At 37.2% G+C, this 72089-nt stretch overlaps 2 protein-coding genes across 3 annotated transcripts; one reads left to right on the top strand and one right to left on the bottom strand.

Annotated features, from left to right (window-relative positions):
* The first annotated feature begins 1731 nt into the window (after nucleotides 1-1731).
* On the top strand, nucleotides 1732-55974 carry atp2c1 (ATPase secretory pathway Ca2+ transporting 1). Of its 2 annotated transcripts, none has more exons than XM_023269826.3 (27): nucleotides 1732-1871; nucleotides 19754-19858; nucleotides 21009-21125; nucleotides 24622-24711; nucleotides 28125-28160; nucleotides 28290-28351; nucleotides 30921-31029; nucleotides 32690-32845; nucleotides 33941-34009; nucleotides 35191-35266; nucleotides 35339-35405; nucleotides 36751-36875; nucleotides 37146-37243; nucleotides 39847-39942; nucleotides 41080-41169; nucleotides 42830-42934; nucleotides 43660-43816; nucleotides 43905-44075; nucleotides 44716-44813; nucleotides 45706-45756; nucleotides 46446-46612; nucleotides 47263-47331; nucleotides 47553-47669; nucleotides 48995-49142; nucleotides 49995-50090; nucleotides 50512-50653; nucleotides 52065-55974. In XM_023269826.3, the coding sequence occupies exons 1-27, from the start codon at nucleotides 1848-1850 to the stop codon at nucleotides 52184-52186; spliced, it is 2763 nt and encodes a 920-aa protein (XP_023125594.1). In that variant the 5' UTR covers nucleotides 1732-1847; the 3' UTR covers nucleotides 52187-55974. The 2 variants fall into 2 exon arrangements, with proteins under 2 accessions (XP_023125594.1, XP_023125593.2); XM_023269825.3 differs by lacking the exon at nucleotides 1732-1871 and adding an exon at nucleotides 16930-16951.
* A 3024-nt stretch (nucleotides 55975-58998) lies between these two features.
* aste1a (asteroid homolog 1a) lies at nucleotides 58999-70014 on the bottom strand. Its single transcript, XM_023269837.3, has 8 exons — nucleotides 69855-70014; nucleotides 68664-68728; nucleotides 68351-68579; nucleotides 63634-64436; nucleotides 62380-62694; nucleotides 62035-62239; nucleotides 60820-60958; nucleotides 58999-60075 (listed from the first exon to the last, which is right to left on the bottom strand). Exons 3-8 carry the CDS (start codon nucleotides 68475-68477, stop codon nucleotides 59709-59711), a joined length of 1956 nt encoding a protein of 651 aa, XP_023125605.2. The 5' UTR covers nucleotides 68478-68579; nucleotides 68664-68728; nucleotides 69855-70014; the 3' UTR covers nucleotides 58999-59708.
* Nucleotides 70015-72089: the final 2075 nt, after the last annotated feature.

Genomic DNA, 72089 nt, shown 5'->3' on the forward strand with positions numbered 1-72089 from the left:
CACACGGGTCAAGAAGGTTTCCATCTCATTTCTACTCTGAAGCTCACCTTCTCCTGCTCAAACTGCTGACAAATGTTTCTGCTGCTCTACAGTCTGGTCTCCAGAACTTCCTAAAAACTCTCAAAGTCTCTTCTGCTGCAGGTTGCTTTGTAGAACTGTTCCAGAAAACCTCACTAAACCACATGGAGGAGCCTCAAGATAGTCGTCCAAATGAAACCGTACAAAAACCAAACTAGCACAACCCAAACACTAAAGTCTCCTGCAGCCTACCACAGAACCTCTGAGAACAGAGAATCAGGACAGGAACTTAACAAAGTTAACAAAGAAAGTTGAAAACCACCTTCTGATCCCTGAAATCTCTGAGTTTTCACACAAAGAACACCTGAACATGTCAAACTGGTTTCATAGTAGAACCATCATTGTAAAAACGTCATAGTATGGTGTGTTGCTCAAAAAACATTAGGACCCGGCTGTCAGGGGACAAACATGTAAGAAACATGAGAACAGAGAGAACCCAACCAGTAGGTCACAGTTTATCATCCCCCAGTCATCTCCTGAAGTCCATATGGTGAGAGACATCAGTATCTGGTTGTTCATTTACCAGAGGATGCTTATAATCATGCTGATGTGGTCTGTACTCTACAGTATTTTAGTGACTCAATAAATGCCTAAGTTGTTTTTTTTTAAATGCTTTTTAGTTTTTAATACACATTTAACAGCCTATATGTAATCAATAAATGGCCTTTGCCTATCTTAAGAAAAATTCACTCAGAACTCTGATATGTTAACAGTACTAAATAAATCAATAAATACATGCATACACACATAAATAAGTTAATACATTAACTGTGTTAAGATAAGATTTAGATTTTTAAAAAAGTTGTTTATGTTTTTGCAGAATCCAGTATTGCTCACTGGTTGGTCATTACATTTTATTAGTTTGATTTCACTGTTTAAAATGATGCCACCTCTTTTCAGACAGAACCTGTGATCATAAAACAATACAAAATTTTTAGTTCCGTGTTAATAAAGCACTTAAAGCTTTAAGTATGGCTAAATGCTTTTTTCAAAATTAAATATATCACTCCTTAGGTGGTAGTGGCCCCAAGTTCAGTAAAGTTGGAAAGATATTCACAGATTCAGACTTCCAGCATCAATAACTCATTAGATATAGGTTGTCAAAACATAAACGGTGCCTCTTTCCCATTGTTGCAAGGCAGACAATGTGCTACAAGCCCAGTTTTATCAAAAGTAGCTGTCTTTCAAGCTACAGGAATAACATTGGTGTCTATGGAGTGAACAGGGTCCGTCTGCAATTTGCAAAACCGCTGCAACAGTAAAGAGAAACAAATATTCAATAACTTCACTCTTATACATTGTAATGTCACTAAAATCACTGCAGCCTTCAACTGGCTCCTGTTGACAAAGTGTTTTAACAGAAATGTAAATGCTGTAATTTGATTCTTTTAATGAACCATGTAACTTGAATGGATGTGATGCTGGTGTGACCACAGTGCATACGTCTGATGTTGCTCACAGTGGTCCAAGGGACGCTCAGGGAGTTTGTGTGTTTGCTCAGACTCATGAAAAATTACAGGGAACATTGCACATACTTATTTGACAAAACAATTTTTTTTTTAAAATCTTATTTTAAACCTGATTTCGGAAGCGGTACTTGCTTCTCCTTCAGGCAGCCTGACATGGCACATTTATATTATTTTGAAACATTCCGGTTGCTTCCGCTGTAGCTGCCGTCAGGTAACTTGACCTGCCAGGCTCCTTTTATTTTGAAATGGTGGACTCTGCTCGCTCAGAGAAAATCGCTCCGCGGTTTGATTTCACGGAAGATGCTGAAGAAACGGGAGCTGTTGGTAAGTTTAACTACATTTCAGTTTTCCTTTAACGTGGCTGCTGTTTCTGACACCGAGTCCGGCTCTCTGCTCCGAAGACAAACACCGTTTTCAGCTCTGAAACCTCCGGAGCTCGGTGACCGGCCGCGGCGGTTTGGCAGTAGGTTTGTTGGGTTAGTTTTCCCCCGGAACGGAGAGCTCTTCTCGGCTGTTAGCCGCTGCTGTCAGCGGGGGAGGCGGCCGTTTGTCACCTCCGGAGACTCTGTCATGGCGGTGGACGTGTCGTGTTGTCGAAATAACCATGAAACAGAGAGTGTGTCACTTGACGGCTCGTCCTTGTGTCTCACCGAAACTGTTAGCTAACCGGCGGCGGAGGTAGCTAGCCTGCTAGCTAAACGAGGCTAACGCGAATTAACGCGCTGTATCATCTGTGTTTGTATGTTTGTATGTCCGTGTGCGTGATGCTGCTGGCGGTGAGCTTAGCTACGGCCTCACATCATGTATACATAATACGGGTTATACATATTGATTAAAGATCCTTACAGTATCAATAAGTTTGTGTAAACAGTTGAAATCAGTTCGGGGCTGCAGGTGAATCTCAATTACCTCATTGTTTTACTATTGTTTGAGCCATATGTGTGTTTTTATGGTTTTCTAATTTAAAAACTAAATCCTATTTATATAATTGAACTATGCACAAAACACATACAAAATCACACAACCTTAAATAATTAAAAATAATAATTTTATATAATAATAATGTTATAGTAATATCACACTCCTCAAATTCAGGATTTTATTTCACTCAGCTAAGTTGTCATGGTAAACACCAATTGATGTTCAGTAAAGCAAGCTATAAATACAGTTTACTACCTATTTAAGAGTAAAATGACCAATGAGGTGCTATTAAAGATAGATTATATTATAAATGACTTTATACTTTATGAAATCTTATTTGAAATACCTGAAAAATGCAATTGGGTTGTGTTTGTTTAGTAGTCGAGAGTCTGATAAATGATCACAGCTTTAAACCAGTGATGCAGCAGACTGAATTTTATATACAAATGAACGCAGGTAACGTCCGTTCAGTGGCTGCAGACGAAAGTGAATTAGCTCATTGTTCCACAATTGTTTGTGAAATGCGTGTGTTTTCCTGCGTTTCTTGTTTAAAAATCATATGTATGGAGGTGAGTTTATTCAGTTGACTGCGAGAGCTTGAATTAAAATCAGTTAGTTGTCAACTACTGAATTAATTATCAGCTATTTTGATATTTGATTAGTCATTTTCATAAATATTTTATTGTTTGTATTTGAATAATTCGTTTAAATAAACAAAAGCAGGCTAACTTTTGTGATTGCAACTCCTTAAATGTGAATACTTTCTGGTTTATTTCTTCCTCTATGACAGTAAACTGAATATCTAAGACATTTGAGAAAACACCAGTCCGTTTTTTTTACTAACTGATGAATCCAGAAAATAATTGACATTGAAAGTAATTGTTAGTTGCTGCACTACAGAGAAATGTTTTTAAAACAAAGTTTAAAAAGGGCTCGATGTGAATAATAATAAATTTATTTATTTATAAAGCGCTTTTCCAAAAACTCAAAGACGCTGAAATAATGTGACTCAGACTCTAGAATTTATTTTACTTCCCTTATTTGACATGTTATATGTCATTTACTATCCAGCAAACCACACCATAAATACAATTTCCGTAAAATAACCAAGCAGTTACTATTAAAGTAGATAATATATTATACTGAGCTGTATTTTTGAAATGATGTATTCAGAATAACACTTTAAACACCCTAAAACTTTCTGTAAAATGTCAAATAATAGTAGGAAAGTGACACTGAACATTAAACCATATTTAATGAGTGTAAACCAGTTGATGCATCGGCTTGTTGAACAAAAATATATCTTGTTTTATTTTCCGCTGATTCAGCATGGGAATTCCACTGTGTTTCAAACTGTCCAGTCAGATTCCAACAGAATGACTGACGGGTTCTTACTGTTGAAGGTAAACTGAACTGGCCAACCGAGCACAGTCAGAAGGCCCTTGGAGTAGAGCGTTTGTTTGAAGTGACTGTTAACATTACTTTTCAGTGAATTAAACCCTAACAAAGAGGCACAAAACGCGATAAAAGATACTCAGAATGGCTCAAAACTAATTTAAATGAAAGAAAACGAACCACAGGTCCTATACAAAGAGGTTAAAAATGACCAGAAAGTGACACAAACCAACAGAAAAGTGGCAGGCAACTATCACAAAGGACATAAAATGACCAAGAAGAGAAAATCATTAAAAGGAGACAAATAGTGACTACATAGAGGCAGAAAATTACCAAAGGGAGACAGAAAATGACCACAAATAGATCCAATTAACAAAAACAAGACACAAATGGACAGAAATGACAGAAAGAGACAGAACATGAACATAGATACACAGTGAGTAACTCAAAAGACACAAAATGAACAGAAGTTAGCACAAAATGGCTAAAAAGAGACAGAAAATGGCCAAAAACAGATGCAAAATAAGCATAAATGGACAAAATGATCAAAAGCAGACAGGAAATTAACAAAAAGAGACAGAAAATGACCAAAAAGAAACCCACAATGAACACAAATAGAAAGAAAATTACTAAAAAGCAACAAAAAAAGGATCAGAAATCAGCACAAAATGATCTGCGTCCAAAAAACTAGAAATTTTTAGTCTAGAAGTGACTTCTTGTATAAAACTTGGTTCAGAAATGGTGTTTCAAGGTTGTTTTTGTGTGTTCTGCTGTACCATTTCTTCTGATGTGTGTTGTAGCAGCAGCTCTGTTAGAGTTTAGTTTTGGCACCAACATTCGATGCCATTTTGGATCTGGTTCTTGGTTGGGAGAACATCCAGATCAGTTAAATGCTAGAAAATCTCTTTTTATTTCTTGTCATTAATCTCACTTAGCAAACAGTGATGCTGTAAACACGGAGACAGAGTTAGCAGCTCGTCGTTTCCAGGCGACGTCAGTGATGGAGGATGAACTCAGCTGCAGATAATTTGTGTTAAACAATGTGAACTGTAAACCTTCAGTGTGCTGGTTAAGGAATTCTCTGCAATGTGTTGTTGACGGCAGATTGTCTGAAGACGCATCACCCTGTAGCGTCTCTGACCATCGGTGAGCTCGGTTTCTGGAGAGAATTGATAAGCAGATCAGCTCCTCCGTCACGTGATGCTCTGCTGGCTTCAATGCTTTGTTTCACTTCATAGTGAACACGCTGAACTTTTTATTTGATTTATTTTAGACTCTGAGTAAACAGCTCAAAACCTGTTCTTACCAACAGGGCTAAGCAATTATGGACTATGGAGACACTAGGGATGGATACCGAGCCCCGGGGCGAAATGTTTAAATACTGTAGGATTGATAAGTTCCGGCATTAACCGTTCTGCTAACGGTACTTTAAAAAGTAAGAAGAATGTGGTGTTGGACATTCTGTCTCACCACCATAAGATGAATGTGTCTGATGCATTCATGCTTTCCAAATTCAAGACCATGTCAGAATACCTTGTTCTTCCCTCACTAACCAGCTATGCTATGTTTGCCAGCAGCCCACACATGGAGCTAACTAAATTGTAAGAAGATTGGTTAATGATTAAAAGCAAGCATTCTCATTCAACTGTGGCTGCGTTCGTAAATTCAGCTTGCAGAGCATCATCTGTACTATCATTCAGAATTTACATTTGACTTTTAGAGCACAGAGCAGTAAGAATTTATTCATTTTAAACTGCAGACAAGCTAAGTCTTAGTTTATTTTGACCCTTTCTCTAATTGGATGTCCACGTCAGTGGTGGAAGAGGTACAACTGAAACCATTAATGTCACACAGTGAAAATACAGTCAAGGAAAATCTCCTGGATTAATGTGAAAGTGAAAGAGGTTTCATCAACACAATGTACTGACAGTTGTTTAATAACTGTTTGAGGTGAAGCTTTGAGGAGAGTTTAAGGAAACACATTGCATAGTATTTCATTTTGTGCATAAAACATGTGACATAGTCCTTAAAATCCCTTAAAGTCCCTAAAATATTACTTATTTTATCTATATTTATCTGACTAATTTCAATATTACATTTAAGTTCCTAAAATAGTAACTGATAAATACATTTACCTGAGTAATTTAAATATTAAAGTGACATCTCTAAAATATCATACAGAGAATCTAATCCAATGATTTCCTTTGAGACGTGCTTTTCAGTAAGATCTCGAACCTCCATTTTGAACGGATCAAAGCGTTGACCTTGTTCCTTTCACAGAGGTATTTTCAAGTTCATTTAGTTTTATGTGGAGCTCAGAGAGGAATCAGTCTGGTTTGTCTGAAAATCAATTCTGGCTGCTGGTGAATGTGGGAATCAACACTGTGGGTTTACAGTGTTTATGTCATGTAATTTAGCTGTCAATCTCCAAAATGTACCTTAATGCAAGTTTACAAAGTATGAAACCAGTTAGTGGAGAGAACGATGGCTGAGTCAGCTCAGAGTAAACACCTCTAACAGTTCTGTTACTGGATTAAAAAGTCAGCTGATGGTGAGCGGAAATGTGTAAACTGATCTCTGATTGATGTGATCGATTCAGACTCAGACAGAGAGAGGCAGAGAGGCATGTTATAGTTCTACTGAGACAACTTTTACCCTGCAAGCAGTTTCTTCTGTAAAATTTAAATGTCATGAGCTGAGTTTTTGTCTTTCTGTACTAAAAAAACATGACATGAGTCACTTTTCCAGACTTTGTGTCATCACATCTGATTTTTCCGACAAAGAAACAACCTGCTTCTTGTTTTTGTTTGTGACTTCATGAGGAAACACAACTTGGACTGACCGACCACACGGCTGTGTTATTTGTTTTATTAACACATTATTTATTAACACTCTACATTATTCTGTACCTTAAAGGTACAAAGACATCCACTGTTTGAGTTTGGTAGCATTTTATTCCAGCAACGAACTAAAGACTGTAATTCATTTAGGAAAATGTAAATCAACATTAGGTCATTAGTTGTATTTCTGATCATAAAAATGTCAGCAGTCAGATGTTGGAATGCCGTTATTGTATTATTTAAGTAAATTAATTTTAAAGAATATTTAAAAAATATAGTTCACTGCATTATTTGAGGCAGAAAATTAAAATCTTTATGCATTGAGCTTGATTCTTGCTCTATTTTGAAGTTCCAGAGCTTGTTCAGCTTGTTCATGGGCAACTGCTCCTGCTCAATTGTTTATACAGGGAAGTGGATATATCCTGGATAATTGAAGTGGATTGCTTGGGCAGGGTAGTGAATAATTCCTGGAAGACTACAGCTAGTTATTTTTACAAAGCTGTGAATAATTCCTGAATGATTGTGACTTGTTGTATCTATAGTTTAGTGGATAGTTTCTGGGACATTGCAGCTTGTTACTTTTGCAGGGCAGTGAAAAAATCATGGAGATTGCAGCTGTTTATTTGCATAGGGCAGTGGATAATTCCTGGATGACTATAGTTTGTTGTTTGCACAGATAGAGAATAATTTCCTGGATGACTAGCTTTTTTGTAGAGGGCAGTGTAAAATTCTTGGATGATTGTAAGTTGGTAAAGGGCAGTAAATATTTTCTTGAAAAGTGTAGCTTGTTGTTTGTGCAGGGTAGTGAATAATTCCTCTAAGACTGCAGCTAGCTAATTGTTTTGGATGGTGGTTAATTCCTGGACAGGGTAGCTTGTTTTCTTGAAAAAAATGTGTAACTAATTCCAGGAAGCTTGCGGATAGTTGTTTGTACAGTGCAGTGGATAGTTCCTGGATAACTAGTTTGTTGTTAGTAGAAGACCGCTGCTATTTCCTCAAGATTGCAGCTGGTTGTTTGGGCAAAGAGTACTTCCTGGACATTTGTAGATTGCTGATAGTAGAGGGCAGTGGATAATTCCTGCATAATTGTAACTTTTTGTCTGTACAGGGCAGTAGTGGTTAATTTCTGGAAAGCTGTTTTTGTGTACAGTGCCATGGATAATTCCTGGATGACTGTAGCTTGTTGTTAGCAGAAGGTAGTGCATAAATCCTGGATGCCTGTTTCAAACAGTAAATTTATTTAATCCGTTTGGATTTTTCAAGCAACAGTGTGAAAGATGTTCAGGTTTCAGCATCTCAGATATGGCGGTTTGTCATGTTTAAATTCAGATGCAAAATTGTGATACTCTGATAATAATAATTGATGAGGACCATAATTGTCAGTTCTAACCCAAGCATGGATAATTACTGGATGAATGCAGCTCCTTTACTTTGCTGACTCATAAGTACAAACATCACAGTGGAGCTGAAGCCTGTGATAGACCACACCATAGATGTTGTCATAAAGTGTTAGAGGGGATAATGGAAGGATGAAAGTTTGTGTCTAGCAGCACGCCCAACCCCAGTCTTCCACTCTGTGGGAAGTGTTTCTTTAACTTGCCAATAAAACGCTGAGATCAAACTGAGTGACATCGAAGGCTCCTCCAGTTCTGGTTTCTCATTTGCACTCCCCATTTTGATGACACTGTATGACCTGTAACACCAAAGACTTAATGAGAGCAGCAAATTAAATTTCTTTTATATTTGAACAAAGGAGTCCAAGACATTTCAGGGAAGTGTAGAGACAGAAGAGTAATCTGTTGAAACTGTGAATCAGATTTTTTGTTCTGTTAAAAATTCATGCATGAGATGTTTGTTCTGATCGCTTTTAATGAGAATTTGCTATTATTTAAACATCCAGTATGTGATGAGTTAATAGAAAAAGTAAAGAAATTAACCAAAGCCCCACTTAGTATCCCCATGAAGGCCAAGGCCAATTACAGAAGTCTGTTAGTGCAGTTTAATAAGCAGTGTGCTCAATAATGATTGTGAAAATCCTCCAGCTGATTATTCTGATTGTGATATTCATCTGTATGACTCAGCTGTACAGTGAGTAGCACTGTAAAAGCCTGCAGAGCTCAGAATAAGCAGCTGATTGTGTTGCCTGGAGGTGTTGCCGGTGTGTGCCGGCTCTGTTGCCATGCTAACACGGTGTTTATTCCCGGTGAGTGGGACACAAAGGCTCTGATAAGCAGCTTATCCTGAATAATAAGACGATAGCTGGGTTGTGAGGCGGCGTTGGGGATATGAATCATATTAAAAGAAAAAAAATCTCATTTAATCCAGAGACTGAGGCCGCGTGCGGTGTGTTTGCTGTTGTGTACCTGCCAGCAGTGTAGGAGGGCAGATGTTTGTGTTTAAAGGTGGCGGAGATGCACCAACTCCCTTCCCTCCTCATGATAACCTATTTGTGGAGCGCAGCATCCTGTCTGGTTCACACTCTGCTGCTTCCTTCAACTCACCTCATGTCTCTGTTGAGGTCGCGCTGATGAATGGCCTCCACACAAGCTTGTTAGTCTGTTTGGCAGCGATCTACGTCTGCTAACATCCACTCAGAGCCTCAGTGCAACCATGCTGCAACCGGAAAACCTTCTGCTACCAGCAGAAAAAGTTCAGTCAAACCTTCGTCAGGTTTCACTTTCACCAGTGTCCACAGCAACCCACATTAGTGCTGAAACAATTAGTACTGCCGTGAATTTGTGGAATTGTGAATTTCTGACTTTGTGGACTGGTGTGAGCGAAACCATCTGCAGCTCAACGCCAGTAAGACGAAGGAGATGATCGTGGACTTCCGCAGGAGGAGGACACCCCGGACTGCACCGGTGAACATCCAGGGTTTGGACATTGACATGGTGGACACATACAAATACCTGGGTGTTCACCTCAACAACAAACTGGACTGGACACACAATACAGAGGTCCTGTACAAGAAGGGCCAAAGTCGTCTCCACCTGCTGAGGAGACTGAGGTCCTTTGGAGTGTGCAGGACTCTGCTCAGGACATTCTATGACTCTGTGGTAGCGTCTGCTATTTTCTATGCAGTGGTCTGCTGGGGAGCAGGGAGCACTGAAAGGGACAGAAAGAGACTAAACAGACTGGTCAGGAGGGCTGGTTCTGTCCTGGACTGTTCCCTGGACTCCATAGAGGAGGTGGGTGAGAGGAGGATGTTGTCAAAGCTCACATCCATCATGGACAATCCCTCTCACCCACTGCATGACACTGTGGGGTCTTTAAGCAGCTCCTTCAGCAGCAGACTGAGACATCCACCCTGCAAGAAGGAGCTCTATCGCAGGTCCTTCATCCCATCTGCTATAAGACTTTACAACATCAGCATCACTGGCTGATGTTAACATAAACTGGACTATATCATTACCACCCCAAACCATAAAATTTGCACAGACATTCTTGCACTGCACATCTTTGCACTTTTAAACTTTATTTTTATTTTTATTTTTTCTGTTAAAAATTTTGCCACCCTTGTATATATTGTAAATAAAACTGCTGTAACAATGTAAATTTCCCCTGGAGTGGGGAGAAATAAAGAACTTTATCTTATCTTATCTAATTAAATACCATCTTGACTGAAACTGTACCTGCTCTTCAATCAGTTCGAAGTGGGATAAAAAATCTGCACATTATCTGTTAACTGAATTCTAAATTAAAATATGCAGCTAGTATTAGCAGCATATTAAATCATTTGAACCTGGTTATTTTCTAAAATGATAAGAACAGACCGAAGTAGACCAGCTGCACGTAATCATATAATTACTGAAAATACAACTATATCATCTGGTGATCCAGCACAACTATGGAAGGATATAATGTAGACAGTATCTCTCTGTTATAAAACATCGGAAAGGAGTAAATGCTCCTCATGGTATCTTAGAGCACTATTTGACACCATCAAATGTCTTTTTTTGTGTCCAAATAACAGTCCCAAACTCTCCAAAGTTAGACTTACTGCAATGCAGTCGACAGTGGTCATCAGCGTGTTCTTGTGATCATCTAACATCTTTTTCTGGTCATGTAGCATCTTCGTTTTACCTCTTTTTGTTTTAGTTTAGCATCTGTTTTTAGTCACTTTGCATGTTTTGTAGTCCTTTTGCATCTTGTGGTTGTTTAGACCCACCACGTCTGTGGAATCGCTGTCTTTTTTCAATTTTTTAATGAATTGAGCTGTTGTTTTTAATAATATTGTGAACACCTCTGCTCACAAACACTTCCTTGGACTCTTTGTTTTTATCATATGAACAAGAATTTCAATTGAAAGTTTTATTTGAATATTTTTGTTACAGTGGAGGTAAAGTATTGTCCAGCAGCACCAGCTTTCGGCTCTGGAGGTCTTGGCTTGGTGTTGACCTACTTTGCCTTGATCGAGTTTTTCCCTGCCGATTGTTGAATTAAAGGAGGAATGTGGTGGTGGTCGACCTCGTGGCCGAGTGTAGGAAGGTTTAGCTGATATTCACGTCTCGGCCACTGATGAACGAAGTATTTGTGCCTGTGGCCGCCGCGAACCTTGAAAGCAGTCATGCGGGAAGTAAACTGAACACTAACATTCTACCAACAGTGTCGGTAACAGCCACTCTGGCAGAAAGCCAGTCATCATCTTGAGTTTAATGTCCAAAGTGTATCTGGAGGAGAAGCTGGAGAAACTGGAGCTGATGCACAGTGAGCTGTGATGGTTTCTTAAAGAGCAGCAGATTCTGTGCACAAACCACAGCATTGTTTGAGTTTACAGGCTGTTACATCAGCTTCAGCTGTTACACCAGAACAGCACCTTTTTACAAGTCTATCTATTTATATATCACAACTTTGCCCAAAAATTTCCTCTGAAATACAAACAGTTTTGGGGTTTTTTTGATAATTTTTTTTTTCTTTGCTCCCATCACATTTTTTCTCACTCTGGGTTTATTTTTCACTGCAGTACAAATTCCTGCACCTCTATGAAAATGGCACAGCCATGGCTAGAAGTAGGTGAAAACTCAGACATGTCTTTTGTGCAGTATGACCGTTAGAATAACACAATTCTGACACAAACTGACATTTTAGTAAAATAAAATATTTTCCCATTTCATAGTTTGAAGTCTTTACATGTCACACACCTGATGATTTTGCTTCTGCTCAAGGATTTATGTCCTTACATGTAAATCTTGATTTTATTTTTTATCCACAGATTTTTTACAAGCTTCTGTTCCTGAGCTTATGTCCATGTTTAAAGTTCAGATGGTATCTGAGCTCCCTGCATCACACTGGCTCTGAACCTGTTAATAGACTTTGACCTGGATCTAATTGGAACTGCTGGGAAATCAGAGGAAAAGGTTGCATATTGTAATGAGGGCAGGTTGAAGGCAGCCTGATTTGAGTTTTTATGTCTGTTTATAGTTTTGTTTTACCTTTGCATGTTGGAAAATCAGCAGGCAAATGAGAATGAACAAGCAGGAAAAAAGAGCAGCAACAACCTGCTTTTACTTTCTGTATTTGCTCTCCTCACTCAGCGCAAGTAATCAGGTAAAATATTATTATTTGTGGGTTAAGTTTAAAGCATTTTGTAAAAATATGGCTTTAGTGATAGCAACATCAGTTGGCCATTATTAGGTCATCATTTTACTTTGACCAATACTTTAGTTAATTAAGTAATATGTTTTTGAACTTTCTTGCTCTAGTAATTGATGAGAGGGATGTCGATGAATTATAAATTGCTGAGAGGGGTAAAGTTTTTCCAAACTCTCAGTATAAAACCTAACTTGTGTGCATAAAAGATAAAGGCAGATGTGAACGTTTAATTTTGGGCTGCTGTAGTCTTTAATGTTACTAAACAGCATTTAGCTCAGATTTCAACCAGGCATTCTGGGCTGCTTCTAAAGATGAAGTATATTTAGTCAATCAACTGTTTGGTCTCTAAAATGTCAAAAAATGGTGAAAAAAAGTTTATTAGTGTTTCCAAAAATCTCTTGTTCTGTCCACAAAGATATTCAGCTTACTGTCAGAGAGGAGGAAAGAAACCTGAAAATATTTACATTTAAGAAGTTGCAACAAATTTTGAGTATCAAATTAGCTATGATTAATTTAATAGTTAACAATTTATCACTATATTGCAGCAGCTCTAGATGGTAAACTGAGAAAAGTTTTTTTAAGGATGTCACCTTTGGCTTTGAACTCTGCTGGTCATACTCTCATGCAGCTGTGGACTGCATTAATCCTCCCGTCCTAAAGAGGGCCGTCTGTGGAGAAAGCAGCAGGATGCTCGTCTAAGCTCCACTCAGTCGCTGTTAATCAGAAACAATCCTCTCAGCTTATCACCCCTGCTCACAGAAGCTGCTTCTCCTCTCTGTCTGCAAAAAGACTGTTTATAAAGCAGAAGGAGGACATGTGCTGAAAGGAACAGGGGCAGGTCAGGGTGTCGATGCTGCTTTTCAGTGTATTTAGTTGCCGTGAAGTTTGTACAAAGTGGAAGTTCACCAGCTTATACTAGCAAAGTCGTGACTAACTTCTGAGGAGAGCTGAGTCGAGGAAGACGAGGTCAGATGAACCCAGTGTTTGTACATTAGTCTGTCATTCAGAAACCAATACATACATCTGAAATTTCAGCAGAAATGTCATCATCGTTAGAAGAAATTCCCTCTTCTTTCTAAGAGGATGTTGTTACGGTCAAGTGGTTATACTCTAGTTTATTCTGACTGCTTACATACATCTAGATGTAAATACTGACATGCTGCACTGGTTTTAGCATGTAACATCTCACATTTTCACTGTAGCATCTGAGCAGCCATGTTTATTGTTTAACAATACTCATACGACTACAAGGGGAGCAGCATTTATCTGTTCTGTGGACTAATCAGTGGATAACACTGTTAAAAAATTTGTTGAAAAATGGTAGATATCTGGCAGCAAGGGTGCCAGAAAAATACAATTAAAATGATAGAATCCAGGATCTTCAAAATGGTGCAAATAATTTCAAAAATCTAATCTTAATTCAATGTACATTACCATTAAAAGAACAAATTACTTTTTTTTGTTACAGTCAACATGTAAATGATTAGTTCTGTGATTCTGCTGGATAATTTTTGAAATTTGACAAATCTTTAAACTAGTTTTAAATATTTTACCATTTTTCATTCCTCAACATACTTGATTTTTCTTTCAAATAGCTGTAGACTAACAATATTTTAACCAATTGAAATAGTAAAGCACTGTAATTTAAGGTCACACATTGTAAAAGAACAATAACTGTTTGTAAAAATACAGGTTTCTTTATTTACAGTTTTGGTCTTAAAATGTAAATGTTTTTTGAGGGGGATTTGACAAGGTGTTATTTGTAATTACACAGGCAAAATCTTTTTAGAAAAACAGTTTACAGATAAATTATTTACCATTGTTTGATTCAAATAGAAAATATCTGTAAAATAATCACAATTTTGCTGTTGTAAATACAGTAATTGATTATGACTCAATGTTGAAAAACAATGAAAAGAGAAAAACTTCCAAGGGTAGTGAATACTTTCTTTAGACCGTGTAGGGTCTCTGCAGCAGGATGAAGCTGCACTGATGCTGCTCAGATTATCACTTTAATGAGGCGCTCATTCATCATTACTGTCAGTATTAGAAACCTTCCTTTGTTGACTTGACTTGCTGCTGGTTCAGTGTGTTTATTCATCACATTTAGCTGCTGGATGGGAAATTATCTTCACCCACAGTTTAGCAGCTAGAAGCTGCTGCGGGTACGACCACCCAGCACTCAGTCGCAGATTTCTCTTCTTCAGACTCTGTGAAAATATTGAAAGTAGATGAGAAATACCAGGAATTTATTCACCTTGGAACATAAAAACAAGCTTGTTCTCACGCTGCTGAGCAGTGTTGAAACTATACACGACCTGACAGGGCATTTCTGTTTTTCCAGCTATCTTCATACATTACAATGTGAAAAAAGACAGCAAAAACTTTAATAGTCACACATTGTAAAAGAACATATTACTATTTTTAAAAAATGCTGATTATAGATATGGACATTATTTACAATTTTATTCACCTAAAATATAACTGAGAAAATTAGCAGGCAAATTATTAAGGAGAATAAGTCTTAAATCTGATGCATACACTGTGTTAAAGTGTTCCTTTTAGTGTAATGTGGTTGTGTAATGATGTGCAACTTGATCCCGAGTATCGTCTGTCAGGTGGTGCCTCCTCGTGTCTGTCAGTTCTGAGATCAAGTGAGCTTCTAGCAGCTGCTCTGCTCTTGATTAGTTTATGCGCAGATGTTGCAGTTATCAGACTTAATTATTGGAAAGAGCAGCTTTGATGATAAAAGGTAGTTATCATTCCTCTAATGGGCTGTTGCTGATGAATGCAGTGTTATCTACAGGAGAGGAAGTTGCTATTCCAGGATGGCATTTTGTTGCGACAGCGCCACCTGCCAATTAAACCATTGATAAAGTGGATGACTTACAGTTTTAAAAGTTTATTCCACGGCAAAGTAAATACTTTCTTTTCTGCCAGTGTCTGTCTGAGAAGCTAGCTTTGAGGTAGAAATTTACTGGTTTTAAAGGTTTATTTCACCTAAAATACTACTTTCTGTCCAAGTACGTTTAGCTTTATAGGTTTATTCCACCTAAAATGCTACTTTCTGTTGATCCACTTATGATTGTAAAAGGTTATTCCATAAAAATAGCAACTAATCAAAAAGTACAAATTTTAAAGGTCTGTTCCACCCAAAACTGTATATAGTTAATTTTTGGTCACTCTCTGTGAGCTAGAAAAGCTCCCATTAGGAGTAAACAAGCGGTTGTCATGTTGTCTGGCTCAACAAATGAAAAACAAGGGTCCTAGAATCGCCGTCCAGAAAACGCAGCCTCCTCTGCTGCTGACTCAATCCATGCAGCCTGAACATTGTGTGAGACTTTGTCCTGAACTGGCTCTCTCAGGTGGAGCCATAAATCGAGCTGAAGAACGAGTTTAGCTGCAACAACAAGTTTTGGAGAAAGAAAGAACACCTCAGGCGTTTGTGAGGAATTTGTTGGTTTGTTAAAGTCGAACTTTGATTTATTTTTTTTTACGTGTGATCCTAACAAGCTGTTCTGCTGTTGATAATTTAAGCGAAATACTGAAGGTAATAGACGTGTCTGTCAGAAAAAGCAGCATTAGCATAAACGGCTGATACATGTAGTAAAAGAAATAAATAACTTTGCTGTGACACTTTGCCCCAAATCAAGTCTCTCAGGTGGAGCCTTTTCCTTGCAAGCTCCATAAATTGAATATTTATCTTGCTGTTGGATCTGAGATATTTAGAAGCTGTAGCTGTTCTGTAATGGTTTTTAATATGCAGGCATTGTTCCATTTTGACTGCTTTTGCGGAGTTATTACAGTGATTAGGGAAATTAGGCTCCTGCAAATAATGCAGACATCCGATGGATATGCAGTAATTCCTGAAATCGGAATTAGGACACTAATTATAACACAACACTGATGCATAGCAAGATAGTACAGTTTTCCAAGAGAGTTAAGTAAGTACACTTTGATGAGACAGTGTGATACAGTAAAATTACTGTAACCCTTTGCCAAGTGTTTTTAAATAGCTCTTCTTAGTGACATGAAAAATAGGCTAACAAAGTAATGGAAGTGTTTTTGTTGAGTGAGGAGACTTTGTTCTCTTTTTAAACCCTGCTGAGTTTTTTTTTTGACGGCGCTGCAGTCAATCCTCTTTTTGTTTTTGCTGTCAGCCTCCTCGGTGTCCTCCTTCCTCCCCGGACCTGCAGTCTTTGGTCCTCGTCTCAGGAAGTAATCAGCATCATACGTGACAATAAGTTCATCCCAGTTCAGCTCATTTGAAGCTGCTGGGTGCCACAGTTGATCCGAGCGAAGGTGACTATTCTTGGCTTCCTCCACACGAAAACTTGTTTTAAAGCGTGCCATAAATGTCCACACACACCAATAACCATTCATTTCCACGCCTCTTATTAATTTTCTACATACACAGCCGTGAAATGCATCCTGGTAGTGCCATGTTGAAAGACGTGTCATCATGTTGTTTGCTCATCAGTTGCATAAAGTTGAGGTTGAAGTGTCTTTCCGCAAATCAGATGTACAGTGCAACTCACTGTCTCTGGGAGCTCGTGAGAAACTTTTGACTTTTTAGCAGCTGCACGGATTATTCCTCATCTTTTCAGAAACATGCTTCACGTAGACAGCCCAGAAATGAAGGCTTCGCTGAGTCAGGTGCATTCATTTTTCTCTTCTATCACTTCCAGTTGGCTTTTGAATGCCCTTCCTGTAGAGACAGGGCTTGCTGAATCAATGTCTTCTTTTAAATTGCTTATTAAAACCCATTTTTATGGGCTGGCTCTTATGTAATGTCATCTATTTCTCTTATTTTTACTCTTATTCTTTTATTATTGTTATTATTATCATCATCCTCTCTTTTTACTGTCTATTTTTTTTCTGTTTTGCTTATTTGCTGTTGGTACAATTTTTATTTCCATTATTTGCCTTATGTTTCCGGTTTTACCGTCTACTCTTCTTTTATTCCACTTGTACTTTCCTTTGCTTGGGTGTGGCACGTTATTATTTTACCTGGTCTTGTGCAAATTTATTTTGAGTATCTTTTACCATGTTAGGACTGACCAATATTCTGTTGTTTAATGTTCTCCCTTAGTATCTTTTGTTCCTTTTTGCCCTGTCTTTCACTCTGCTTTTAGAAGGTGCTACATGGCTAAACTTATTATTATTATTATTATTATTATTATTATTATTATTATATTGGTGTAAGCCTGAACAGTGTCGCTCAGCTCCTAATCATAACTCACACCAGCTTCCGTTGTTCCAAAAACATTTGACCAAGTAATCTTGTTTTTGGTTTGCACAACAGTTGGCATCAATCTTTTTGATTTCAGAACTTTTAAATAAAATTATGTTCAACCAACTACAATGAGTAAGTTAATTTTGCTTTTATTTTAACAATATAAAGTATGTTGAATTAACTGTCTGAAATTTCCAGGCATTTTAAGATATAGGAGGAAATTCTAAAAGGTGAAGAAAAATTAAGTTAAAATTAAGTTAATTTCATTAAGTTAACTTTAGTTTTAAATCAACAAACCCAGAAATTTGAGTTTAAATTACAGAAAATATTAATTAATTGATGCAACATTATTCTATCAATAAGGTTACATTATTCTATATTATAAATTAAATTATAATTAAAATGCAAGCTGGTTTATCACTCAGTTTCTTTTTTCTAACATAATTCTCGTCTTGAATTGATTGTCCACCTGGGTTAGTGAAGGAACAGTTTACAGGCCTGTTTTTTTTTCCAGCAGCACTGTTGCATTAAAGAAACACATGAAATACTTGGAATATTTTCCGAACTTTTCAGCAGCGATTAGTGTAAAATAATGAGATTCCTTTAATCCTCAGAGGTTTTCAGGTGGCCTTAGGCACTGCTGATATAAAGCCCTGTTGGTGGAGATTGCAGGTTGATGTTTTACTGTGATAATCCTGCTGCAGAGGTGGATTATGATGTCTGACTTTAGTTATAAACAGTTCTGAGGTACAATCACAGCAGCTCAAGTTAAGAGTCACTTGGGTTTGAATCACGGTCTGCCAGAGGAGTTAAACTCAGGTGGGAAGTAGAGATGAAATTATGAATTTCACCCTAAAATTCTAAGCATTAGTCATCCCCCAGAGTTCAAGCTGTGCAGTTTATACAGTTTATTCCAAAGTAAATATTAAAAAACGGGAGTAAACGATGTTCTCAGACATATTTCTTTTGTACATCAGTCATGAATAATTACAACTGTGCAAGAATTCTTTTTCTGTTGAGCAGTAGAAAAAGTGAGTTTGAGTTAATTTGCCTGATTTCACATTGCAAAATCCATGTTAAAGCTGTAAAATATACTATATAAATATATTGTGCAGCTCTAAATGGTAGTAATGTAAGATTAATACAAAGTAAGAATATCTAAGCGCTGATGGATGCAGCTGCTTCCAAACGTTTTCTGATTTCCAACCAGTAAAACTTGGAAGAATCTTTATTTTTGGTATCAATATTACAGCTTTGAAAAAAATTACATAAACCACAAAATAATTTTATCCATACGTTTTATCTATATTTCACACTTCTACTATAATTACTCCGCCAAGGAGACGGAGCCTCGGCAGAGTTTTGTGACCATCGGCGTCTGTCTGTCTGTCTGTCCGTCCGTCCGTCCGTCCGTAACATTACTCAAAAACGGATTTACAGGTTTGGAGGAAATTTTCAGGGAAGGTCAGAAATGACACAAGAACAAAGTGATTAGATTTTTGCAGTGATGTGGCTTATAGTCTGGATCCACAAATTTTTAAAAAGATTTCAGCTGTCAGAAATGATACAAAGACTGAGCAGCCTTGGCAGAGTACTGTGTTCTCTGAGTGCTTTTCTCGTTGTCACTGTTGTACATCTGGTTGCATCCTTTCTAAAGGGACTGTTTTGTAGCATTCTTGCTGATCAATCAACCGACACAGATGCATAGAACATGTCTGATGGTAAATACTTGTTTTTTGTTTGTTTGTTTGCTTTTTAAGTTATGTTTTTGGCCTTTTTGCCTTTTATTATATAGGCCAGTGAAGAGAGAGACAGGAAACGTGGGTAGAAGAGTGAAGGAATGGCATGCAGTAAATGGCCATGGGCTGGATTCAAAGACATGACCGCTGCGTCGGGGACTGTAGCCCGTTTATGGGTCACCCGCTTAGCCAGCTGAGCTATCTTTTGTCACAAATGCATCAACGCAGCAGACTTGAGTACTTTTTCTTGTCACTCAACTTAATGTATTAAATGCTTTTTTTGTCCTCTTTACTTGAAGGTGTAAAGTGAGGAGTTTTAAGTTACTGACAGAGTGAAACTTGCTCGATGCTGCTGAGTGTCCCACAGTGTCATTATCTCTGCTGTAAATCTGAGTTCAGCTGAAAAAGTTGAAAACAGAGGCAAACTTGTCCCGCCTGCTCCTCTGACCTCCTGACTTTTTTCTCTTTTTCTGTGTGTTACAGCTTTCCGAGAGACAACCTTCCAGTGATGATGAGACCATGGTCCCAGTACTAACCTCCAGAAAAGCCAGTGAACTCCCGGTCAATGAAGTAGTGTGTATCCTGCAGGTATGTTGTCCTCCTGGACATCACAACGCTCACTTAATATATTCAAATCCAGTAGAGACAAGACACCACAGCAGGACAAATGTTAAAGAGCTCTAGATCCCTGAGTCTTATTAACATCAGCCTCACTGTATACCAGTCATATTATTAAAACACAAACAGTTGCTTGAGGTTTTACGTGGGTCATTTTGTATAAAATCAACCAAATCTGAAGAAAGTTTCAACCTGACTTCCTGAGAATCAGCTGATTTTTTTCAGCAATAAATTTAGTATATTTATTATAGCCATGCAAATTTTTACCTTCATATTTCCAAGTTACAGACCCTAAAGTACATAGCAGTGATTCCAAATTTCGCACTTTTCTCAACCTTACAACTTTCTAAGTACAGGAAATCGACGCATACATTTTTCAGGACTGAACAACACATTTGAACTCAGTTATAAACTATAGCCAAATCAGTTTTACATCCACTCCAAGTGTCATAATCTAAACACTCAATCTGTTTTTGTTCATTTTTTTTTATAAACAACTTTGTGCATCAGTATCATTGGATATATCACAGTTTCAACAGCACAACTGCAGCAGTTTAATGTCAGTGACATAAAGTCATTAAAACAAGCATTGGTACCCTGAATGGGTGACGTGTTTTCTGATAATTCACTAGAGAAAATTTTGAAAAAGTGCATTGTGAATAAACTTTCAGCACTCATATCAGCATTTGTGATAGATGGTTGGTCAGAACAAGTTACAGCAAATGAAGGTCTTAGTTTTACACACATTTGATACCAGGATCTAAACATGATTCCTTTGACTCCTTCTGCTGCAAAACAATTTTGTAATATAGCCACATTTTAACATTATTTAAAAGTTGTTTATAGAAAAAAAATCATTCACCTCTGTAGGAATGAGGGAGAAGAAATTCAGGCAAAAAAATTCTTCATAGTGTGACAGTAAAACTTTGCATGGTGTCATTAAATATCCTAAGGTTAAAGTACAGAATCAGCTTATTCTGAGGAGGTCGAGTAGGACTTTATATATCCTTTTTTTTAACAACAAACATTCTCTTTAAATTATATGTATTCATGAACATGTATCCACCAGTTTATCAGTGAATGAAACTGAGCATGCTCTGTGTCATCCTGGCGCTGGCAGGCTGACCAGCAGTTGGGTTTGACCCAGGAGGAGGTGAGCCGGAGGAGGGTGTACCACGGCTGGAACGAGTTCGACATCAGCGAAGAGGAGCCGCTATGGAAGAAATACATCTCACAGGTAACTAAGCATTTAAGCCATACAGGAGATTAACTAAAGGTGGCGATTTATCCACATCACCTTCTGCAGCCAGTAAACACCATCTTTCACCCTGTTGATGTGTTTGATGTTCTCTGTGGTTTTGCTGCTGTCGGCTTCAGTCTACAGATCATCAGATACAGATAATCTGACAGCTCGTGTCTTAGCGCCGCTGACTTTTCAGATGATGAGTCTCAGGAAGCCCTTCACACATCCAACCGCAGCCTGAACGCAGCTCCAGGATAAAACCAACAAACTATTTTTATCTAGTGCCTGATAACATGTCTGTAGGCTCACCATGTTCTACTGTGTCATTGTTCTGTCACGAGAACGCAGCGAGATGACTGAACACGCAGTGGGAACTCAAAGCAAGTCTCATTACAGGAACAGTACAGCCTGTTTGTTGCACATAATGCCTTATTATATTACACAAATTAAGTTAATTTCATGTCATGCCACTGAAAATGTGATTACATAATTGTCGTACCTTCCTTCAGCCGACATTAACAATTATGGCTGCCTCCTACATGCACATGGACAAAGACCCTTAGACATAAGACCAGTAACATGAAGCTGCAAATTTTTCAAACAATTTCTACTCTTACATTTGTTAGTTACCTGTTTTTTGTAGCATAAAATACGGTTGTCTGTAAGGATATTTGTGAAGCTTTAGATTGACATATCAAATACTTTCTGAGATATTATTTCTTAAAAACTGCCCATCGACCCACTTTCAGCAGGTTTTTTCTCACATTGAAATTTAAATCTATGTTGAACAACATCTCAGGAACTATTAAAGATAAATACCTGCAATTACCTGTTATTTTTCATGTAATTGAATCAGAATGTGTAATGTGGGACAAGTAGATCAAATAGTCTCTGATTATGGTTAAATTGAAATATAGTTTAAAAATGAAGCCGTCTTGCAACATCCCATCTTTGAGTACATGCTAACAAAAGGATAGATAGCATAAATGTCAACTAGTGGTATTTTCTGAATCATATGTAGCTGCAGGTCACAGTAATATAAGACAAAACATATGGAATATTTTTAAAAATATTTTATCAAACTTCCCATCTGATCAAGCAGGTATGACGAGTTGTGTCACAAAAATGATAGATTGTCTAATTTGTAAACCTGTCTTACATTGTTCTTTGTTTTAATTGTAGATAGTACAGCAGGGATTAGTCAGCAGCACTCACTTTGATTTAAATAGGACAGTAATACTGAAGAGAAACACTTAGATTCATGTATGAGAAGAACAAGTAGCAGCCAGGCAGAGGATTCATTCTAGCTGGAAATCTGAACATCTGAGTGGTTAAATAATGGAAGCAGCCTGAGGGAGGTTTGTTGTTGGTCTGTTTTGTCCACACGGAGTCTGACAAGGACATAAACTGCTGCTGAGATGAGCAGCTGGAGGACGAAGAAGAGGAGAGGCCTCTGAGAGCAGTAGAGGTTAAATATAGAAAGCCAGCACAGATAGAAGGAAACAAAGAGGATGGAAAGATGAATTTTTTTCGCTGTCAAATGTTTGTGTGTGTCGGTTACAACTGTCAGGTGTACAAATGATTCGTGCTTGACCTTAGAAAAACAGAGATAGAGGAAGAAAATAGTCTCAATAACTAATCTCTATTGTTGATCTACAAATAATCCTGTCATTTTTTCTCACTATGGGCTCATTTTTCATATAATTAATACAAAGTCCTGCACCTCTATGGAAACAGCACAACCATGACTAGAAGGAGAGAGAACTCAGAAACTGAACTCAGACACATCAGAAAAAAGAAGTACTCAAAGCTGAATTTATTGACCAGTGCTGGAAAAAACAGACTTCCATATATTTGAGATGTTTTGCTATTTCCATTTTTACCTATTTTCCATAATTGTCTTGTCTCTGTTCTGGGTAAACACAGTCTGCAGTTCAGCCAAAAACACAGAATTTGTGTCGGGTGACTCACAGCTGAATCATTAAAGACTTCTGGTTGCGACAAAAAGCTCAGAATTTTATTTATTTTTATTTTTTTAACAGAATCTGGTTAGAGCAAATGCTTTACTTTTGTTGGCTTTACCAAGGAGATATGTACAATAAAATGATTTTGATGAAATATCCTGATTTTATACTCGGATTAAGTTTCCAAGGCAACAGTGCGTCCCAGATGAGAAGTTCAAGGTCCATCAGAAAGTTGGAATTCTTAGGATTCTCTCTTTTTTTGCACTCTGTGGCTGATAGATTGTTTTGGAAAAAAAATCATATATGATATTATCTGCAATTTAACAAAACAGAGAACATCTTTAAACTAACAGTAAATTGAAATATAAAATAAAAACTGTAAAAAACATCAATTTTTTATGGTGTGCATGTTCCAAAACCGACACCAGTTGCTGTCTTGTTAGCGACATTATAGATGGGAGGATCAAGCAGCAGTGAGTTTGAGAATCCAGGAGCTGCTGTGGTGTAAAGAGTTAAAATCTCTGCTGCTGCTGTTCATGTTGTCAGTGAGGAAAGCGGGTCATTTGGATGCTGCAGCTGAAAATAGAACTGGAACTGTTGGCCCGCTCCAGCTCTTTGCTATGGATGACTGGCACTTGTTCCAGCTTGTCCAATGCACAAACACACAGTTAAAACCATTTTCAGTATTCAAACTCACTTTCTGGAATTCGATTTAAATCTGATTGAGTTAAAATGTCAGACACATGCTTGTATTTGCACAGACAAACACATCTAAATGTGCAAGTCGCTATTTGCATACAGAAAATCCTCACTGCACACAAAAGTAATTGAATTCCTAACTTTCAAAAATTGTCTAATTTTCTTGATTCTGGTTTATTGCAACCGGGTACACTTCCCATTAACATGGCTGTTGTGACTCAATGGATTCCCACTTTTCCCAGAAGTTCACCTCTTTCTAAAAATGTCCCAACTTTATTAAAATGCCATCACTTTACTAAAATGTCTTGACTTTCTAAAAATGTCCGAACTTTCCCTGAAATATCCTCACTTTATTAGAATGTTGTCACTTTTTAAAAGTGTCCCCACTTTCTGAAAATGTCTTCATGTTACTAAAATGTCCTCACTTTACTAAAATGTTCTCACAATGAAAATGTCCTCACTTCTTTCAAATGTCTTCACTTTATCACAATGTCTTGACTTTATTGAAATGTCACCACTTCTCTAAAAATGTTCTCACTATCAAAATGTCACCACTTTCTAAAAACGTCCTCACTTTATTAAAATATCCTGATTTTACTAAAATGTCCCGACTATATTAAAATGTCCTCACTTTTTTGAAAATGTCCTCACTTTCTTAAAATGTAGCTTACTTTCTGAAAATGTCCCCTACGTTCTAAAAATGTCCTCACTTTTTAAACATTTTCTCACTTTATTAAAACGTCCTTAGTTTACTAAAATGTCCTGACTTTCTTAAAATGTCCACACTTTGTTAATATGTCGTCACTTTTCTTTCTGTGTCTCTGCAGTTCAAAGATCCTCTCATCCTGCTATTGCTGGCGTCAGCGGTCATCAGCGTCCTCATGCACCAGTTTGATGACGCCATCAGCATCACAGTGGTACGTTACATTTATAAATCCCTCTTCAGCACACCTCTGTCCCTCATGTCTCCTGGTTTTGTCTTATCGCCCGTGAGACCTGCAGATGTTGTAAAGTTAATAATAGAAATAGCGCTTTACGGCGGAGGATCTGTAGCTACATGCTGCTGTTGTCTGCCTGCGAGTTCGGCAAATGAGATTATATAAAAGTTGTTTTTCTGTTCTGTCTGGATCCCTGTGGGGAAGTGGTGTTGCAGCGGGGAATAATTGCGTTGATAATGTGCAGGATAAGATGACAACAAAGGAAAACATTAAACAGAGTGTGTGTGGTATCAAAGAATGCAAAGATAAAAGTCCTGCGGTGTTAAACGCAGCTGCAGTGTGAAAGTCAGATGAAAGACGAACAACAAGCTGCTGATTAATGTGTTTCTCAGAGCCTCAGTGAGAGAGCGGCTGAAAATGGAAAAGACCACGAGGTCCCTGAAAGCAGGGCCAATTTTCATTTCTGATTATTGTCTGATTTAATTGATCAGCTGTTTGGTTTCTACAATGTCATATCGTGGTTGTTTTGTGGAAAATTTGTCTCTTTTTGGGCATATTGTGTCTATATCTGGTTGTTTTGTGGCTCTTTGTGGTGCTTTGTGTCCTTTTGTGGTGATGTTGTGTCTCCTTGTGTCCATGTTGTGTCTGGTCATTGTGTATCTTTTTGTGCTGGTTTTGTTTCTTTGTGTGGTAATTTTGTGTCTCTTTTTGGGAATTTTGTATGAGTTTGTGGTTGTTTTGTGGCATTATGATAATTGTGTGTCTCTTTGTGGTACTTTTTTGTGTTTTGTGGGGCTTTTGTGTCTCTTTATGGTTGTTATGTGTCTCTTTATGGTAGTTTTCCGTCAGTTTTGTTTATCTTTGCAAATTTGTGTCTCTTTGTGGTCATATTGTGTCTCTTTATGGTAATTTTGTGTGTTTTTGTTGTGGTTTTGTGTCTTTATGTGATATTTTTGTGTCGCTTTTTGGGTGTTATGTGTTTTGGGGAATTTTGTGTTACTTTGTGGTAGTTTGCTGCTGCTTTGTGGTCATTTTGAGTCTTTATTCCCGTTTGTGTTTTTTTATGGTTGTGTATTACTTCATTTATGATTGTTTTCATCTTTTAATGGTCATTTTGTGTCTCTTGTTTTTTTGTTTTTTTGTCTATTATGGGTGTTTTGTGTCTTTTTGCGATAATTTTGTGTCTCTGAGCTTTGTGTATTTTTTGCAAATTTGTGTCTTTGTGGTCATGTCTCTCTGTAGTCATTTTGTGTCTTTTTGTGCTGGTTTTATGTCTTTTTGTGCTGGTTTTATATCTTTTTGTGGTCATTTTGTGTCTCTTGTTAGGAGTTTTGTCTGTTTTGGGAACTTTGTGTCACTTTATCTGTATTGCTGATTGTTTTGCATGATGTGCGATTGTTTTTTATCTTTAAATGGTCATTTTGTGTCTTTTATTTGTCTCTCTTGGGTGTTTTTTTTAGTTTTGTATCTGTGTGTATCTTGCATATCTTTATCTTGAATATCTTTGTATCTTGTGGTGATTTTGTGTCTACTTTGGTGCTGCTGTGTCTGCCTGGTTGTTTTGTGTCCTTTTAAGATTGTTTTTAGCTTTTAATGGATATTCTGTGCCCCTTTGTAGGCATTTTGTGTCTCTTTGTTGGCATGTTATGCCTTTTTGCGGTCGTGTGTCCCTTGTAGATTGTTTTGAGCAAGTTTTTCAGATTTTTGCCATTTCCATTAACTTTTTCCTTTGCAATACATAAAATGCATTTTATGCAAACACAGCTGCTGTTTATGTTGGTCCAAACCCAACCAAAAAGCAGGAGTGTCATGAGTGGCTGTAGGTTTCCAAAGCTGGCAGAGGAAACTAAATAAACAGTGTATTACCCGGATGTCGAAATAAACAGTTGTGGGTGTGAGACAAACTTTAAACCTGAAAACAACACCCTGTGTAGACAATGAGGGAGGCAGCAGACGAGCTGTCACAGAACAAACAGCACTTTTCCATTTGCGTTATCAGTTTGTGTAACAGCGTTTACCAGCTGCTGAATTCAACAGCAGCCGGATGTCATGTCAGGAAACATTCATTGTCAGGATGTTTGTGTTTTAAAAGTGACAGCAGCTGCTGAATGTGTCTCAACCTTCACGTAACGATGTTCATGCAAATTCCTGAAACACTTTAAAGCTTCACTGTGTTGTTTGTAAATCAGTTAAAGACTCAGTATAGAATGTAGATCCTGGCTGCTGCTGCTTCGGTCTCTGTGGGTTTTCCTACATTCTTGCTATCCTCATATAATTAAACAAAGAAAGGAGCTCAATGTCAATGAGCATTAGGGACACAGATAAGTAAAATAATCAAATATTCAGAATAAAATCAAAATATGGCACAAAAAAAATAAATTTATGGAAGAATGTTATAGTACTTTGAGAAAATGCAGATACTTCATCAGTAAAATTATATTACAAAGATTGTACTCTTTAAAAAATAAACGTGTGCAAAGAGTTGAATTGAAAAAATATTTCATTATTACAGTCAAAATATTGCAGCAATAGAATTAAAATATCTCAAGAAAAAATTATTTTGTTAGTGAAGTTATAATGTTGTACAGTTCTGAAAATTAAGTAAAACATTCAAAATATTATTTTGTAACTATTATTAGTCTTAATATTATGACGAAAATGCACACTTTAATAGATTGAAAATTAATTTTAAAACGTACAAAAATGGCTTAATATTTTGAGGAAAAAAGTATTGTATGCACTATTTTATTAAAATAATATAATAAAACAATAAAGTTGGACTGTTTCTGAAAAAGAAAATATTTCGTTGACAAAGTTAAAATATTATGAAACAATGTTTACTACATAAATAAAGTCATGATACAGTCAAAATAAAGTTAAAAAATACTATGAATATAATAATACTTCAATAAATATTCAAAAAAAAAGTCTGACTATTGTGAGTAAAAGTCTAATTTTATTTAAGTTAAAATATAAGAAAGGAGGTATGCTACTTTATTAATTTCATAATACTAAAAAACGGTAATAAAATTTAATTATTGAAAGAAAAAATCTAAATAATGTTTAAGTGACATATTGAAAATATTAGGAAGGGAAAAAATAGCTATAATTCTGTGAAAATAAAATAAAACATGTCCTGAACCTGCAGTATATCATAATATGTTGAATATTAATATTTCTTTAAAGTCAGAATAAAGTTTCACAGACTATTTTGAGGACGCTATATTTTGTTGATAAAGATAAATAATATAATTTAAAGAAGAAAGTGGTGATTTCACACTCTGCACATTCAGTCAGCTTCAGATGTTTCATTTTATTTTGTTTTCAGGTGTTAAACTTGTGTGATATTGAGTGTTAACCATCTGTTTTTCTGTATTTCTGTTTTCTAACAGGCCATCATCATCGTCGTGACAGTTGCCTTTGTCCAGGTTTGTCTTGACTTCAGTCTCTGATAACAAATCACGTTTATGCTCATGCTTAGTGTCGAGTGTGAATCTCCTGTGGTTTGTGTATCTGCTTGTGTGCTAATGAGTGTGATTTGTCTTCTGTGTGTGCAGGAGTATCGTTCAGAGAAGTCTTTAGAGGAGCTCGGGAAGCTGGTACCTCCAGAATGTCACTGGTGAGAGTTTAATCGTCCTTCTCGTGTTTGTCGTCTTCTTCTTCTCTTACAACCCTGCTGATGTGATTCTGTCCAGGTCAACAGGCAGCAACGCTGTCACAGTAAATCCTTCATAAACTGAGCACACTTTCATGTAGGGCTGCAGCGTCTCCTGATTATTTTTCTTAATTAATCGATTGATGAGTTTAGAAAACAGTGGGAAAAAAATCTAATGGTCCCAAACCAGAAAACTCTGCAACCACGTCTTCAAAAATGGAACAAAGACAACTAACGAAATGTTGAAACTGAAAAGAAATTTTTTGTATTTACAAAAATATACGCTCATTTTGAATGTGATGCTTGGTAGAGGAATTACTTTCACATGCAGGCTTTTAAATTAAGTGGAAGCACGTTTTCGCACATTAAATAAAAAAATACAAACGTATTTCATTAATCGAAATACAATGCTTGTATAGCATATGTGTGCTATTTTCAGAACTAAGTCGTAACTGTTACACCTGTATAGTGAAAAGTCAAAATATTACAAGAATAAAAGTTAAAATATGTTAAAAAAAAATCGCTAATAAATGAATAAAGTTTGAATATTTTGAGAGGGATTTTTTCTACATTGTTAAAATAGTTTAAGAAGCTTTTGCTATTTTTAATTTTTATAAAGTAGGGCGATTCTGAGAGGAAGAAAATATTTCGTCTACTTAGATAAAATATGAGTCAAAAGGGGTTTTCTCTTTTAATAATGTAACATTGTGAAAATGAAGTCAGAGATGTACAAGTGTCATTTTTATTTTAATCACAGAGTTAAAGTCAAAATACTCTAAAACTACATTTTTTTATAGTTAGTAAAAAAAATGGCTGTTATTTTTAGAGGTCTTAGCACTGAATTATTAATATTATTAAAATAAAATGTCATAGTTTCAAATTGAGTGTTTATATTTTATTAATGAAGTCAGTATTAAAGTTGAAATATTGTTGGACTGTTTTAAAGAGAAAATTTTGTTACATTTAAAATATTAGATGAAAAAGTGTGTTACTTGAACAGTGCAAAGATTTTTCAGGAGACTCAGACACTCACTGTAACAGCAGGACTGTAAACTGAGAAGGTTTCATGTTGTGGTTCAACTGTCAGGAGTGCTTCATCGCTCGGTTTGTTTTTCTCCTCTTAATCCCTCCAGCCCTATCAACACACAGTGCAGAATAAATACAGAGTTCCAGCTCTGAAACAACGGGACTCTGTTTCATTTTGTGTCTCCTTTTTCACATTTTGTGTCTCGTTTGTATTGTTTCATGTCTTCTTGTGACAGTTTTGTGTTGTCATTTTGTGTCTTGTGTCTCATTTGTGTTGTTTAATGTATCTCTGGCACAGTTTGTTCTCACTTGTGTCATTTTGACACAAGTGAAGACACGTAGAAGGAATTGGATAAAACATCACAACAAGCTCAGTTTTGATTTTTCCTGATGAAACAGAATGCAGTAAATGATCAAGTTTAACAGGAAGTTGAAAATGCAGCAATCCTTTCTGTATTTCCAGGCTCTAGCTAATAAATGATGTAATTTTGCTGAATTTATTTATTTTTTTAATATAACATGCTTTTCTTAAACCTGCTGGCTCGAGTCTACAAGGTTAATGTTGGAATGTTTTATTTGCTATACTTTATTTGTGTTTCACTACAATTTCTGTGGAATTGAACTTATTTATATTTACTTGTAATAATTAATTAAACTGACTCAGTGTCACACTAAACGGATGATGATATTACAAGAAGAATGAGGTGTATTAAGTTTATCCCACTGTCCCTGTGATTCTTAAATTTTTTATTTTTTATTTTTTTTTAAAAAGTTATTTTTTTGGCGGCTTTATTGGATAGGCACAGTGAGAGAGACAGGAAACAGGGGAGAAGAGTCAGGAGAAGACATGCAGCAAAGGGCCGCGAGCGGGAATCGAACCCGGGCCGCTGCGTCAGGGACCAGCCCTGTACATGGGTCGCCTGCTCAACGCGTTGAGCTATACAGGCGCCCGTGATTCTTAAATTTTGTATGAGTTTTAAAAAAATCAATAAAAAGACCTAAATAATTATAAAATACAATCTATATTATGTATGACAAGTAAAGATCTGATAAACTATTTTAAGAAAGTTGTAATATTGTGAAAGTACCTTAAAAATATATAACAAAAAAACAGGCTGAGACAAAAGTGTTAACATGTAATATAGCTTATTTATATTTAAAGTCATATTTCTCTGGGTATAAAATCAAATTATTTCTGAAAAAAAACGTTTTGAAGACACTGTAAATATTTTGTTGAAATATTACAAGAAAGTGGTTGGTCCATTTTAAAAGTAGCAGTCATAACACTTAATTATACCAATAAAGTAAAACATTTAGATACCGTTAAAATATACCATCTTATGTAAAAACAAATAATTTATTACATGTTTTCAGGGAATAAAGTTGGACTAAAGCAAAACAAGATAGAAATCAACATAAAAAAATAAACTCAGTATCATAATCTGTGGTCAGTTTAAAATTAAAGACAAATCAAGTGCTTTAAGAGTGAATCTCTGCCTCTCCTCAGTGTCAGGGAGGGAAACCTGGAGCACATGCTGGCCAGAGAGCTGGTTCCTGGAGACACCGTCTGCCTGTCGGTGGGGGAGAGAGTCCCAGCAGACCTCCGCCTCTTTGAGGTACGAACCGACACAGCGTCACATATTTCTGCTCTGTGAGAATAAGAGATTCTACATATGGTATTATTCCAACAACGCGCTGTTTGTGTTCACATACTGTTCCCTGGAAGCTGCCACAGTGTCAAGCTTCATTTTAAAGATCCTGTTTCTGAGAAAGAAGAGGGTACAATAAGTGGAAATTTAAGTTTGACGAGAAGAATGTGTTGAATTTCTTGAGATCATATATGTATAAAATACACTATCCTAAAAGTCTACAAATATACGCTCGATAAAATCAAAATAAAACAAAATGAGCACTGGATGTAGGGTAAGTTAAATAAAACCTCTCACACTGCAAATTAAAGTTGACGTCTAGCTGCTGTTACATGTAATTTCTCTGGTGAGGAATAAATGAAGTTATCTTATTTTGTTAAAATATTACTAGAAAATAAGTGTTCCATTTTTAGAATAGCAGTGTAATACTTACTTATGCTTGTAAAATAAATAAAATAAATTAAATAAATTAAATATATTATATTTGAAATATATATATTTAGGTATATTCAGTGTTTTGTAAATGATTATAAGAAAAATATTTTACTATTTTAATAAACTTATAACTGGCAAAATACAAAATTAACAATATTAATATTAAAATATTTTATTAATTAAATAAATTCAAAGTCAAACTGTTTGAGAAAAAATATTTATAAAGAAAGGGGGTGCACTGTTTCCAGAGTAAAAACCTAGTTATTTGTAATATTATTCAAGTAAAAAATGTACAAGCAATGTCATGGTTCATGGTGTGTGTTTGTTTTTTTTTTAATAACCAAAGTGAAAGTTACAAAAATTTGTTATTTTGACATCATATGTATAAATATCCTATTTGAAAAATATGTACGAAATCAAAAAAATCTAAATGAAATGAATAAATAATTTAGAATATGATCAAATTTAAACTCTCACAGTGCAAATTGAAATTTAAGACAATTCAAGAAAAAAAGAGCTTTCAGGGTAGCAATCATATCATTTAGTTATACGATATATATAAGTCTTAGAATATGCTTCTGAAATATTTAATTTAAAAACTGTAATATATAAATTAAAACTTCTAAGAAAGCTTCTTGTAAAAATATTATGAAGAAAGAAGATTTACTCTTCTAATAATGTAACACTGTGAACATAAAGAATGAAATCTATCTAAGTTTAGCAGTGCTGGTTTTACTTCTTCTCCAAAAGTCAACCAGATTTTAAAGCACAGAGGTTTTAATGTGCACATCAGGCTTTCAGCTGTAATAAAAGCAGAAGGCAGTTGGAAGATACGTTTATCTTATTAATGTGTAGCTTAAGAACTGCTAATGTTTCTGAGACCTGCATTCGTTAAACACCATTGTGTTATTTTTCTCTTGAGACACCTGACACTGAAAACTGAACGTAATGTTTTGCGTTTGGATATAAACCCTCATTAAGAGCTTAGTATAACCAGTAGTTTCAGTGTGATGTAAATTTTCCCTGATGACTGTGTGTGAACCACGGGGACAAGCCTTAGAATGAGCCATTTGCAGAAATGAAGGTCTGAAAAGTTAAACTAGAAGCTTCAAGTAGAACATGGATGCTGGTTGGACTGACTGTGTGCTCAGGAAGGAGAAGTTAATTACTGTTGTCTGTTCTCCACCTCCAGGCGACCGATCTGTCTGTGGATGAGTCCAGCCTGACGGGGGAGACTACCCCCTGCTCCAAATCCACCTACCACCAGCCGGCATCCACCAATGGAGACATCGCCTCCCGTAGCAACATCGCCTTTATGGGGACGCTGGTACGCTGCGGTAAAGCCAAGGTACCGACTCCTCCCTCCGTTAACCCTCTGAGCATCACGTTTTCTTCACTGTGGGTTAAATTTTCTGCAATTTAAAGTCCTGCACCTCTATGAAAACAGCACAACCATAAATAGTACGAGAGAGAAATGTCTTCTGTGCAGTATGACGCAGACAGAATGGCACAAAGTAGAAAATAAGGTGGAATTTCTTTCATATATATGTAAAAAAACAAAACAAAACAAAACTAGATGCATCATCATGCCCAACATTTGTGTCCACAGCCTTTACCAACACTGAGGGAAAACTCCAAATTTGTTAAGTTTAAGTGCTTTATTTTTGATCAATTTTAAATGAGACATGTAAAATTGAGTGATATTGATGAAATATAATGATTTTATGCTCAGATTTGGTTCATTTGTTCTGACTGAATGTCACAGATGAGTAGTTTATGGACCATCAGGAAGATGAAAATCAAATGATTTTGTTTTGTTTTTACAGTTTCTGGCTGATAAATAGTCGTAGCCAAAAATGTCATTTTAGTAATTTTTGAAAAATGATAACATGCTTTTTAAACTTGCCGGTGAGTTTTGGTTGAAAAGATAAAAAAAAAACCATCTGACTGTCTTGAAAGATGTACAAATTTGTTTTTCCAAATCTTTCTGTCTTCACTGACAGACAGCAGGTTAGTTTGTCATTTAGGGACATGGTGAGGAAGAAAACTTCACTTGTCTGTGTAGAGTCATGGTCATTCAGGCTGTAGTATACTGAAGTGGTTAAACAAAGACAGCTTGACTGGCTGGAGTTTCTTAAAGATGCTTCAACTTCCCTAATGAGAAAGGCGTCTTTCAGTAACTCCAGCAAATCCAGCTGTAATTGCTTTACTGCTTAAATTTTACGAATAATGTTCTGCTTTGTTAAGGCTGATTTGGTTTTATTCAGTTCAGAACAGCACCCAGATGACTTGACAGGCTTCAGCAAGTATTCACAAAAGGAGAAAAGCAAATCAGAAAACAGAAAGTCAATCTATCATGGAGGCTGGAGGCACAGGAACACAAAAAATGTATATAATACAAACCCGTGTGGTTTCTGTTTAAAGCTTTTGAACTGTTCCTCAGGGCATCGTCATTGGAACCGGTGAGAACTCAGAGTTCGGGGAGGTGTTCAAGATGATGCAGGCCGAGGAGGTACGATTTTCTACTTTTTATCTGGTTATAAATTGACAACAATGTTATGAGAGATTTGAAGCAGTAACATGACATCTGCAGGGACCAGAAACACTAGCAGTTAACTGTACCAGCGCATCATGAATGGACTGTGAATTAGCTTTTAAAACTTCACTAAGAGGAAGAAAAAGAAATGTTTCTAACAGAAACACTGTTCTCTGAAAATACATATATTCCATCTCAAACTATCAGAAGCAGCCTTCTGCTCGACCATCTCTGATTTGCTTGAAACTTTTTTTTAATCTTAGAAGATAATTATTTAAATTGTCAAATTTGAGCTTGATATATCAAATACTTTCCAGGATAAATTTTCTCTTAAAACTTGCTCATTGACCCACTTTGAGCAGGTTTGAAACGATGAGATAATATCAGAAAAGCAATGTAAGCATGCCAAACAGCAACTTTAAAACATTAGAAAGATGACAAAACATTAGACAATAAAATATTAACGAAGAGCCACGATAATGCATGAAAATATAAGATAAAATATAAATAAAGGCAATGCAACAAGAAAAAAGAAGATAAAACATCGGAAACAATAATATTAAACACGATAAAATATGAAATAAACAATAAATTATTAGACAAGACATTAAAACATGACAAGACATGAAATTATTTTGAAATGTGCAGCAGTAACGCATCAAGTTATAATACATTAGAAAAGATGAGAAGATATTAAAAAAGCAACAAAAGAAATGATGACAGCAAAACAGAGAACACAATTAGATAAAACATCTGAAACAACAATAAAATATTAAAAACAACAATAACATGTTTTTTTTTAACAGGGCAGCAGAAAGCATGAAAGCATGAAACCATTCATCATAAATACCTAACATTTAAAATGGATAAAATATTTGATCATCTTTCAGTATTTATCTGAATTACCTTTAATTTCATTCAAAATACTCCATTAAAGAGCTGCTTCGTCTCCAAACACCAACATAAGATATTTTCCACAAGGGACTTAAACTCTGACAGTTGAAGCTTTTGAGAACATTGTGTCTTTTCAATCGACAAACAAAACTCTTTAAATGAAATAAAGAAAACAGAATGCTGTGTCCACGTTTGACCACCACAGAGCTTGGTGTCTAATCCTGAAAGTCTCCTCTAATGAAAGCTGGTTCGTCTCCCGTCAGGCTCCAAAGACTCCGTTGCAGAAGAGCATGGACCTGCTGGGGAAGCAGCTGTCGCTTTACTCTTTCGGCATCATCGGTGAGTTTTGGCTCCTCGGTGTTTGTTGCTGTTCGATCCGCTCTGAGCTCAGCCTGTGCTGCTGTGTTTCAGGGGTCATCATGCTGGTGGGCTGGCTGCAGGGGAAGAGGATCATGGACATGTTCACCATCGGAGTCAGGTAGCTGCTTTAACCGGTAACCTGAAGTAAATGATTGAACTTTGCAGCCGCTCCTGTTATCACGTTAAAGCTAACTGACCTTTGGCTTTTCAAACACTGCTGTTATCATGATTTCATCTTGCCGTGGCAGATTCAAAACCTGCTTTTACTTACGGAGGCTGATAAGGGAAACATTTAAATAAAACAGGTGTTAGTAATGTTTTTAGTTACAGGAAGAATTCAGCATTTTAAATATCGCACCTACAAGTCAAAGTCATTTTATGTGACATGACTCAGATTTGCTTTTACAGTCTACATATCGTCTGTCCTGAGTAGTGATAAACCAACATGGTTTTATCAGGGCAGATATTGGCTTTCAAGAAAGGCTCAACAACCGATAGTTTAAAACATTAAAAAAAATTAAAATTACAAAAGACAATACGACAAAGAGACATTAGAAAACAGCAGTACATTTGGGGAAAAAAAACAAAATTAGAAAAGACAAAACATAAAACAGTAAAGCTTAAAAAAAAATATTAAAGACGACAAAACATTTTAAACAACAATCAAACAAAAAAAAGAAAAACAATCAAAATACAATTAAATATTAGAAAAGGCAGTAAAACATGAAAAATACAAGAAAACATTATAAAAAAACAATAAAACATTAAAAGGACAGTAGTAAAGCCTTTGGAAAAAAACAACAAAATATCAAAACTATACAATTTTTTAAAAGAATATTTAACATTAATATGGCAATGAGAGATTAGAAAAGAGATTCAAACATGAATAATTGGTAACAATAAAACAGGAAAAAAGACAATAAAACCTTTAAACAACAATAAAACATGAAAAACTGCAAATAAAACACTACACAAGACAATAAAACATTAATTGACAATTAAATTTTAAAACCAACAGTAATGCATTTTACTAAATAAAACATTAAAACGACAGTAAAACATTAGAAAAGACAAATCAGAAAAAGACAAAGTTCAAGAAATAAACATTTTAAAATGACAATATAACATTAGAAAAGACAACAAAACATGAAAAAAGATGATAAAAACAAAAACAACAAAACGATTTTTAAAAAAGCTAAATATAAGAAAAAACAATAAAACGTAAGAAGACTTCTAAACTTAAAAAAAAACAATTAAACATTTTGCAAAATAAAGCATTAAAGTTACAAGAAAACATTAGAAAAGCAAAACATGGGCAACATTAAAACATTTGAAAATACAATAAAACATTTTTAAAAAAAGTTAGTATAACAATAAAATCGAACTCAGTTTATTCTGATGCAGCTATTAATAATAAAATGTGTTGGCATTACTATAAACTCTCTCTGCTCCGTCTGCTTCAGTCTGGCGGTCGCTGCCATCCCAGAGGGTTTACCCATCGTGGTGACGGTGACGCTGGCACTCGGCGTGATGCGAATGGTGAAGAAGAGAGCCATCGTCAAGAAGCTTCCCATCGTAGAAACTCTGGGTGTGTTTGTCGATTTCACCGTTTCTGTTCTGAAGCCAAAAGATTTTATTGTCAGCAAAGGAACTGATGAGGAAGTTTGTTTAGCTCCTTTACCAGCAAAGTTTCCACTAGAGTTGATGCTGCTAAAATATGGTGATGCTGGAACACTTTTTTTTTTTTTTCAGATTTTAGTTGGACATTATAATTATCCAGTATTTTGGAAGCTGTTTGACAGTTCATTGATGTTGTGCGGCCGAATATGTGTTGACATTGTTCTTGTTTTGCTGTCAGGCTGCTGTAATGTGATCTGCTCAGACAAGACGGGAACTCTGACCAAGAACGAGATGACCGTCACTCAGCTGTTCACGTCGGACGGACTCCATGCTGAGGTCAGCCTCCTCCGTTTACAGCATCACTACAGGGAACACCTGAAATTAGATCAACTCAGAGCTTCATTGTTTCTGTTTGTGGATCAGTTTAACACCTGAAATCATTTTTATCCAGATTTTTATCAGTGTCCCAGCCAAGGAAGATGCTGCACTCTGTCGTCCTTCCTCAGTGTTTTTTTTTTTTTTGCATTGCAAAGTTCTGATCAATAACATCTTCCTCAGGGGATAGTGTTTGTAAATCTCCCAACTGTACATCTGTGTTTTTCTTTTTTTTTTTTTTTTTTTTTTAAGTTATTTTTTTTGGCCTTTTTGTCGGCTTTTTTTATTAGATAGGCACAGTGAGAGAGAGACAGGAAACAGGGGAGAAGAGTCGGGGGAAGACATGCAGCAAAGAGCCGCGAGCGGGAATCGAACCCGGGCCGCTGCGTTGGGGACCAGCCCTGTACATGGGTCACCCGCTCAACGCGTTGAGCTATACGGGCGCCCTACATCTGTGTTTTTCTGATAAATAACAATCTGCAGCAGTTGATTGAACCAGAAAACAGCTGGCTGAGGCAGCAGGCAGAGAATGACGTCTTCAAATAAACCATCAAGCTAAAATAAATATATACAAATTACAAAATATATTTTTAGAAATACATCCATTAATATAAAACATAAAAGAAAAAATGTAATGAATTTTTAAATAATATTTTTGTTTATTTATATAATTTTTTTATTCCTATATTTTATTTTTGAGCAGTGATAGATAATGTCGCTTTCTTTCAGTTTTTTGGGTGACCGAGTTTTGCAAAAGAAACAAAAGTACAATTTTATTAACGGCCGACTATCATTTTCCTAACAGAACATTGAGCACCGAGTTCATTTCATGTTATTGATAAGTCAGCTACTGATTGATAATGCTGCCAATTATCGGTTACGACATTGAACACACACCCTGCCTCTGAAATGAAGCGATCTGCAAGACAAAATCTCAACTCTTCATTTTCAACTTTTAACTCAAAGCCTCTAATAGTCATTGATCGCTACTAGTGAAGCTTTGGAGTCCAAAAAATGGATTTCAGGATAGTCCTGATTTTCAGAATCAACATCAAGTATGTGAACACATGCAAGAAATTTGGCCTTGGTGTTTTACAAAATGAAACACAGAAACATCTAAACCAAGGCAACAGGTTACAGAAGGGAAATGACTGTTTAACTGCTGTACAAAGATCATGTTTATTAACAATAAATGCAAGTAACGGACACCTTAAATGCATTGAGTAGCTGGACGATGATTTTCTCAGCTGTCCTGACCGTTACAGTCTGATCCTAGCCAGACAATAACTCATCCGCAGAGAACAGACTGAATTATCATAATATAGAATTGGATCACATGTGAAATAACAGTAAGAGTCATTTTGTTATGTATGGAATGGAGAGAAAGGTTTTCTGGTTAATCTGTCCGACCAGATCACTTATTATTAAAAGGAGATCGCTGCTGTAATGTGGTGTCAAACTCTGAGCCCACAGAGAACACACTGACCCACTTCCTTCTTCTGGAAATCCCAGAAGCCAGAAAACTGCTGGAAAACTGTGTCAGGACCAGAGGACGAATTCTGGTTTAAACCTGCCGACATCACAGTGTGTGATGCAAGGATGACAACCAGTCACTCTTATTTATACTGCACAGTTAATACAAAACATCCGCTGAGCCAAAGTTCTTTCCAGTCAATAAAAACATTATGATTGGTGTTACACATGCATTAACCTAACAACTTTAATTATTGTGGTTAGGACCCTACTGTGTTATTTATGGCGTGAATGTCATCATTTTAGGATATAACAATCCTAAAAAATCACTAAAATACACCTTTACCTCACTGTAATACATATTAAGGCTGAGACCCTAAAGTGTGTTAATTGCGGAGCTTAACATAAGTTATCGAAATTTAAATAATAGAATCATTTGTCTTCAAAATTTGTCTAAAATGACTCAAAAATTGTTAAAAATAAAATTAAAAATAAAAAAAATAAAATTTGAAACTCATCCAAAGTGACACAAAGTCTTTTGAAAATGACTCAGCAATTCTTGTAGTTGTGTTACAGATTAAACTAACAAGTTTAAGTATTTAGGTTAAGACCTTACAGTATTATTAGTGGTTTTAATTTCCCTAAGTAATAAATAATAATTATATTAAATAATTATATTAAATACTAATTTAACTGACTATAATACATGTTAAGGCTGATACCCCACAGTGTTATTCATTATGGAGATTTCATAATCTCCATTAAACCACAAAAATATCCGGTACATTGAAACCCAACAAGCGCATAAAAGAAGTAGGTATGTAAAGGAAGTTGTACAGCATTGAATGTACCTGTTACCTACAGGCTGACAGTAAAGATGCTTCTACAACAGCATTGTGGTACTGTCGAGCCTGATGCCATCTGTTGCTATGGATACAAGGTCACATCTCTCCTCATTTCACTGTGTGAGCTCTGTAGGGAAAACAATGAGTAGCTGCAGTTAAAGTCATGTATGTGGTGATATATATATGTGTCTGTATACTTTATATTCAGCTGGTGTTTTGTTGTTCACCCTCAGTGTTGTCTTGCAGGTGACGGGTGTCGGCTACAACGGAGCCGGAGAGGTTTTACTAGACGGAGAGGTCATTCACGGCTTCTCCTGCCCTTCAATCAGCAAAATTGTAGAGGTAAGCTAACTGTGGAAAAATCTGATATAAATATGATAATATAATTGAATTCTGTACACATTTAGAAAACACATTTAGAAACCGTTTTATGTCAATCTTTTTTTAATGAGTAAATGTAGACTGTCTAAAATAACACTGAAAACCTACAACTATGAATAAGCATAACATTTCTTCTTTTCTTAAGGCTGATTTGAACTTTTTTGACATAAAAAATCCTGTCAAAATACATTTCCAAATATATTGTAATTTCACAAATATTTGTTTTGTTAATAAAGATTAATACAATATTTCTCAAATTAGAAACCTATAATGCAGTTCACAAAAAATAAGTGTTGGTTCTGTATTTTACCTTGACTTGTCTGGTAAATGAGAGGTATTCTTGAATAATTACAGACCTTTCCACAACTGCTATATGGGATAAATGTGTTTTCTTCAGTGTGTAATATACATAAGTATTAATAATTTATCAAAATACAGTTATCTATCTGTCCATATGATTGTGATTTAATTGTTTTTATATATTAAATGTCCTCCTTTAAACATTAAAAATACCCTAATATATATATATATATATATATATATATATATATATATATATATATATCATTATTGCATAGAAAAGTTTGGCCCCTTGTTTTCATTGTGAATATTTGCCTTCACTGCTCAGATTAAATGTAGACTTTCATCAGTGTCATGCTGATGGGGAAAAACAGATCATTTTCACGTACTGTGAAGTTACCAGGATGATGTATGTGCAAAGTCAACAGTGACACTGGGATGTGAATTTACCATGACATGAGTGGTGCTATATTAATAAAAAATATGTAACATTTTAATCACAATACAACCACAAAGTGTCTAAATTTTAAACATTCATACATTACATGCTGAGACACCTGGTCTGCATTTGTGTGTGTTCAGTTAAAAGATGTATGCTGGTTGTTTAATCAGGACCGCTCAGGTGGAAAGCATTAAACCAGACAGGATAGATCAAATTATTATTGCTCCAAACAGTGAAATCAGTGACACCTTGTGTTTTATCACGCTGTGCAGATGTAGTGACTGCCGTGAAGTCAAAAGCTCCGTTTGCAATAAAGGGACAGCTTGTTTATAGCATGTTTTCTGTTGTGCCTTTAGGTTGGCTGTGTGTGCAACGATTCGATCATCAGGAATCGAAACCTGCTGGGTCGACCCACTGAGGGAGCGCTCATCGCCCTCGCCATGAAGGTAAAACCACAAACCGCTGAGCTTCACTGAGTCCATAATGTCAGAAAATCTGGATTCTGCTCGGATTTACTGAGAAACACTGATAAAGCTACGCATTCAGCTCCACATCTGCCTGGTTTGTCACCTCTGCAATTAGGCTGCTGCATCTTCACACTTGAGTGAATTAAAAAAATGAGTTATTTTAATTTATTCATTAAGTTCATATTTGTCCCAGTATCAGTCGCAGTATTCCACCCTCGTGGTTCTGATATTTCCAGATTGCAGACTTTCTCCCCTACACACTTATGAAATTATATCTCTGCTGCTGACATTTTATGGTGAGATATATCTAAAAACGTCATAGTTCCTCAATATGAAATATTTTTCCCTTGACATATATGCTAATATAAAAATTCTGCAGGGTTTATGATATCAAAAGATGGCAAATCTGGATCGCCTGAAATGAACAATGATTCAGCATGTATTGCTAGTCCTTTTAAAGACCAAGATAAGAGCTTAATTTGGTGAAAAGACTCTGAAAATTGCACAGAGCTCAAAAATAATTCCTCACAGTTGAATAGAATATAATAGCATATTAAAAAGGTGAGCCATATAACTTACAGTTTATCTAATCTTTATTAAAGCAGATAAATTAAAGTGGTAAAGACATGTTAAAAGCAATCAGTGTCATAGAAAATGACTGATTGATGCAAACATGATTTGATTAGTTCCATTAAAATACTATTTCTATTTAAAATACTGCTTGACAGCAGTTGTTCAGCCTGTAGGTGCAAGGACAAAGCAGCTTTTTTCATTTTGTGGCCCCAAAATGCAGAAACGAATCCATTCACTGGTATGACAATGAAATAATCATTCAGTTGTATTTTGTTAATAAAAACTCTGCACCGAAACACTTCCTTGGTCAAAGTCTTAATCCAAACAGTAAGTCTGGAGAAAGCCTGTTAGAAACCAGGTTAGAGTTGGAATGTAGAGTTTTTATATGTAGTTAAAACAGCCTCTGAACATGTAAAGTGATGTTCTCTGCTACACTTCGGGGGTTTTTCTCTGTTAGTGTGATGTCGAGTTGTGTCCACCGAGTTGCATCATCTCTCATTGAGGAAAGTTGGTCAAAGCTCCAACTCCTCCAGCTTTGCTGCCCTTTACTGGTTCAACTGGGGAGATCAGCCATCACGACTCATTCCAGATATGCCTCAAATCAATTATTTCACAAATTAAAGCTCGCTCTTCTTTAATTTCTAATTTTGATTGTAGTGTGTGACTTCAGGAGATGAGCGATCTCTCCTCAGTTATGTCTCAATTATGTCTGTATTGTGGTTTTCTGTGTCGCTGGAGGATTTAAAAATAACAAAATTAAAGCTAATTTATGATAATAATAAAATCAAACATGATGAAAGGCAAAGACAAGTAAACAGGATTAAAGTGAAGCACTTTACAGTTTGAATAAAATCAATTCAGCAAATAAATAAAAACAAATAGTGGCCAAAAAAAATTTAAAATTTGTATTGAGAAATGTCTGTGAAGTGTCTTTTATCCAGCTGTGATGTGAGTCTGATCCAGCTGTGAGACTGTGATTCAGATGTGAGAGTCTGTTCCAGATGTGACATGAATGTCATCCAGATGTGATGTGAGAGTCTGATCCAGCTGTGTTTGTGTCTTGCAGATGGGCCTGGAGAGCCTGCAGCAGGAGTACGTCCGTCTGGAGGAGAATCCGTTCACGTCAGAGCAGAAATGGATGGCAGTTCGCTGTGTTCACCGCACCCAGCAGGTCAGTCCACTCTTTAGTAATCTGATTAAGACGTGCTGCTGTTTGTGCACATGCATTTTAAAATCAGACTGAAATTGAATCTTAAACTCCCTCACCAGCGAAATTCACACTACAGCAGATAAGAATAGTTGGAAGCAAGACTTGAAGTATAAAAGTAGAATAAAGCAAGAAATTGCCAGGAAAATTCTTCCGTGGAGTCCTGACTTCTCCAAATAATACTCAGTCGTCTCTCAAGTCAAAGCAAATTTTTTCTTGCAGCAAGGAACCACATGAACAGAACACAGTCTGGACAAGTGACTGACAATATAAAGAAACTGTTTAGCTTTCATACAGGCACATAAACAAGTCGCAGTAGTATTATCAATTTCTGAGCAGTAGTTTGAAATCATAAAGAGCATTTAATCATAACATTATTCTAATTTTATAACAAAGATTATGTACAGATTTGTCATTTTTTAATTACCTATTGAACCAGAAAGTCACTTGAGATTAAAAATTTGTTTGAAGGAGACCTGGCCAAAAAGGCACATTATCTTATACTTACAAATATTATAAAGTCATACATGACACAAGTGACACGGGACAAAAGTAAAACACAAAAATTGAGCTTTGGAGCAGCAGTTTCACTCTTCTCTACACATTTTATGATCAGAGCTTTGAACCTGTCGCAGTGAGACAAAACCACTTATGAGTGCAACATTTACTTAATGTGTCCCGCTCCTCAGGATAAAGCTGGGGTTTACTTCATGAAGGGAGCCTATGAGCAGGTGATTCGCTTCTGCAGCTCGTACAACAGCAGAGGATCCACGCTTCCCCTGAACCACCAGCAGAGGGAGCTGTACCAGCAGCAGATCAGCTACATGGGCACCGCTGGGCTCAGAGGTGAAAATAAAGCTCGAGTTAAAGTGTTTATTTCAGCACAGGTGCCCTGAGAACGCTCTGACTGTGTGTGTCTCTTGGTTCCTTTCAGTGCTGGCGTTTGCGGCGGGATCTGAGGTGGGGAACCTCACCTTCCTGGGTCTGGTGGGCATGATCGACCCTCCAAGGTCGGGGGTCAAAGAGGCCGTCGGCACGCTCATCAGCTCCGGAGTCGCCATCAAGATGATCACTGGAGACTCCCAGGAGACCGCCGTGTCTATAGGTCAGAGGCAACAGCAGGCTTCTTCTTCTCTGCTTTTAAATTTAATGTTAAACGGCGCTTCATTCCCTCCCCTTTTAAGCTCTTTTAAGCTTAAATCATCAGATCTTTAAAACAATCTCTGCTTGACCATCTCTGATTTGACCTAAAATTTTCATTGCATAATTTCTGGATATTTATAAAGATATTGTTCATTGGTATATTAAATATTGAGTATTGAAATTTGAGGCTGTTTGAATGACAGCATCTCAGGAACTGTAATGAAATTTTCAGTGTTAATTCTCATCATGTCATTGATTTACAATCTGTAATGAAAATGAAAAAACTGTGACTATCGGAGCAAAAAGCTTGAGCTCAGAGGTACAGTGTTAACCCGACCCATAGAGCCTCCATAGAGAGATACTGCAGGATAAAATAAACCAAAAATGATTATTTTTTCCCCCCACTATCACAATGTTGTGATTGAAACCTGAGGCTCATTCATGTTTCTAACAAGTCAATCAAATCCAGCTGAGTGTCGTCTGAACGCTGCTGTATACTCAGAATAATTAGCACAGGGTTTTTGAGATCCAGTCTAAGATAATTCATCTGAAAACAGCTGTTTACTTGTGAATCCTGACTGTGTTTGTGTCCCTGTGTGCAGCCAGTCGTCTGGGTCTGTACTCTAAAGGATGTCAGTGTTTGTCCGGAGACGAGGTGGATCAGCTGGACCTGCAGCAGCTCTCCCAGATCGTCCCCAGAGTGAGAACACACACCAAAAACACACCAACATTTCAATAATTTCATATTGTATATAACATTTTATTTCATAATTTGCTTGGAATGTTTTCATCATACACTCTGAACAATTAAAGTGATATTTGTGAAATTTAAATTCATATATCTAACACTTTTTGCCCGTCGACCCACTTTCAGCAAGTGTTTTTTTTTTGTTTTTTTTTGTTTTTTGTTTGTTTTTGTTTTTTTGCACCTTGAAATTTGAGGCTGTTTGAACAAAAATATCTTAGGAACTATTGAAGTTAAAAGCCTGAAATTTTCACTGTCATTTCTCATCTTGTCCTTGAATCTGCAATGTTGGACAAGTATTTCAAAAAGTTTCTAATTATGGGTAAGTTGAAATATGAAAAAAGAATTCAAGCCGCCATAAAAAGTCCCATCTTTAAGCTCATATAACACAAATACTGATGATGTGAATGTCAACTAGTGATATTTTCTGAACCATATGTACTTGCATGTCACAATGATCCAAAGCAAAACATGTAAAATGATTTTTTATATGATATACGTGGTCATAGAAATGAAAGGAAAGTTATTCTTGTTGACCTTTAATAACGGGTTGAGTGTGTATAAAAATGTCAGGCTTTTATCTTTAATAGTTCCTGAGTTATTTTTGTTCAAACATCCTCCGATTTAATGTGAAAAAATCTTGCTTAGAGAGTAGAGTCTACGAGTAATTTGTAAAGCATTTGTTGTATCAAGCTAAAATTTTCCACTTTAGAAATAATCATTGTTTATGCTACAAAAATATTGGGCAAATCAGAGATGGTCGAGCAGAAATTGTTGTAGACATTGCATGATTTGAGATGGAATGATCTGTAATCTTCTCTCCTCTTTGTGTCTTTTCTCCCCTCAGATAGCTGTGTTTTATCGAGCCAGTCCCAGACACAAGCTGAAGATTGTCAAGGTGAGCAGGACACACAATAACTGGAAGATCTCATTAATCTTAAAATAAGAGACAAAATAAGATTAAAAACGTCTTAATCCCGAAGCAAATGCTTTACCCCCTTTTTATGGTTAAACCAGTATCAGCGTTGCACAATGTTTTCAGAGTTTAGCAGAAAAGAATTGATTTAAATCAATATTAGAATCCCTATAAAGTAATATCAGAAACAAAATGTGAATCATATATTTTAGACATTTTTGACAGATTAAACATGCAGAATATGCCACAAATACAATATACAATATTGTAAGACATTAAAAGAAGACAAAACATTGAAAAAGGCTATAAGAAATCCTTAGAAAAGTCTGTCTATACAGGTGAGGGTTAAAAACTTTTTGAACCGAGGCACTGACTGAATTTCTCTGATTGCGAGTGTTGGTGTTTTTGAGGAAGAAACTGGAACAGACAGAAAGCTGCTGCCTGCGGATCTCAAAGTGGTGCATGTGATACTACAAGATCAGAAATAAAGCCAAGAGAGAGGCCAAGAAGGGCCTGAAGAGTAATCATTAAAATCTTTAAATATGTCCTGAAACATCCTTGGAGTCAGAGTCAAGAGGCTGAAACAGAAGTGATGGGTTCATGTTCTTGGTTCTCAGTCTTCATTTGTTTGTCAGTGAGTTTATGGAAATTAAAGTGCCCCCTCTCTGCAGTCGCTGCAGAACATCGGCGCCGTGGTCGCCATGACGGGTGACGGGGTGAACGACGCCGTGGCTCTGAAGGCCGCCGATATCGGAGTGGCGATGGGCCAGACGGGCACCGACGTCTGCAAGGAGGCGGCCGACATGATCCTGGTTGACGACGACTTCCAGACCATTATGTGAGTGAAACGCTGGAAGGTCTTTACACTGAGGCATGCTGGGAAATCTGGACTTTCTAGTACTCCTCTGGTCTTTGTGTCGGGTCTGCAGTTATTTCTTCTCAGCATCTCATCGGTCAAACCTCTTTATTTCTTGTAAGACACCTCATGCTTGTTTTGACCAACAGATATTCGGTGCACTAACATGGGTTTGAAAAGAAAATCTTTTTGAGAACCTGCAAGTGTTTCCCAATTTTGCCCAGAAAAATGTTATTAAATGATAAAACAGATGAATTGACTGGTTCAACTCAATATATGTAGATTAAAATAAAGTCTCAAGCATCTGTTTTCTGCTTCTAGATCAGAAACTTTTGTTTACTTCCACGCTGGTTTCTTAACTCTGAATGAGCCGCTATTTTTTAGTTCACTCGAGAATTTGTTCAAACAAATATTTATTCACATTAAATCCAACAGACTGCATGTCTGCTGTCAATCAGTTGATGAAGCAACATTCGTACAAAAAATTTTCAACAAGTCAGTATCGGGTCTAGACAAGATAATGAAACATGTAAACAGTAGAACAATTAGAGACTAAAGCACAAGAGAAAACAATATATCATGAATATAATAAGCTGAAGTTAAAATGGAACGTTCTCTGAATCTGCCTTCAGGTCGGCCATTGAGGAGGGAAAAGGAATCTACAACAACATCAAAAATTTTGTTCGCTTCCAGCTGAGCACGTGAGTAGAACAAGTGTCAAAGTCATGAATATTTTTATTAACTCTAATGATTTTAAGTTTATAATTAAAAGCAGATACGGACTTATTTGTGCTTTAAAAGACAGTGATCCAAATCTTCACAAGCAATGTAAAGTTTCTAAATCAGCTCGCTAGTTTTTGCATAATCCTGCTCATGGTTGGTTTTTGTAACTGAATGTGTGTCGCCCCCTGCTGGTCATCAGGAGTATTGCAGCATTGACACTCATCTCCTTGGCAACGCTGATGAACTTCCCCAACCCACTGAATGCCATGCAGATCCTGTGGATCAACATCATCATGGACGGACCTCCAGCTCAAAGGTAGAGCAGCATCATGGGAAATGTAGTGTTAAGACTGAAAGCTAGTTCCAGTTAAAAAGAAACACTGAGCTTATTTTTAGACCGAAGACAATATTCAGACTTTAACAAACACAACATTTTTTGCTGGTTTATTATTATAGTGACAACAGAGGCAACAGTTATTTTTATCAAGTCATAAAAGTTTCTAAGCAGTTATTGTTTTCCAGAGAAATATACTTTGAAATAAAGTATAGCTGAACAGCAAACTTGAATAAAAAAACATACAAAAAGACTTCGTCCTCAGAATTTTTATAATGAAGTTATAAAATATAATTTACGTGTACAGCAAGTTGCTCATTAATTATGCAATTATACATTTAGCTTAAATAGCCTTTAAGCTATCCATATCTGAAATTAGAAGCTTATCAGTGTTGCTGTGGCTCCACCAGTAGGTTTCAAAACCATGTTTTCATTGTTCAGAGCTTCTGATCGAAATCGTCGTCCCTTTAAACAAAACGTTTCCTGACTATTCTTTATGAGCGATGCAGATTCTCATCTGAATATTTCATATCTGCAAACATGCTGAGCTTTGCGTCATTTATATCACTGAATAAAGCCGTGCAGTTACAGTCTCGCATACCATGTACATTGCGTTGCCATGGAAACCTGACGTGTTTAGTTGGTGATGCAGAAATCACATAACTGTATTTCTATGTTTGGTCCCCCTTCACTGCTGTTAGGGCAGCTGATCAAAAACAGACTAGAAAATTTAGTATTCTGCTGGCATTTATCACAGAGAATATTCAATCACTAACAATAGTTTTACTTTATTTTGGCAAAACATTTAAGTGATATTGTGCATTATAGGACAGTGTGAGATCTAAAGCCACTCCAGTAAAATATCATGTTTGAATATATGAAGACTAAAGTTTAATAGCTTTATTGTACAGCTGTTAGTTAGAAATAAGCTGCTGCATTGATGAGTAAAATAAATATATTAACATAAGTTTAACAGTTTTCTACCAGCATTCCTGTCTTCACTTGCAGTGCTTTTTTTTACCATCATACATTTTTATATTCCTCATTGTTGTCCATTAAAACAACTTGCTGACTGAAGCAGCTGCGACTGATCGCACAGAGTTTGAAGCAAAAAGTCTGACTTAAAAATCAAAGTTGTAAACCACCTTCATGATACCTATTATCTCTGACTGGAATTTTAATTTTTGTCGAACCGACTCACACAACGAAACCCTGACTGTGTCAAACTTGCTTCAGAGTACAGCCCTCTGGACCATAAAGTATCCTTGCTGTGGTTGTGTTGACGTGTTTGTGACGTCTGTTTTCAGTCTGGGTGTGGAGCCTGTGGACCGAGACGTGATCAGGAAACCTCCCCGTAACGTCAGAGACAGCATCATCACCCGAAGCCTCATCGTCAAAGTGCTGGTGTCAGCGCTCATCATCGTCTGCGGGACGCTGTTCGTCTTCTGGAGAGAGGTTCACCGCTGCACTGTTTCCCTTTCCCCACCTCATTACTCTGTACTGAATATTCACCGCACTGCCTGTCTTTGTCTTCACCATGATGACTGACTGTTCTGTCTTCAGCTCAACTTCAAGTGCTTCACAGAAATCTTTCTTTCTGTTTGTACGGACAGACACAAACACACCCACACAATCTGCTTTTATTGATTCAGACATAAACAGACAAAGAGACACACAGACCTACACAAACTCCGACACACTGACACGCACAAACACACATGCGTGCAGATACACACAGACACATTGACGCAGACATGCAGACGTACACACCGACACCCACAAACACAGAACAGACACAAGAATTGCACACACGCACACAAAAACACAGGAACACAGGCATACACACACACAAATGCACACACAGATACACACAGACAGAAACACACACACACACAAGCACAGAGAAACAGACACATAGAATAAACACAGAAACACACACATGCAAATACACACAAACACACAGACATCCCTACAAACCCACACACACACACACACACACACACACACAGTAAAACAGAGAATTATACACAGGCACACAAAAACAGATACACACACAGACGTACACATACGCAGAAACACACACGCAGACACACATATACAAACATCGACATGCAAAAAAATCACACAGACATCACACAACAAACACACATGCGCAGACACATGCAGATGCAAGCAAACAGACAGACAAGTTTCTCTTTACTGGAGTTTCTTTCTGCCTCCTGATGTTAAACTGGTTAAACTGGGACTTTACCAGTTTATTCAGTTAGACATCCTCCAGCTGATTCTCTGGTTGTGCTTTTTTTTTAGTTGCAGGACAATGTCATCACTCCTCGAGACACCACCATGACCTTCACCTGCTTCGTCTTCTTCGACATGTTCAACGCTCTGAGCTCACGTTCTCAGGTAAACACACACCTTTATACCTGCAGCACAAACGTCCCGAAACGTGGAAAAGTAACTTCTACTGCAGCTTCTTGAAGGGACTCACCTGTAAGTCTGACACTGACCTGCAGCAGCTTCCAGTAAATGTCATGGTTCCAGACAAAATGAGGCAAAGATGATTGTATTTTGGGAGGATTTTTGTCTCAAGTAGGATCAAATAAAATCATATGAAGCTGCTCAAAAAGTTCATTCATGACTGTTTGCAGCTTGTGTCAATTTTTCCTCAAGTTGTTGTTCAACAGTAAAAAAAACATGTTTAGGATTCACATCTGTTTTCCTTTTCTCCTGTATTTTAAACCTGTATGTTTGTACCATCAGATAAATTCATTGAGCTGTTGAAGTTGCAGTGCTGAGTTGTGTGTGGTGGTTGTGTGTCTGTCAGACTCGTATGGTCCATGAGATGGGACTGTGCAGCAACAGGACATTCTGTTACGCTGTCCTGGCTTCCATCATGGGTCAGCTGCTCGTCATCTACTTCCCTCCTCTGCAGAACGTCTTCCAGACGGAGAGTCTCAGCATCTTCGGTAAGAAAACTGGTCTCAGAGAAAAGTTTTACTTCAGAAAAATGTGAAACGGGAGCAACTTCAAAACTGGAACACGGTATACCGTCACAAACCTGTGACTGGTGTCTCATCTGATGTTTGTTTGTGGTGGTTTTGTGTCTTCTTGTGAGCGATTTTGGTCTCTTTGTGGTTGGTTTTGTCTCTCTGTGAATGTATTTCAGCTGTTTTTGGTTGTTTGAGTCTTTATTCCTGTTTTTGTGTCTCTTGGATGTCATTTTTTGGTCGTTTTGTGTGTCTTCATAGACATTTTGCATGTCTTTATGGTCATTTTCTGTCTCTTTGTGGTAGGTTTCTCTTTCTTTATGGTCATTTTTTGTCTCCTTGTGGTCGTTTGTTGTCTCTTTGTGGGTGTATTTTTACTCTGTGTTTTTTTTTTTGTCTCTTTGTGAACGTAGTTCACCTCTTTTTGGTTGTTTAAGTCTTTATGCCTGTTTTTTTTACTCTTACAGGTTGTTTTATGATCATTTTGTGGGTCTTCATAGTAATTTTGTGTCTCTTCATAGTCGTTTCAGTCTCTGAGCTCATTTTGTCTGGCGATATTTTGTTTATGGCTATTTTGTCTCTTTTAGGTGATTGTGTTAATTTTGTGTCCTTTTGCAATTGCTTTGTGCCTCTTCATGATTGTTTTGAGTCTTTGTGATAATTTTACGTCTTTCTGATGGTTGTTTGGCAGAACTTTTCCAACTTTCATAGCTTCGTTTTAATTTTTCATCTCTCTGTGGTTGTTTTGTGCCTTCTTGATGCTTTTTTTATTCTTGATGTTTTGTCACCTTGTTTTTTATCTCTTTATTTTTTTGTGTCTCATTGTAGCCATTTTGAATCAGCTGGTTGTGTTTCGTGTATCTGAAGTTGTTTTGTTTTAATTCTCTGTGTTTTTGTGGTTGTTTTGCATCTGTTTGCAGACGTTTTTGCTCCTTTGCTGTCATTGTGTATCTCTTTGTGGTTCCTTTACGTCTCTTTATAATTGTTATTAATGGCTTTGTTATCATATTTCATCTCTTTCTGGTTGTTTCTTTTTAATTTTTTTGATGGTTTGTCTCCTTGTTTTGTTTTTTCTATTTTTTGTCATTCTGTGTCTTGCTGTAGCTGTATTAATTCAGTTGGTCATTGTTTTGTCTCTTTGTGGTCAGTTTGTGTCTTTGTGGTCGTTTTGTGCCTCTTGTAATCATTTTGTGTCTTTTTGTGGAAATTTTGTGTCTCTTTGTGGTCCTTTTCTGTCTCCTTTTGGTCATTTTGCATCATTTCTGGTTGTTTAGTTGTTTTTATTTGCCATTTTTTGCTGAGTTGTGTGATTTCCAGTCCAGAATTGAACTGAAGCGTTGAGTAGCAATCTGTTTAAATGTGTGTTATAATGCATTTGATCTTCCTGCAGACCTGCTGTTCCTGGTCTCCCTCACCTCCTCCGTCTGCGTCGTGTCCGAGGCCATTAAGAAGGTGGAGAGGTGGAGGGGAGTCGAGCGGAGCCCCCCCAACGACTGCTTCAACGAGGTATGACCCGACCACCGTCCGAGCCGGAGGACGATGAAGGTGACGTTTCAGGATCTCACACCTGATGGCACTGACTCACTAAGACTGCAAAGACTTTCCTGTGAGATCCTCAGATGGAGGAGAAACTCTGGTCTGAGACTGGAGGACGCTGCTGGCTTCGGGACGAGGGGACGGAGGGGGACTGGACTTTAAACTGTTGAAGACATGATGTGCTGCCGGGAGGTCCGACCCGGTGCTCGGCATCTTTACCTCCACAGTTTGAACCCCACTTTGGGGAAACATCCGTGGTCCGACCACGCCTTCCTGTCGGGACGCGGCTCAATATTTAGGATGAGAAATCAGACGTGTGCAATTCTTGGTGTCCTCCAGTCGTCTTTTTATAATCTGACATTTAGAAGGTGTTGACCACTACGCAGCTTGCTTTTCACGGTGGAACATGGTAACTTTAAACTCGCAGGACGGCTTGTTTTAATCCCTCTATGGGTGTGCTTAAAGTACAGGGTGGAGGTGTAATGGTACAAAGCTGAAATGTTTAATTTGTTTTAATTTCGCTCAAAGTTAACACTTACAGAGACATATGGGTCTGAAGGAACAAAAGATTTACGATAATTTAAAGAAAACGCGTTAACAGGGTACGTTAACCTGTTAACACATTAATGTGCTCAACCCTAATATATATATTTATTCATCTATCTGTCTGAAATCTGGTGCTTCTGAAGACATTCAGCCCTTCTCTTGAAATGCTTGAGGAGTGAGAGAAAGGGAAAGCATTTCTTCTGAAAGGCTGCACAAATATCAATATAATTTTTTGCTCCCTAAAATTGAAATCGGCCCCCTCAAGAGATTCTTTATCAGTTGAGCTCTGGTATGTAAACATAATTTCAGGGAAACAGGGTTATTAGGATTGATCCTCGGGCAATTATGAATGAAATTTTATGTCAATCTTTCCACTAGTTGACGTAGTTGCACCGTTAACATCCCCAGCCCTAGTCATAAAGGAACATTCCATATTACTTTCATATGCTTACTATGGAGGTCTTTAGATGCCAATATTAAAATCCAAATCATTTATTGAACATAAAATGAAAAGACAACAACAGAAGCTTACAAGTCCAAAGTTCTGGTGTAAAAGTTTCAGAGCAAAATATTTATAGCAGGTGATTTTGAGAAAACAATTCCAGTATATATTCTAAAAGAACATTACACAACATTCACGTTCTTTTATAGAGTTCTCTGGCTGCCAGAATCATTTATTCAAATTAAAATAGAAAAACAATGCACATGCAGAGGCTTAGGGGTCAAAGAAACTAAATATTAAAAGCAATTGAACTAAAAAAAAAAATGTAATGTCCGCATCAGACATAGTTTACAGCTTCTAATAAAAATAATAAAATCTAAGTTTTTTTTAATCAAATTGAAATTTTGAAAAATGAGGTGATATGTGCTGTCTTATTTGAATAAATGATTTACTTTTAACGTCGGCAGGCGTAGATTTCCATACCACAGCAATGAAACGTTGCTGTCATTTTTGACTTTGACACACAGAAACATGTTTTTCTACACAATCTTTTTGTTTTCTATCGAAGCCAAAGTAAACATCTGAGTTGTGTGTTAAATGTTGACTAAACACACAACCGTATAATCACTTTTTTTGTTGCTTTTTTTATATTTTTCATTTGAGAAATTTAATGGATCTTTAATCCAGTTTTTGTGTCCTGATCTAAATCTGCCGTCGTGAAAGTGAAATAACAATGTTGAAATCGGCCACTGTTTGTCTCGTGTCTCTAAAAATGACTATGAAACCATGAACACTCTTACTTCTAAACAGTACGTCATTGAGGCTGCTTGGTTCTCCTAAATCGGTGGCGTTTGGTTTGTTTGGGCTGCTGAGAATAAAACTTTGGTGCTGACTGAAACAGCAGTTTATTAAAGGGACACTGTTGTGGATTTGTTTTTGGTGTGAAAACAAAGCTAATGGGATTCATCATAGATATGCCGTTGTAGCGTCAACAGTTTAACCCATTTACTGATTGTGAAAACTGTCGAGGAAGGGATCTGTTCTGAGGTTTCCAGCCTGATTGCCGTGACCTCAAAAGGGGTCCTCAAGATAACGCTGAAGGGTCACAAGATCACAGCAACAATCTCCAAACATAGACAAAACACGCAGCTGTACTAAACATTCTGTTGGTCAGCGCTGCTACTGATATTTAGCTGATCTGTCTGTGTGTCTCTGACCCATCCAGGTAAATAAACCCACCTGGTTTCAGGTAAATCTGACTTTAGAAACGCCTTATTTCTCTCTGTCCAGACTCATTTTTGGTCTCACAGCTGTCTGGTTTTTACATCTGATGTCATCAGAGGCTTCTGCTGGACCGTCTCTGATTTGCTTAAGACGTTATCATAAACTATGCATATTTAAAGTGACATCTGTGAAATTTTATGTTTAGATCAGTTTTTTCCAAATACCTGTCTGCCACTTTTCGCAGGTTTTTCACACATTTCAATTTCAGGCTGTTTGAACTAAGTCTCGGGGAATATTTAGGAGAACCATTTTGAAACTCTAGAATTCTTTTCAACCTTGATTAGACTATCTACCAATATTTTAGTTATCTTTGCTTTTATTTTTGTGACCAAGTGTTTCAATTCAAAAGTATTCTATATATTTAGTTTTGTGTTATCGTGACATGCCGCTACATACGGTTCATAAAATGTTAGTTTTTTTGGTACTGTGCTCAAAGATGGGATTTTTCATGATGACTTCAGTTTTTTAAAAATTTCAACTCATCTATAATCACATTATTTGATCTACTTGTCTGATATTGCAGATTCTATTCATATTCAGAAATAAAAATGTCAGAATTTTATAGTTCCTCAGATATTGCTGTTCAAGTAGCCTCAGATTTCAATGTGCGGAAAAGAAACTGTTGAAAGTGTGTTGACAGGCATTTTTTTAATGTATATTTAAATATTTCATATATAAATCTAGAATTTCACAAATCTTTCTAAACATCCGTGTTTTATGCTATCAATTTTTCAGGCAAATCAGTGATGGTTGAGCCAAAATTGTTGTGAAAAATCTGATCATTTGAGTTGTAATGAACCTCAGCTGATGGAGACTCGAAGCTTCTTCGTTAAAAAAAAGTCACATGCACCTAAATGAAAAAGTTAGTTGCACCAGTGCAACCAGTGTAAACAGCTGCAACTCTGCCACTTTACCAAGTTGTTTTTGTCGTTAACTGGAGTCCGTAAGTCTGAATATGTTTAATTTTATATTTAAAATGGTGTAAATGATTTTAGCTCAATTTCAGTTTTAATTAACTTTTATTCAAGAGCCGACGAAACTCCTTTTTTTTCCCGCTGTTTCAGGACTGAGATTGCCTCCAATGTCCTGTCTTAGTCTAAGTGATCAATATTTAATGGATTCTTGCTTTATCCATGTTCGACGTCTGCATTAAGTTTAATGAAAATCTGCCTGGTACTTTTTGTGTAATCCTGCTGACACACAAACATAACTGACATGAAATCAGAGAGGTTTTTCACCTCCTTAAAGAAAAGTTGCTTATTTGATTATATACAGGTCAGACAGAATTCTACTTGAAGTTAATGAAGTCTGAAGGTTTCTTAACATCCTGAAACCTTGACTTTGCCCCATTTTAAGGTTTTCTAGGGGCTAATAAAAGTACCGTTACACCTCTACTGTATGGGCTTTGTTTCTGTCACTCATATATTATGTTTTCACGTTCTCCTTGCACACTGATTTATTTAAATTAAAAGGAACTCTGGTTTCAGTTGTACAGCTGGTGAGCGACATTGTTTTGTCATATTTCAGCTCCTCAACATAGAAACAGACACAGAAATGGAGAGTTTACCATCAGTTGCCTTAGAGAAGTCATGGATAATTTAATTAACTCCACATTAGTGCAAAGAAGTCCTTTGCTGACTGATGCTTTTTGGAGTTTTATTTCTGGTAGAATTTGTCTAATTTTAAAGAGTTTAATGCCTTAGTTATCCTAGTTTAATTAATTTCTAAAAGGTGAATCTTCACCACTGCAAAAGAAGAAACCACCTTCACTCTGCTGCCATCTCCAAAAATTAAAATAGTCTTTTGTTTCATGACTAGTGGTGTTTTTAATCCAGGCAACTGTCAGTTTAACTTTGAGTCGGTTTATTTTTTAAATTGCCACTTCTCCTATTCAAATAGGACAATGGAAGTTTAAAAATTAATGCACACACTTTGGGGAAAATTCAATTTCTTTTGCTGTTGAAATTCTTTGATTGAATTATTTTATTTTGAGATTGGCAGCAACAGACTTCCATGCAGTAACTAAATGCTCCTGTGGTTAAATAATTTTACATTTTTCTCCATAAAACTTTTAGTTTGATCAAAGAAACCGCATTTAACATGTAATTTCTATGCTCAATATTTTTAAAAAGCAGCCGGTAAAAAAATACTTTTTAGGTTATTATTGTGGAAACCCATTTTTTATGTAATATACTTGAGATTTTTATTTTATTCTAATTTCATTATTTGAGAAAACTGTTTCAGCCAAGATGAGCAGCACTGTGAAATGGAATTGTGGAATCATGGGACAAAAGTTTCTGATACACAGAATTATTGAAAAAACCCTAATATTACAATATAATCAGATAAAATACAGGAATCAGCCTCAGTGTGACAGATGTTCTTGATGGAAATGAGATAAAGCTTTAACATTTAAAAATGATTTTATTTCTAAATGTAAGAAAAACAACAGACATTTTTTTTACAGCCAGACTCAGCGTGACAAAAAGGACTGCAGAGAGTCCACATCAGTCCATCGTGAAGACCATGATAAGCTGCTCGTCACTGGAATATTCACACAAATGAAATAAGAACAACACAATGAGGCTAAATAGAAAAGTGAACTTTCCTGAGGAGTTTTCAGATGCAACAAATTGTTCTGGAGATGCTGTTTTAACCATAGGTGCTTCCACTGCTCTGATTTTAACTGGTAGATGTTAACATGTTTGACATCAGCCTGAAAACTCCTGCAATCTGAGCCGAGGTTCAGTGAAAACCTCCTCCACTCTGGTAACCAATATCTCTGGAGACTAAGCAATGAAAAAAAATGCTTGCTGCAGCACCACCTGGTGGTGAAATTCCAAGAGGGTGTACGCACGTTTATCTTCAATCTTTGAAGAGTTACATCGCTCAAGAATAACCCCTCGCCTGCTCAACTATGTAGGCAATCAGAGAGGAACACGACAGAGCAACTTGTGCTGTTTGGAGAATATACAGGAAAATCAAAATGATACAAAATCAAGTTCAATGTTTGTCCCGGGAGTCTGCAGAGAAACTAATTTTTCTTCTGCACCAGTAAATAAAAAAAAAAAAAACAGAAGCTGCTGAGTCTGAACGTCCAACCCTGGAGTGACTCATTCTTTGTTTTCTTTTATTCATGGTCTGTGAGAGAATAAAATGTACATTTAAGTTTTCCATATCTTGTACAGCAGCTCACTTTTTTTTCATTCATTCTTTCACTCTACAACAGAAGCAGGTTGACATGTTGAAGCAACTTTACTCCTCCGTGATTCGCTGAAGACCTCAACGTAAAACAAGACATTTAACGTTCAGCCTGCTGCAGAGAGACTTGGAGTAAACCGAACGAGACTCCACGTTAAAACCCAACAAAACATCCAAGTGAGAGCTGAAGATGGAGGTTCAGATGCTTCCATCCAGTCTGAGAGGAAAGTTCAGGTGAGCAGAGTCTGCAGGGACTGGAACAAGAAGACGACAGCTAAAAGAGCTTCTACAACAACATAATATGAGGCGAATATTAAATTAGCTGATGTAAAGCTAATGTTATGTTAGGTAACGTAAATCAATGATGCATTAGCTAGTATAAACCAGTGATAAGTTAGCAGATATAAAGCTAATGTTATATTAACTGATGTTAAGCTAACGTTACACAACATAATATGAGGCGAACATTAAATTAGCTGATGTAAAGCTAATGTTATGTTAGGCAACGTAAATCAATGACGCATTAGCTACTGTAATATAAACCAGTGATAAGTTAGCAGATGTAAAGCTAACATTACACAACATAATGTGAGGCTAACATTAAATTATCTGGTGTAAAGCTAATGTTACATAGGTACATTAGGTAGCGTAATCCAATGATGCATTAGCTGATATATAACCAATGCTAAGTTAGCAGATATTAAGCTAATGTTACATTAGGTAGCGTAGACAAATGATAGATTAGCTGATATAAAACCAATTCTAAGTTAGTAGATATGAAGATAATGTTACATTAGGTAGTGTAAACCAATGATGCATTAGCTGATATAAAACCAATGTTAAGTTAGCACATATAAAGCTAATGTTACATTAGGTAGTGCAAACCAATGATACATTAGCTGATATAAAACCATCGCTTAAGTTAGCAGATAAAAAGCTAACATTACATTGTCAGTGGTACAGCCAGCTAATAATTGTCTTTTTAATATTTAATGAAAGATATTTTTTGAGTAAGAACACTGAAATTACTAATATTATATATATATATATATATATATATATATATATATATATATATATATATATATATAGATAATGAGAAAGACAGCTAGATAATAATAATATTTAGAATGATAAAAACTGTATTTTGATAAATTACCAAATACATATTATACTGTACACTGAAGACACAATATATTCAACATTGTTCTACATATATACAAGATGCCACTCATTTAACAAACACACATCAACTCTGTTTTTCTGCCAATTGTCACTAACTGTCTAATCTAAAACATACACTACCAGTCAAAAGTTTGGACACACCTTTTCATTTAATGTTTTTTCTTTATTTTCATGACTATTTACATTGTAGATTCTCCCTGAAGACGTCAGAACTATGAATGAACACATATGGAATTATGTAGTAAACGCAAAGTGTGAAATAAGTCAAAACATGTTTTGTATTTTTGATTCTTCAAAATAGCCACCCTATGCTTTGATTACTGCTTTGCACATTCAATTAATCTATTAAATAAAAAGGGTATATTTGTCAAAATTTGTAAAATGTGAAAACTAAATTTTAAATGTTATGTTTGTTTTTGTAATGTTAATATTTTACTGGATTACAAAATTGGAGAAAAAAAATCTGAAAAATACAAATCAAAATTTGCCTAAATGTATAGATTAATTTTACAGCAATAACTGAAAGTACAAAGGTCTGAGCATCAACAGTAGAAGTACTCATTGTACAGAATAATTTGCATTTACTTCTGTGAAGTACTTTCACGTAAACTCTAATTTATCCTCTATACAACAACAGCATAGGAAAATGAGTGAAATTCAGTTTTGGGTTTTGGTTTTGTTGTACCATCTCAAGACTTCCTGTGATCCCATCTTGTCACCCCTATGAAAAATGTATGTAAAGGAATAAATTCAGTAGCAGAAAGATGAAACCTGGAGTGGCCTGACAGGATTTCTGATGTCATCCAGCTGAGTAAAGAGCAGTCAGTGCTGAGCTGTTCATCAGAGGAAGTCTTGGCCTTGGCACTCCTCCTTCCGGACCAGCTCTGGGTTGTTGCTCCTGTTTCTCCTCTCCTTGGTTCTGTAGCGAGTTCTCACCGACACTTGGTTGACCAGCTCCTCGTGTACTCGCACTGCACTGCTATCTTCCTCGTTGGCCATGAGGTCGTTGAGAGGATGCCGCCGTGCTGCCGCTCTCTGCCGGGTCTCTGAGGGCGTGGACTCCTCCCGGGCATGAAACTGTTGGATGATAGACAGCATAGCGTGGTACTGCTTCACGCTGGACTGGCCGCTCCCTAGGAAGGCCTTCACTCTTCCTCCTGTAGTCAACCTGGGAACCAGCTGGTGGACCAGTGTCCCCTGATACAACCTGAACAACATCATGAGGACAACATGGAGATTTTCAGTCCAGCAGGAGCATGAAAATGTTTTTGTTCCTCCAGACAATTTATTGCAGCTCAGTGAATGTTCTGTCATGTTTCCTTTCTCATTCCAAACCTCTGATGTTTCATTAACTTTGACTCTCTGAACTCCTGCAGCAGTTTCTGGGTTTTTTTTTTTTTTTGCTCCTGTCTCCTTTTTCTCTGCTATTTAAAGTCCTGCACCTCTATGGAAACAGCACAACCATGGCTAGAAGGAGAGAGAACTCAGAAATGTCTTCTCTGCAGAATGTTATGTCTATAGCATGTGGAGCCTCCATCATTTTTTCCTGTGTTGGTAATACCTGTGGACACTTGAAAAAAATGTTGGACAATGTCTGTTTTTTTTTTTTTTTTAACATTTCCGAGTTCTCTAGATTCTATGTTGATTTTATGTTGCAGTCAAAAATTAGCTCACTGTGAGATGAAAAAAAATATTGAGACCATGTGCTGTGCAGAAACTGCTCAGAGACTTGATGAAAGAAATGTCAAAACCAGCAGCAGCAATTTATTGTACTTAACATGTGTGACAATTAAGATATTTCAACCAGTATTGCGGCTGTATTGAAGCATCAACATGTATCCTGTTTCCTATTTAGGAAGCCATTGAGCCGACATCTTGATTCTGATTCTGAAATGTGTTAAATGTCTTGTTTGTGGCTAGATGGAACATACAGAACGACGCAAAGTCTCACCGTGCAACGTCTGGCTCAGGCAAAGGGAAGCCAAGCAGCTGGTTCAGCTGGATGCTGTCCTTCAGGCAGACCTGCCACTGGCTGAAGGCGTGAGCCACATCCAGGTTTGGTTTACCATTTGGATGTTCAGCCTGCAAATCTTCAACACACAAACAGACACACACCTCCTTCATAACTGTGTAACGCTGTCAACCACCTGGTGGCTGCTGCCCTATGAGACTAAACACAAACTTCAGGAAAAACAACGACACATCAGCTTTACCCAAGAAAACTCAGAAAATGTTAAAACACATTAAAGCTGATAAAAGTTTTCTGATTAAATAAAACTACCAAAGTCTGTACATTTCTGTTGTTGAAGGGCTTTTCTGGCATGGGCAGGGATGGCGACCAAACGTTTGAGTTTAATAGACAAAGTCTCTGAATTATTTGATTGTATGTACATTCATACATGTGTATTACTATGATAAATCTATGTGTATCTACAACCAAATAGCTAAATTTAGTTAACAAAGCCAAACTTTGCTACCGTAGCCAAACGTAGCTAACAGTCAAATTTAGCTTTATTGCCAAACATTCTTAATATAGCCAAACTAATTCAGGATAGCAAGATTTAGTTAATACAACCAAACTTAGTTAATATAACTAAACTTAGCTAGTATAATCAAATTTAGCCAGTATAATGAAACTATCCCAATGGCCAAGCTTTGCTAATGCAGCCCAACCTCGATAATACTACATTGTTTTGCTAAAATAGCCAAAATTTGCTATTACAACCAAACATAGCTTGTATTATCAAGTTTAGCCAATATAACAAAACTCAGCTAACAGCCAAGCATAGCTAATGCAGCCCAACCATGGTAATACAGTGCTATTTTGTAAAATAGATGAACTTTGCTGATATTCATGTGTCAGGTTTCTGTCCCTGCTGATATTTTGACTGATACACGCCTGATTAAAATCAATACCAGTTGAAAAGTTGCAAGAAATTGCATTTTTACACTGTTGGATCTTAAGAAGGTTCTAAGTAGAGCTTAGAAGATGCAAAAAGAAGACATGGGAGCATGGAAAAACTACTGAGTGGGCAATTCATTGAAAACTGCATTAAAACTCATGCTTTGGTCAGCTGATAATCACATGAGAGGATCTAGTAACAGATGCCAGAGCTGTTGATGATGAACTGAAGTAATGTGGCCTGTCTGTATTAGTGTTTGTAACCTGCTCTGGCTCTCAACGCGTCCTCGTTGCTCATTCCCAGCAGCAGCGTCTTCACCAGCTTCAGGTCCGGAGGAGGCTGAGCTCTCCGTAGCCAGTAGCAGGTGACGGCCACCGGGAGGCGCAGCTGAGGCGGCAGGTCATTCAGAGTGGCCTCGGTCACCCCCAGGGCCTCCAGCAGGACCTGGAGACGTTCGGACAGCTTTGCCTAGGGCCACAATACAGCAGGAAGTAATGTGGAAGAAGGTCAGTACATGAAAGGAAACTTCATTTACTCCACTGAGAGATGTTTAAAGGCAGAAACACTAATAGTAATGATGAATTCAGTAGGGACATAAGTGTCCTCACCTCATGCAGTGAGCTGAGTTTGAGTTCCTGAGCGACCCTGCTGAAGGTCGGTTTTACTGGAATGAACGTCAGCTTTAGCTCCTCTCGGTCCCTCTCCTCCACGGGCACTGGCCTCTGTTCACCCAGCAGCAGCCCGTACATCACCTGGCGGAGCGGCCTGGAGGTCAGGTTGACACTGGGCTGGTTTTTATGTCCCACGGTGATGCTGAGGCTCATCCTTTTCAGCAGTAACACATCCAGGACATCTGGGGTCAGTCGGGCCTGCATCAGTTGCAGACGAATCCGATCCGGGACCTGATGGATTGGACCCACCACCTCCAGGAGACCAGCAAACAATAAGTCCGGGGTATTACAGACTCTCTATAGCACTTTTTCTCCACTGTACGCTGGGTGTAATTGTTTGTTTTCAAATTATTCACATTCATTAACGTACAGATTAATTAAAAGTTTAACCCTTTGAGCCCCCAAACCTGCCTGTAGATTTAAAAAGGAATGTAATCTTTAAAAACTGCCAAAATTCCATCAGAGAACTGTTGAATTTTCAACAATCCGAAGTATGTTGTTTGAAAGCATCATGTGTGACTTTCAGTTCCAAAATTAAACAAATCTTAAAATTTAGTCTTCAAAAGTCTTAAAATTTAAACAAAATCACATTTCAAATTTTGCCAAAAAGTCACTTTTTTCTTGACCAGATTCTGTAAAAAAACAAAAAATTCTGCATTTCTCAGCGCCACCATAAAGCCATGCATGAATCAGCTTTAGTGACATGACAGAAATTCAGAGACAAAAACATACTGGATTAATAAAATAAATGCAACATTGATCAAAAACAGCATACAGAGGCACAAGTTGTCAGGAAGATACATTCAGCATGGTGAAACTTCTTTCTACCGTTAATGTGTCAAGCGGCGTTAAAAAGTTTGTAGAGGCTGTAAAAATGTTAATAGTTTAATATATATAATACGTGAAGACTCCATTTTATCCAGTGTTGGTAACACCTGTGATAAAATGTTGGAAATGTTGATTCCAGATTTTTCAATCCTATAAATAATTCCGGTTTTGTATGAATTGTGCCTTTCTAACTCACACTGGATGGAAGACATTTCTGAGTTATCTCTCCTTCTGGTTGTGCTGTTTTAATAGATGTACTGGAGTTTATGTTGTAGTGAACAAATTAGCCCAGAAACTGTTTTAAGTTCAAAAGATTAAATATGAGAAAATTTTGCCACAAACAGCTTTAAAGGCTTTCATTACCTCTGGGGTCACCCCGTTGTGGAAGAACCCCTTCAGGGAGCTGGAGGGCAGCTGGTATTCCTCCATCCCCACAGACAGGTTCTGCAGCAGCTCTGTCTTGCTGTTCTTGCTAAGTTCTTCCATCAGCACCAGCGCTGCCTCCAGGGCCTCCTGAGGCTGTTGGAAGCCCTTCAGCCAGCACAGCAGCCCCTCCAGGTGACTGGGCGTTTTGCTTTCTGATGGGGCGAACTGAGTCCAGCGGATCCTCTGCAGATTCACGTAATCATTCCCGCCAAGGACAGCGAAGGTGGGCAGGAGTTGCTGCTGGATCTTGAAGACGGTGCTGAACCTGGAGATGTGGTACGTCTTACAGGTGATGAAGCTCTGCGAGCCGTCCTCCTTCACATTCTTCCACTGGAAGTAACAGAAGGGCAGCAGCCCCGCTGGGAGGTCAAAGATGTAGAAGTCGCTGTCGCCAGAAAGCACCGGGCAGTTCCACTCAGAGGCCAGAGCGGCTATCTCCCGGTCAGCGTCTCCGTAGCACTGGGCCATTGGAACCTTCAGCCGGGCCAGCGTCTGTTTGAACACTTGCTTGGCCAGCGGTGGCAGGATATTCTTTTTCCTGCCTTCCACTGCTGCTTGATGGGCCTTCTTGATCTGGTCCTCAGCTCTCTTTGTCACGATTTCAAGCTTCTTGTGGATGAGATCTGAGCCTCCATCCAAAACCACGTATGGAGTAACCTCACAGGTTGTGAGTGCTGCTATGAACCTTTCAATCAGGGCCTCAAAGGCAGCATACTCCCCACCGTGAGTCTGGTCCAGACCTGACCAACAAACCGAAGGACACTCAATGAACAAACTCATATTTGTGTCATAGACATCCTTCCTCACCATTTATTACTGAGCTTATGTGGTGGTCATCGAGAGTCCATAATCAACACCAGGTTTGAACATCAGCGAGTTTACAAAGGTGCAGATCAGATGTTTGGACAATTGGGTGAAGTCCTGAAGCAAAGTGGGCTAAAGTTTGAAAATTTCAGATTGCTACAACGTCACTGTGAAGTTGTGTGAAATTTATTTTCTACATATCTGTAACATCCTTATTACCACTCAAAACTACAGTTACAGACATGTATGTATTAGTTTGGACTAGTCAGAATAATCGTTGCACCTATCAGACACTTATAATGCAGTTCTGACATCCTTTACCAGACAGTTCAACAATATGGTTTTCCATTTTAACATTTAACAGCTGAGTTTAATTACCCATCCATCCATCCATCCAGTTCTTCCTGGAGGATCCCCAGGCATTCCCAGGCCAGACGAGATATAATCCCTCCAGCAGTTTCTGGGTCTACCCTCTGGTTTCCTTCAAAGGAAGCCTCCCAGGAGGCATCCAAATCAGATGTCTGAACCACCTCAACTGGCTCCTTTTGTGGCGAAGGAGGAGTGTCTCTACTCTGAGCTCCCTCTGGATGTCCGAGCTTCTCACCCTATTCTATTTTATCATTTAACAGCTGAGTTTGATTATCTGGAATATCACCAACATTGTGGCGGCTAGTGGTAGTTACAATGCAACCAGTCAGAATTTTTATTTGACATATCTATAATGTCTTTCTGACCAGTCAGAACAACAGCTGAAAATCTGACTTATCAGACACTTACAATGCAGTCCTGACATCCCTCACCAGAGCACCCAACAGGCTGGTTATTTTGACCTTAAACTGGTGAGTTGGACTGTCTGGAATAAATATTACAGATCAGCAACCTTATTGTGACTAGATGTAGTTACACTGCGACTAGAGATCTTTGTAATTAAGTTCAGACTAATTTAAGTAATAGCTGCAGACCCCACTCATCATTGCCCAAGGGGAGTTTGGGGACATGTAATTGGAGTGGGCCACGTTCAAAGCCTCCATTGCAGAAGCAGCTGTTAGGAGTTGCAGCCAAAACGTCACTGGTGCCTGTCGCTGCGGCAACCCAATAACCCAAAATTCACATAAAGATGAAAGAAAAAGGTTCCAAGCTGTTGCTGTCTAGCAAAGGATGTTTCTGGCTGACGGCTGAACGTAAGTAAAGGCTTTGTGAAACATCGGGAACTTCACCATTGTCTGGCTGGGGTTTGCTACATATGTGACCTAAATATGTAGCCAGCGGCAGGTATTGATGGGACTCAGAAACACCGCACAGTTTAATCATTTGTTCCTTGTATGATTTCCAACTGATAAATCAGTCATTTTGTAGTAGGATTACGTTTCACAGACAAATAGATTGGTAAAGTTGGAAAGATATTCACAGATTCGGACTTCCGGCATCAATGACTCATGAGATATAAGTTGTCAAAACATAAACGAGGCCTCTTTCGAATCGTTGTAAGCTAGACAATGTGCTACAAGGCCAGTTTTATCAAAATTCGCTGTCTTTCAAGCTGTAGAAATTACATTGGTGTCTATGAGCGGCTGGCTGTGCGACGAGCGAACAGGGACCGTCTGCAAATAGCAAAACCGCAGCGAAGAGACACGAAACAAATATTCAATTACTCAACTTTTATCAACTGCAGTGTCACCAAATTTACTGCAGCCATTAATTGGCTCCTAATGGTAATACTACAGCTCTTGGTTTGATATTAAATACAAAATCTGAATTTTAAGCAATTTTTATTTGCATTAAAATTCAATAACTTCACTCTTTTGTACTGTAGTGTCTCCAAATTCACTGGAGCCATCAATTGTCTCCTGCTGGTCATACTACAACTCTTGGTTTGATATAAAAACATTTTTTCATAATTTTAAGGAATTTTTATTTATCATAAAATTCAATAATTTCACTTTTATGTACTGTAGTGTCACCAAAATCACTGGAGCCATCAATTGGCTCTTGCTGGTAATACTACAACTCTTGGTTTGATACTAAATAAAAAATATGAATTTTAAGCAATTTTTATTTGCAGTAAAATTCAATAATTTCACTCTCATACACTGTAGAAAAAATAAACTCCATCCAACCATCAAAGGGGTCCTATTGATCATACCTTCAGGTTTTTTCTTCCAAGTATTGTCTGTACAGTCCTTAACTTGGAAAATATTAGTAGCGGTTTAACATTATGGTATAAACGAATCAATTAACGCTGCAGTCTTGTCAGAAGGTCTTTCTTCCCAATCGTCAGTACCTGAGGAGTCTAAACAGTTTAGTCTGGTATACTGGTGTTATCTGATCTTGTCTTTGGTGAGGATTCCAAGTTACATTACGATTTAGTATCATGTATTTGGACAAACAGGTGCACTATGGATCTAAAAATATAGTACCACATACATCAAGAAAAGAGCCATCAAAGCTAATTTACTCATTAATCCTTCAACTTCACACACAAGCACGCACACTAGTGTGCACAACTTCACATGGCAAGAAACAACCCAAATAAAATAAAAATCAGTTACTTTTGGTTATTAATGTTCCACAATCTAGCAAAAAATGGATGAGCACTTTTAGCTGTTACAACAAAAAATATTTGAGCTATATAACAACTAAATCCTTAAAATCATGAAAAATAGTTAAATATCAAATCAAGAGTTGTAGTACGATCAACAGGAGCCAATTGATGGTTAGACAGAGTGTAATTTTCCTACAATACATAAGAGTGAAGTTATTGAATTTTATTAATAAAATAATAGTAAAAATGATAAAATAATTTTTAAAAATCCTTGAAATTATGAAAAACATATTTAACGTCAAACCACGAGTTGTAGTATGATCAGCAGCAGCAAATTGATGGCTCCAATGATTTTGGCGACACTACAGTGTATTAGAGTGAAGTTATTGAATTTTATTGCTAATAAAAATTCCTTAAAATTCAGATTTTTTCTTTTATATCAAACCAAGAGTTGTAGTATGACCAGCAGGAGCCAACTGATGGCTCCAGTGATTTTGGTGACACTACAGTACATAAGAGTGAAGTTATTGAAATGTATTATGAATAAAAATTCCTTAAAATTATGTTTTTTTATTTAATATCAAACCAAGGGTTGCAGTATGACGAGCAGGAGACAGTTGGAGACTGCAGTTATTTTTGGTGACACTACAGTGCATAAGAGTGAGGTTATTGAATTTTATTACAAATAAAAAAGTCTTTAAAATTATGAACAAATATTTAATATCAAACCAAGAGTTGTAGTATGACCAGTAGCAGCCAGTTGATGGCTGCAGTGATTTTGGTGACACTACAGTACAAAAGAGTGAAGTTTTTGAATTTTATTAGTACTAAAAATTCCTTAAAATTCGGATTTTTATATAATATCAAAGCAAGAGTTGTAGAATGACCAGTAGGAGCCAATCAATTGCTGCAGTAAATTTGGTGACACTACAGTATATAAAAGTTGAGTAATTGAATATTTGTTTCGTGTCCCTGTCTTGGCTGTTGCAGCGGTTTTGCTATTTGCAGACGGTCCCTGTTCAGTCGTTGGACAGCCAGCCGCTCATAGACACAATGTAATTTCTACAGCTTGAAAGACAGCGAGTTTTGATAAAACTGGCCTTGTAGCACATTGTCTAGCTTACAACGATTCGAAAGAGGCCTCGTTTATGTTTTGACAACGTATATCTCTTGAGTTATTGATGCCGGAATTTCGAATCTGTGAATATCTTTCCAACTTTACCGAACTATTCACAGACAAACGTACGCCGATCGTCACATAAGTCCGCCGTTCCTTGGCGGAGTAATTCCCTGCGTGCAGTGTCTCACCTGAGTTGTAGTACAACAGTGGGATCAGGTTGGATCCGTCCACCACCAGCTGGCTCATCCTGAACTCGATGTCCCGGTAGATCCTCCGGTGGTCGTCTAAGAAGACGTCCAGACCTTGAACTCCCATCTTGGTGTGAGTTTACAGACTGCGCAGCGGCTCCTCCAGCGTTCCGTCTCCTTTTGATTAAGTTTCGTTTTCGTGACATCACAGCAATGGGCAGGGGCGTACCTAGTCATTTGGGGGCCCAAGGCAAACCCAGTCATTGGGGCCCTCGACATTCTGGTACTGCACTGTCTAAAGTTTTATTCTCACCTCAACATGTCTTCAGTGTGGCAGCAGGAGCAGGTTCAGCCTGGAGTTCCCTGCACGCTGTGTTACTATAAAAGAAGACACCACAAAATATAACAAGGTCAATTATGAGAACAAAAATTTCAACAGTATATTTTTAAAAAAAATCAAATTTACCTTTTGTCTTTCTTTCTCCCTTTTCTATTTTCTTTCAGTCCCTCATGTCTTTGTGATGTTTTCTTCTCTCCCTTTTTTTTGGTCATGTTTTCTTCTCTCCCTATTTCTTTCTCTCTTTTTTCTTTGTAATGTTCTCTTCCTCTTTCTTTTTTGTGTTTTCTTTTCTCCCTCTTTCTTTCTCTCTCTTCCCTTTTCTTTGTGATGGTTTTTTCTTTCCTTTATTTCTATTTCTCCCTTATTCTCTTTGATGGTTTTGTCCCCCTTTTTCCTTTGTGATATTTTCTTCTCTTCCCATTTCTTTGTGATGTTTCTTCTCTCCCTCTTTTTTCCTCTCCCTTTTTCTCTGATGATTTTCTCTCCCTGTTTTCTTTATGATGTTTTCTTCTCTCCCTCCTTTTTATCGTTTTATTCTCTCCATCTTTCTTTCTCTCCTTTTTTCTGTTCTTTGTTCTCTTCCTCTTTGTTTGTTGTGTTTTCTTCTCTCCCTGAATCTTTCTCTCTCTTCCCTTTTCTTTGTGATGGTTTTGTCTCCCTGTTTTCTTTGTGATGTTTCCTTATTTCCCCTTTTCTTTGTGGTGGTTTCTTCTCTCCTTTCTTCCTATTGCTCCCTTTTCTTTGTAATGGTTTGTCTCCCTTTTTTCTGTGATATTTTCTTCTCTTCTCTTTTCTTTGTGATGTTTTCTATTCTCCCTTTTTTCACTTCCATTTTTCTTTGTGATTTTTTTCTTCCTCAATTTTATTAAAATTATCACACTAAAATTTGACTTTTCGAGCCTTTGCCTCAGCAAACCTTGAAATGAGTAGGTCCATATCCACTGAGTTTCTGACTTCCTGCTCAATGGAAAGAACTGCAAGTGCTGACAGCCTATCCTGGGACATAGTTGACCTCAGGTAGGTTTTAATTATTTTTAGTTTTAAAAAACTTCTCTCACCTGAAGCCACTGTGACTGGAAGAGTGAGAAGTAGTCTAAGAGCGATGCTGAGATTTGGATAAATGTAGTAGTTTTAGTTTACCATCACGACCGATGTAGTACTCACAACTTCGTGAAAAGCATCCCTTGCGTCACTTTCCACTTTCTCTCCTCCTGGGCTGACACTGACAGCTGAGCTGCTACTGACAGCAGCATCTGGCTCTGTCTGTCGTCCTCCTGTATTTGGCACCACCGTAAAAAAGGTTGATACCTTTGGTAGTTTTGATAAAAACTGTTGTTTTTCCTCTCGCCTTCTCCTCTTCTCTGCTCCACTGGGATAACTCCACTTCATCTTGCTCACCGCTCACCTCTCAAAACCGCGCCAACAAGTTTGTTTTGCTGCCGTCTTCCTGAATTAAGCCTGCACATGCGCAGTAACGTGGAATAGTCCATTGTGTGAGAAATGAGGGGGGAGAACGATCATGACAGTGATAGACCAACCATTTTAATGTATTTTCAAGCGCACAAATTAAGACAAGAAAAAAGTATTTGTTTCAAATCAAAGAAGCGTTTATTATTCAGATTTTATGAGACGTTTGGGGGCCCCTGGAAATCTCGGGGCCCTAGGCAATTGCCTATGTTTGCCTAATGGTAGGTACACCCCTGAGCATGGGGCTGGGTTTTATATCTTTATAGGAAGATGTTTTCATGTTACTATTCATATGTGTTTGCGTGCGCGCGCGCGTGTGTATACAATTCTTGAAAATTAACTAAATGTCTTAAAATGGCCCAAAGTTATTAATGGTAATAATATTAATAGAATTTCAAAACATTCCCCCCTACCGGCTCATCTGTGCAGTAAGAACTCTACTCCTGCAACACTTGACCACTTTATCAACACGGACCACTTTACTTTGTATATAGTATGTTGATTATTTTTATTTTTTATGAGTATTTTTTTTATCTATTTTTATTCTTATTTGCACTGCTGCTAAATGTCGTGTTCTTCCAGACAAATTTCGTTGTACTCCTGCACAATGACAATAAAGTCTCTTATCTAACACGATGGCCAAAATATATTAATCGAAAGCCAAAAAATTGCAAGAAAATGCATGAAATGTCAGAACAATCTCTAAAAATATGACAGAAATATCAAAAGTTAATTAATAAAAATTGTGAACATGTCTAAAAATGTCCTAAAAAAAATAAATCAAAATTAAATTATTAATTAAATTGAATATGTCAAAACGTATTTTAAAAATCAAAATATATTTATAAAATGTACAAACCATACAAGAAAAAAAATCTAAATTAAATATTATTGTTGGATAAAGCGGGACTATTATGTGTGTGATATCTAATGTTCCCACATGAACACATATAGTTGTTGCACCGGAAGGCTGGCATTGAAACCACACGTTATACACTACACTGGTGTCGTCTGTGTCTCCCATGTAACGTTAAGCCAGATAACGCTAACGTAACATGGTGTCAGAAGAAAACCGACAAAAATGAGTCAGGAGGACGCGGCCCGAAGGCAGAATGGAGACGACGGAGCTGCTGTGCCTCAGCTAGCGGCGCCAGGCAGATTCGCCTTTGCAAAAGTTTCCGAGTGGCCAAGATGGCTGAAGCGGTTTGAGCACTACAGAATAGCGTGGGACTCGGGACTAGATAAGCAGTCTCAAGAGTTTCGGTGACATTGCAGAGGACATTTTAAACGTCCTGCCGCTGGACGATGCTCAGAAGAAGTCGTATGATGCGGTAACAGCGGCTTTCACGGCGCATTGTGTGACCAAGAGGAACGTCATATTCGAAAGAGCGCGCTTCAACCGGAGGTGCCAAGATCCTGGGGAGAGTGTGGAGTCCTTCATAACACTAGTGCACATGCTAGACGAATACAGTGAGTTTGGTACATTGAGAGATGAGCTCATAAGGGATCACATAGCTGTGGGCAAAAAAGATGCGAAGTTATCAGAGAGCCTACAGCTGGATGCAGACTTAACTTTGGAAAAAGCTATGACAAAAGTGAGACAATAAAAAGACAACAGCCAGCCCTAAGTGGAGCTGAAAATCAACAAGGACAAATAGAGACAATCCAGAAAAAGTTCGCAAAGCCATTTAAGACATTTAAAGACAAAATAGACACCAAGACAAGTGAGTGCAGCAGATGTGGGCAGTTAAAGAAACACCTCTAGAACTGAGTGCCCAGTGCGAGTTGCAGAATGCAGGCGATGTCACAAGACAGGACACTTTGCTAAGAAATGCAGATCGGCTGGGGAGGGGGTCCACAACATTACAGAGCTTCACAGCCGGAGTACAGATGAAGAGGATTTTGCATTTCTGGGTAAAATGGACTGCATGG

Source organism: Amphiprion ocellaris, chromosome 9 (assembly GCF_022539595.1).
Source record: "Amphiprion ocellaris isolate individual 3 ecotype Okinawa chromosome 9, ASM2253959v1, whole genome shotgun sequence".
Lineage (NCBI taxonomy): Eukaryota > Metazoa > Chordata > Actinopteri > Pomacentridae > Amphiprion > Amphiprion ocellaris.

Coding starts and splice junctions, on each gene's coding strand:
- aste1a (XM_023269837.3), bottom strand. CDS start 68,477: ATGGGAGTTCAAGGTCTGGACGTCTTCTTAGACGACCACCGGAGGATC. Junction 62,695..63,633: donor ACAACGGGGTGACCCCAGAG/GTAATGAAAGCC, acceptor GGTCTCCTGGAG/GTGGTGGGTCCAATCCATCA. Junction 60,959..62,034: donor CGCGTTGAGAGCCAGAGCAG/GTTACAAACACT, acceptor TGTGTGTTGAAG/ATTTGCAGGCTGAACATCCA.
- atp2c1 (XM_023269826.3), top strand. CDS start 1,848: ATGCTGAAGAAACGGGAGCTGTTG. Junction 35,267..35,338: donor TTACTCTTTCGGCATCATCG/GTGAGTTTTGGC, acceptor GCTGTGTTTCAG/GGGTCATCATGCTGGTGGGC. Junction 43,817..43,904: donor GGGCACCGCTGGGCTCAGAG/GTGAAAATAAAG, acceptor GGTTCCTTTCAG/TGCTGGCGTTTGCGGCGGGA.